This window comes from Cyprinodon tularosa, unplaced genomic scaffold (genome assembly GCF_016077235.1).
Source record: "Cyprinodon tularosa strain WSP-4 unplaced genomic scaffold, ASM1607723v1 ctg792, whole genome shotgun sequence".
Classification (NCBI taxonomy): domain Eukaryota; kingdom Metazoa; phylum Chordata; class Actinopteri; order Cyprinodontiformes; family Cyprinodontidae; genus Cyprinodon; species Cyprinodon tularosa.
The window spans coordinates 120985-193073 of record NW_024039554.1 but is presented as its reverse complement, the minus strand read 5'-3'; the positions used below and the strand labels follow the sequence as shown (position 1 = coordinate 193073).

The 72089-nt window shown below is 40.4% G+C and overlaps 2 protein-coding genes across 6 annotated transcripts in view; one reads left to right on the top strand and one right to left on the bottom strand.

The window, feature by feature from the left end:
* The window catches only part of gbf1 (golgi brefeldin A resistant guanine nucleotide exchange factor 1), a 113355-nt gene extending 98035 nt beyond the window's left edge, over positions 1-15320 (bottom strand). For 4 of the 5 annotated variants that reach the window (XM_038271185.1, XM_038271186.1, XM_038271182.1 and 1 more), the window contains exons 1-3: positions 15022-15319; positions 8340-8444; positions 8193-8259 (exon numbers count right to left, since the gene is read on the bottom strand). In XM_038271185.1, the coding sequence (XP_038127113.1) occupies positions 8193-8259; positions 8340-8435 (163 nt within the window). In that variant the 5' untranslated portion in view covers positions 8436-8444; positions 15022-15319. Of the gene's footprint in view, positions 1-8192; positions 8260-8339; positions 8445-15021 lie in introns of all 5 variants that reach the window. The other variant, XM_038271183.1, reaches the window with a different exon arrangement.
* A 28449-nt stretch (positions 15321-43769) lies between these two features.
* Positions 43770-61433, top strand: pitx3 (paired-like homeodomain 3). The gene is made up of 4 exons (XM_038271177.1): positions 43770-43982; positions 47870-47987; positions 52949-53154; positions 60423-61433. Exons 2-4 carry the CDS (start codon positions 47879-47881, stop codon positions 60990-60992), a joined length of 885 nt encoding a protein of 294 aa, XP_038127105.1. The 5' UTR covers positions 43770-43982; positions 47870-47878; the 3' UTR covers positions 60993-61433.
* Positions 61434-72089: the final 10656 nt, after the last annotated feature.

The window sequence follows — 72089 nt, the reverse complement described above, 5'->3', positions numbered from 1 at the left end:
GCATTTTTAAATTTATGCATATAAGTTTATTTTCCTAACGTTTTCATTAGATTCAATAGATAATAACCATTACAATCCCAAGAACAGCGATGTCATCATCAGAATCCAAACCATATTTCACTGAAATGTCTCAGTCAGAAACACCGAGACGGAGGAGCAGACACTCCCTCTGCTCCCTTCACCGCTGCAGCAGCTGCTTTCCAAAGCTCTGCTCTCATCTTGCTTCCTCTGAGCCAAACATTCGTCAGTCCGAACATCACCTCTCCTATGTTGACACCAGCCAGACATGAACCTCACCATCCCTCCCTCCTTCGTATCAAAGCGCCTTTGCCGAATCCACCTCCTCATCTTTCTTTAGTTCAGTTTCAGCCTTGGCTTCTTCACACCACCATAGCGATTTAAGATGCAGGTTATTTTACAGGAAATGAAGCTTCAATGCACTGAAGTTATCCAGCAGAGCAATGTAGCAAAGCTAAGACACAAGGAAAGGACAAAAGTAGCTGAACTACATCAATCTAAGTCATTACTGTCTGTTGGTCAATGAAAGTGATAAACAGATCAGATCCTTTTAATCAAACTCTCAACCAAACTAATAATAACGTTCCAGAAAAGTAAAAAAAAGAACATCCACTGGACTTTGTTTCCAAGTTTGTACTTCTACACTTTATGGACAAAGGACATTCTTTTGAGGAACAGAATGTTCACATATTGGACAAAGAAGACAGGTGGTATGAGAGGGGCGTGAAGGAAGCCATCTATGTTAAGAAAAAACAACATTAAACAGAGGTGGTGGACTCAGATTACAGCTTTTAAAAACCTACAATGCAGAAATTGAATTGATTCCTTCCTGCTATCAACACAGCCCCACCCCATTACAGAGGAACAGAAGACCTCGCTTATTAAGTGGCAGCCTAGCAAGGGGAGTGGCGGCCTAGAGGGGAGAGTGGCAGCCTAGAGGGGCGAGTGGTGGCCTAGCGGGGCCAGGGGCGGCCTAGCAATGGAAATGGCGGCCTAGCGAGAGAAGTGGCGGCCTAGCGAGGGAAGTGGCGGCCTAGCGAGGGAAGTGGCGGCCTAGCGAGGGAAGTGGCGGCCTAGCGAGGGAAGTGGCGGCCTAGCGAGGGAAGTGGCGGCCTAGCGAAGGAAGTGGCGGCCTAGCGAAGGAAGTGGCGGCCTAGCGAAGGAAGTGGCGGCCTAGCGAGGGAAGTGGCGGCCTAGACAGGGAAGTGGCGGCCTAGAGAGGGAAGTGGCGGCCTAGAGAGGGAAGTGGCGGCCTAGCGAGGGAAGTGGCGGCCTAGCGAGGGAAGTGGCGGCCTAGCGAGGGAAGTGGCGGCCTAGAGAGGGAAATGGCGGCCTAGCGAGGGAAGTGGCGGCCTAGCGAGGGAAGTGGCGGCCTGGTGAGGGGAGTGGCGGCCTGGCGGGGACAGGTGCGGCCTAGCGAGGGAAGTGATGGCCTAGCGAGGGAGGAATGGCGGCCTAGCGGGAGGAATGGCGGCCTAGCGGGAGGAATGGCGGCCTAGCGGGAGGAATGGCGGCCTAGCGAGGGAGGAATGGCGGCCTAGCGGGAGGAATGGCGGCCTAGCGGGAGGAATGGCGGCCTAGCGGGAGGAATGGCGGCCTAGCGGGAGGAATGGCGGCCTAGCAGGAGGAATGGCGGCCTAGCGGGAGGAATGGCGGCCTAGCGGGAGGAATGGCGGCCTAGCGGGGCAAGGGGCGGCCTAGTGGGGGAGTGGCGACTTGGTGATTAGGGCATAGAGCTTGGAATCCTGACGTTCCAGCCCCACTCCCACAGACTGCCACTCTGGGTCACAGTGCAAGACCCTTGACCTCAAACTGCTCCCTGGGCGCTGCACAATGGCAGCCAACTGCTCCCCAAAGGGGTTGGTTATATGCTGAGGTAACTTTCTGCAATGTGAGATCAATAAAGTTCAATTATATAATTATATTGACAAAGTATGCCTACTATCATGTACAAACCGGGTCATTTTCAGGTGTTTGGAGTAATAACCCTTCATGAATTTGGTTGCTTGGCTGATAGAGTAAGGAGGAGCTGAGGCGCTGGAACACATGTTATACGACCGCCCCTCTCCCAACTGTGCTGCCATTGTTTGGGAGATGAGAAAAGACCTTATATTTTCCACAAGTCCAGGCTATTTTTTTTCCCTTCTTTGAGAAAAAGCAACAACACTTCCTTTCTCAGAACAATTTATCTCCCTTCTTGACAAGACTCCCTGCTATATTTACTCAACTAAAATTGCGGATGATATACTTCCAGCTGCAGCACTCTCCACCTCTACAGCACATGGTCCTGTCAATCAGAGGTTTCAACAGAGCAGAGGTGGACTACGTTAGAGAGAGAGGGAAGAAAAAAACCCTCCAGGAACTGATGCATGTTTCTTTCTTAGAGGGAGCAGCAATCTTTAATAATGAGGAATTCTGAGCTTTCATTAAGTGAACAGCTGGGCCTCGAAGCAACAGCAACACAGAGACACTAAACCGCTTCTAGCAAAGTGTTGCTGCATGAAATCACTGCCAGAGATCTACTAAGCAGTGACGGCATCGACGGTACACAGAACCTAAAAAGCTGCTATGTGTAAGATCCTGATTAAAGAATAGATTTAGTTCACATTGTGGTCCTGGGAGCCATGAGATATGGTGTGTGTGGTTTGAAAGAAAGAAAAAGCTTTGGGGCCGAACTCTGCGGTGAATTCCTGCTCAGCCAGCAGTGCCTGTCCATCTCACAGAGCGAGAGGCATTCCCTGGAGGACAGCTAAAGCTGCAGGACGCGGCTTTTTATCAGGCTGCATGTGTTACAGCTTAGCCGCTGCTCGCATCTTCTACAGATGCGGTGAAAAGGCTTCACTAGGGGCTGTTGTTCTGTCAGATCAGCATACCCCGTCAGACCAGCATTGTCCGCTAGTTCTGCCTTTTAGGGACGATGTCACTCCTAGCAGCGAGATACAATGCCTGGATGGGTTATTCTAACCTTTATTTAACTAGCTAGATCTCGCACTAGATCTTCAGATTCCAGACTGGGTCCAGTCAGATGGCCGCGCAACAATATTACTACTCAGAGCCACTGATAGTACAGCTAAATTAAAGGTTAAAGGTCAAAAGGCATTCTTGCTTTTTTCATTTCACTTCCTCCACCAACTGTCTGTCGGACCAGACAGCGGCTGCTCCAAAGTTTTTCTAGAAATTCCATCAGAAACATCAAAGGGGTTCAAGATATATCAAATATACCGTATGTATCTCGAGTTTTTCCACTCACGATGGTTAAAAATCACTATTGCAGCCATAGAAATTCGCATTACGACATTAAGCCATCTGCATCTATTTCACTGACAGTTTTATTTTTCCCCACACACTTTGAACGCATCATAAACTCCTCCTCCAAACAGCATTATTTTCTGCTTTAATGCAGTAAATGGGTCATATAGTGACACTTATAAGTATTATGTTCTCACCTCAAATGATCTTAAAACTAGGGATGCTCGTTATAATCGGCCCCCTATCGGTATCGGCCTTAAAACTGAATATTGGACATCGGCCACCCCAGCGATATTTAACCCGATATTTGATCAGCTTCTGAGTTTCTAAAGTCTAAAAAAAACCAAAAAAACTACTTCTTCCTCAAAAAATTTTTTACAGACTTAAAAACTTCTAAAGACGAGGAAAAAAATATTGATACATTAAAATATCACAATATCTTCTGATATATTGCCATTTAAAAACACCATATCAATCTCTTTTACTAATGAAATATTGCTATATGTCATCGTTATGCTACCAAATCCCCCGAAAATTCACGAAATGTTGCCATATTTTCATATGTTGATACATTGAAAATCTCACAAGAATTTGCAAAATATCACGAGAGTTTGTAACAGAACGATGAAATTTCACGAGATTTTGAAAGTAAAATACATCGATACCGCGTTTTTAAAAATCAATTTGATATCAGCATATGAAAATATATTTGAGTATATTATTTTTCAAAGTGTCAGAAATGGATAACAAAACTGCTATTTTCAATGACTACTTATTTTTGTCCAGCTTTAACATCAGTATCGATATCGGTTATCGGCTACATGAGTTTTAAAATATCGGCATATCGGATATCGGCCAAAATCCCAATATTGTGCATCCCTACTTAAAATGTTTATTGAACAACAGCTACAGAAAAGAGAACTTTTAACTTAATACTCTGAGCTCTGCGAGTTAAGAGGATGGGCCGCCAACCAATGGGCGACCCTCTAAAACACAGCCCTTCCTCATTTGCATAATGCATTGAAGAAGTAAACAAATACGAAGGATGAATCAAACAGACAAAAATATTACAAAATGCACGTAAATAAATACTTTAAAAAATAAGTAATTAATAAATAAAGTTGAAGATTATAACAGACAATAAATAAATAAGGTAATTATTACAAAGGTGAATAAATAAAGAAGCTAATTAAGATATATACATTTATGTCTCACTGTATAATTTAATTTTACCTACATTTATTTGTTTGTTATAATTTTGGGGGGAATTAATTGTATGCTTATTTATTTATAGAGAATATATTTATTTCAGTTGTTATGTGCCCCAGGCACATTATGATTTTTGTCCATTTCTTTTCTTCGTTTGCTTATAAACTTTAGTTGAAGGATCCTTTTGTTAATATATTTTAGGATTTTTTTAGTAAATCAATTATGTTAATTTGTGGTGCTGTCGTCCGCCTATAAATAGGCTGGCCTTCAGCACGTTAGCGCGTTCCTTGCGCGTTCCTTTCCAACCTCGTTTGGACGCCACTTCCCACCTGCTTCATTTGCTCCATCGTGCGCGGTGCGCACTTGTCTTGTCGCTGCGGCCTGCAGCGGACGTTCCAGCCTGCCATGTGGTATTTTTGTTACCTTTTTCTTACTTTTTTCTTGAGGTTTTTGGCCTGGCGGGACCGGTAGTCCTGTTTTCGATTTTTCTTTCGCTTAGGTTATTTTTTGCCTTTAGTCCGGTACCAGTAGGGGCTTCGACGGCCCTGTATAGGGTTGGCCCCCTCCTGTACCGTTTTATTCTGTTTGATCGGCCTGCCAGGTCCAACTTTCTGTTGTTACTTTGGGTTTCTTTTTTTATTTTTTTTGGGGCACGGGATTTGAGGGCCGTTAACTATTTTTCTCTTCGCAGAACATCTGAAGAAGCCGAACCAAGAACAACTAAAACGGAGAGAATTTATTAATAAAACATCTTTTTTTGAACCCTCATTTTTGTCTCGTGTCCTCAAATATGTTGTGTCCTTGGTGGGCGTAACATCAGTATTTATTTTTAAATATGGTAGAGCCCGTCCTCCATACACTGCAGCGACCAGGAAACAAAAAATGGCGACAGCAGGTGTTTCATTAAATGGTAAATGGCATGTACTTATATAGCGCCGTATATCCAGTAGAGCGATATATACGGCAGCGGTTTGGATTTCACGCTGAGGACGTCCAACAAAATGCGCTAATTTGTAAGACCAAAAACCATTGCTGCACAAGGTAGCAGTACAAATGAGGGAATATTGTAAACCCTGCATGTCAGCGTCTCGCTGCTCAACAATTAAAAATGTTCTATAAATCAGCTGTGAGGAAGATGACGTTGAAAAAGTTATCCCATATGAGAGAAACAGGAAGAGATGCAGGGAAATCACAGACGCTATTCATGACGTTATTTCAATGTTTTTTTAGATGCTCTACCTGTGATGTGATGTTCAGAGGTTTTACAGGCGTTGTCTAAACTTGGCATCTCTAATCTAATTTTACAACTTTTTGTGCTTCTTTAAAATTCCCAGCACATAAAGTTCAGTGCTAATAGTTTGGAGATGGGGAGACTTGCACTGTAGTCGACCAAAATCCCGGACGATTTTGAAATTCCCCCCGGACACTATTTTAGGTATGAAAAGTAGGACATGTAGGACAAAAAGAGGACGTCTGGTAACCCTACCATATCAACAATCTCGATGTTTCAGTGAGTGAGTGCTTGTTGCTATGATGCGTCTTTGCTAAGCGGATTTGCTCGTTGTAAACCAACCAATCAGCGCACAGCTCATCTAAATATTGATGAGCATACCATAAAAGGAAGGAAACCTGTCGTTTCATTCTAGGGCTTTTGACCAGCCTTCATTAGGGCTCATAGAACAGCAAATATGCCATTTTCAGCCCAACTAATGTTACACACCCTATTCAGAGACCTTGAGGACCAAATACCCAATAGAATCATTCTAAAGACCCCTTTAAATATATGCAAACAAAGCTGTTTGCTCTAATAAACTTTTTCATAAGAAAATATTTTTGGTTTTGTAAATCTTGTAAGTTGCTGACTAACTGTTAACCAACCATTCTGCTTCATTCTATCTCTATTCTCCCACTCTGCAGAATCTGTTAGTTCAATCACTAACGTTCTGCTCTCTCTGCTTTTTCTCATAGTAGCTTCATCTGGTCTGTTCCTGTTTGGCTGTGACTCCATCCTGGAGAGAAATATCAGCTGCGCTGCTGCCATCAACACCCAAAGACATAATGTGGCAGAAAAGCTTTGAGCTGGTTAAAACAAAATTAAAGGGACACTATGCAACATTTTTCAGTTAATTAATGTGTTCCATAACGTTTTGGATGATTAAATGAGTCATTTCAGGTTGAACAAAGGTATTCTCGGCCGCCCTGGTGGTCTGTGGGGGAAATACTGCACTTGCAACTGCAGGAGCACCGACCCGGACCCACAGGCTCAGAAGTCTCGTGAGAGTCAGTCATGCTTTACGGCGAGAACTGCTACACGCCCCCAGTTAAAAGCATTCTCGTTGCTAGCACAGTGGCGATCTTTGTGCAGTTATGCTACGTTCAAGCAGCAAAAGCAGCAAAATCGCGTCTGCTGCTTCCTTTTTGCTGCTTGTACCAGTTAGTTCTGACGCGTGGCTGAAGCAGCTTTGCTGCTCCGGCTGTGTCTGAGGCGCGTTGGGCGGAGCTTCACTATCCTTTCTCTGCCTTGCAGCTATATTTGCTGTGATCAGTGGGAATAAAGTAGTTTTAATATGTGTTTAAGTGAGAAAATACACCTGAAAACGTAATCAGCGCCGTCAGTTCATTCAGATTATTATCCTGCCTTCAATATTTTTTCTGTCGGAGCCGCTCAGACCCCCACATACCAGCGGGGCGCCAACAGTATGGATCCCTTCATCAGCAGCGGTTCACCGCGGCAGCTGGTAGGTGTTTTTCATTTAAATAATCCAAGCTGTATATTTTGCCGGCAGATTTCTGCATTTTAAGTTAATTTAGGCGTCAATAAACTGTTTAAGAGGAGTGATCATCAGCGCTGTCTCTCTCTCCCTGCGTTAAACGCACCCGACGTGCTGCTTCAGCTGCTCAGACGTGCTGCGCCTGGTGCTCAAAACGCGCCGCGGGACCTTTTGTTGCGCCTTGACGCGCGTCAACCATTGACTTTGCATGTAAACTCGCTGCTTCTGTCGCGCCAGCTACGTCCAGTGTGAACGCAGCGTTAGTCATTCGCTGCTAAGCTCAAAACAACCGCGCCTGGCTTGACGGAGAAACCAGGAGAACAGCTGTGCATATTTACGACAGTGCACTTTTACTTTCGCCCTCTGGAGGGAGCCTCACTGGAAAATCAACACCGGTTGCATAGTGTACCTTTAAATGAAATTTGAAACCCAAAGTTTGTATGAGTATATCAGTGCAATTTCATACACTCCATTTTTTTTTATTGTAATTTAAACATATCGTGATATATATCGTGCACCACAATAGAGCCCAAATATATTGTGATGAGTGTTGCGCCGATGCCATTTTTTGGCCCAGTGTGTGTATATATGAAGAACTGCATACTACTAGGATGTAAAATAATTGCCATCATGGCTTTGTCAAGCTGCTGCCTACCTTTGTGAAGCAGGAAGTGAATCCAGTGGAACTTTTTATTGCCTACCTGGAATGGGTGACAATACTTGAATAAAGTTTTGGCTCCCAAAATGTTATCGCTGCCCTATTTGTTGGTACTCGCCGATACCGATACCACTCTTTTAGTGCTGGATCGGGGTCCTGCCCAATACTGGTATCGGTACTGGTGCAACACTAATGGTGAAATTAGATTTTCTTCATGTCGCCCGGCCCTAAAACATCATAGTTCACTCCCTGACAGAGTAGATGGTGAAACAATGACACCAGCTCACCTTTAATGTTGTTGAGATGCTCCTTAAGATGGCCGAAGCTGTTCAGTAACGGGTCCTGTTCTTCATCCTGACCAAAGAAAGCAGGAAGAGCGTTTTAGGGCACGGCACCGTTCTGCTGTTCTGCCGAAGCGTTGGACTACAACCTACCAGCGACGTGTGGTTATTCCATCGGGAGTTTCTCTTAATGGCTCCAACAACCGTGGTTATTTCTCCTTGGACAATGTAGATGTTTTTGTCGACCATGCTGCTTCTCTAAGAGAGAAGAAGAAAACAAAGGAATTGTGTTTAGGCTTTGAACAAATGGCTTTAAATCAGCTTTTCTGCATTCTGACCAATAGATCCTGATTAATGTTTCGTTCCTTGAAAATAGAATTTAAAAAGATATTAATAAACTCTGCTCTATGAGGAAATGTGATATGAATGAATATAAATAATGTAAATGCCAAAGAGCAGCTAGAGATCAGTATAAGGTCCGAAATAAAAGCCATAATCAAAACATTAATTCTGCATCTGTAAGGATATCCCATGCACCTTTCTTTTTTTTTTGACACATTCCTCATTCATTGTTCTTTGAGTATTTGAGCTGATTGTTCCTTATGTTCCTAACAGAGCACTTCACTCTCAATCTACAGGTTTACTAGTGGTTCCTAGAATTTCTAAAAGTAGAATGGGAGGCAGATCTTTTAGTTATCAGGCTCCTCTCCTGTGGAACCAACTACCAGTTTTAGTCCGTGAGGCAGACACTCTGTCTACTTTTAAGGCTAGGCTTAAAACTTTCCTTTTTGATAAAGCTTATAGTTAGAGTGGCTCAGGTTATCCTGAGCTATCTCTATAGTTATGCTGCTATAGGTTTAGACTGCTGGAGGACATAAGGACCCGCATTTCATCATTCCATCTGCTTCATTCTATCTCTATTCTCCCACTCTGCAGAATCTATTAGTTCAATCTCTAACGTTCTGCTCTCTCTGCTTTTTCTCATAGTAGCTTCATCTGGTCTGTTCCTGTTTGGCTGTGACTCCATCCTGGAGAGAAACATCAGCTGTGCTGCTGCCATCAACACCTTTCTTTATAGATGTTGGAGATCGGCCTGTTTTCCAGTGTAGTCCTGTTTCTCTGACTGTGACTAACTGGATGTGCTCTCTTCATCCTCTGACATGGGAGCTGGCTCGGTGCTCGTGTGTCTGGCTGTGTGTTTCCTGGATGGGGCCGCCTTTTCCAGCTGCTTTTGTATGTCTGCTTCTGTCACCTTGAACCCCAGTCAGCTTCAGCTGATGGCTGCTCACACTGAGCCTGGTTCTGCTGGAGTTTTCTTCCTGTTAAAAGGGAGTTTTTCCTCTCCACTGTCGCTACAAGCATGCTTAGTGTGAGGGATTGCATTCAAGTCAATGAGTCGATGCAATCAACTGGTTTTCCTTAAATAGAAAATTTCGAATCAGTCTGACTGGATCATCTGAATTGAAATTGAATTAAATTTCTCCACTGTGAGATCAACAAAGTCAATCAACCTCTTCAACTTAAACATTTGCTAGAACAGACTGAATAGATCCGCCTCTATGAAATGGACTCATCATCAGACACTGATGCTGGATTTGCCAATCTTTTACAAAAGTCCCATCATGCAGAAGAAGATGACTTAAAGTCCTCCTTTAATTATAAAAGAAAAAAAACAACAAAATAAATAATCAACATAACTAAATATAAAAACTTATACCCAAATGGAGTTTAACTCCCTCTTTCACAGATGAAGCAAAGATTTAGAAATCAAAGGCTGCAGGATTAGCAGGACGCTACAGACCGAGTGCAGTGAGGAGTTTCCAGTCAGTGATGATGAGCAGCGCCGTGTTTACTGAGGTCCACTGTGGGGCTGAAACAATTCATCCATTAACTAATTTAGTTATTGATTGATCGTTAACTGGAGAATAGACTCTAAAACAAGCCATCTGACAGAGAAATAGTAATAATATCAAGAATAATCTAAATATTGTCTTGAACTAAGAACCTCTGGATTCCAAGCTTTATGCCCGAACCAGTAGGCCGCCACTCCCCAACTACCACCCTGGAAGAGAAATTAACCCAAAACTGAAAATAAAACAAAACCTTTTAAAGGTGATTATGTAAAGCCATGTCTGTGTGTAAATATGCTCCATGCTGAAGTCCTCTAGTGGCCTTTATGCACATCAACCTGAGTTTGTTTCACAAATTCAGGATAGGTTTCAAACGTTCAGCAAGGTTTTGGTCAGATTAGCGGACCGCGGTCCGGATCCAGACCATCTGCTGACTAATCCAGACCCAACCTGATTTAAAACATTTATAAATGACTGCATGTTGTCTGACAACAGTGTCTAACTTCACTGGCGCTGCTTCTCCTGTTAATACGGTAAAGCCCTCCAGAGCGTCCGGCTCCAGGCTACATGTGATATAAATGATCCAATGAGCTGCTGTCAGTCTGGGTTGTTGCTGCTGCTACTTTTAGACACAGCAGGCAAACCTGTGGCAAGCCGGGCGATGGGAAAGAAGGAGAAGATGATGAGAAAGAGAGAGCAGAGAAAGTGTGGACTGCGGACTTTTACTAGTTGATGATTTTCTTTATTTGGACCATGCTGATTTTTAATTAGTTATTCCTGGTTTTGATCGATTACAAACCATTATATCTATGACATAATCCAGCCTCTCAGGCATTACAGACATGCTGATTTTATTGTAGGACTTGACATCTTATCTCCACAGCTGCTTCCATAATCATGGTGTCCCTCAGCAAACAGTTCAGACCTGAAGCCCGTAGCGAATCCAATGGGTCCCGTGAAGAACGGACAGGACACCCGACCCAAACAGCAGATGCCCTGCTTTCATTAAAGGAGAATTCCGGTTTTTAACACTTTTAGCCCATTTTCTGTAGTGTCCAGGATGAAATCGAATGATCGACACCAAAATTTTGACAATTGGTCCTGTCTCTGCTATTTGGCTCATTTAGAATCCACCCCTGGCTGCTTCAGAATGGCTTCCATAGTGCATGTCCGATAATGTCCTTAAAACAACCTTAAACGTTCTTTTTTTTTAAATATGCTACTCACCGGGTCGTCAGCGCTTTTCAATGACGTTCCAAAAAAGTTTCGTAAAGAAAAAACGTTCCTGTAGTGTTTTATTTAGCATTTTGTAAATCCCATTGAGTTCTGTTGGTATAGTCAATATTCCGCTGCCACCGGAAACGGAAATGGGGCCTGTTTACACAGTTGTAGTCTTTTCGCTTCACTCTGTGTACTCCGACGTCGAGGTGCTAACGTCTCTGTTAAACACTTTAAAAAACTCTGAAAATGGAATACGAAAGGTGGATTCTTGATTCTCGACGTCGGAGTACACAGAGTGAAGCGAAAAGACTACAACTGTGTAAACAGGCCCCATTTCCGTTTCCGGTGGCGGAGGAATATTGACTATTCCAACAGAACTCAATGGGATTTACAAAATGCTAAATAAAACACTACAGGAACGTTTTTTCTTCACGAAACTTTTTTTGGAACGTCATTGAACAGCGCTGAGTAGCATATTTTAAAAAAAAGAACGTTTAAGGTTGTTTTAAGGACATTATCGGACATGCACTATGGAAGCCGTTCTAAAGCAGCCAGGGGTGGATTCTAAATGAGCCAAAAAGCAGAGACAGGAGCAATTGTCAAAATTTTGGTGTCGATCATTCGATTTCATCCTGGACACTACAGAAAATGGGCTAAAAGTGTTAAAAACCGGAATTCTCCTTTAAAACAAGCTGCACAGCCATGTTCCCCGCCTCATCCATCCCTGCCATGCAGCACGGATGCCTTTCATGCTAATAACCTCTTTAGCCTAACCATTGAAATGTCCTTTTTATATCTGATCATCTGCATTAATCGCTTTTTTTGGGGCTATAACCTTCAAAATGATGAGAAATGCAGAAAATGTTACTATATCTGTATATTTTAGGCCAGTTTCAATTTCTAAAACAAACAGAGAAAAAAAAAACACTTTTCATCTCAATCTTAGTGCCTGTATACTGTAACAAGACATGATAGCATGTAGCAGCATGTAGCCCCAGCTAAGAGCCAATAACGGCCTACAGCATTGCCCTCTGAAGCTACTGCATCTGCTGCAGACTGTTGCTGTAGGCCTGCTTTTAGGCCCCGTCCACACAAAGTCAAAGCGAACACGAAACGCTAATATTTTCCAGAACGTTTGTCGTAAAGACGGAGACGTAAAATAAATGTGAGCGTCTACACGAATGCATGAAAACGCTGCAAAATGTATGCCAGGCCTGTAAGTGGCGCTGTGGTGCCAAAGCAAAAATAGGCGACGAAATGTTGGGCATGCGCACTAATATTTATTCATGGTTGCCCTGCGGGTCCATTTTCGTGGTTCAGTCAAATTCAGGTGCTGAACTATGTGGTCGATATTGCTCTGTTCTTCCTGGAGATATTCCAGAAGAAGAAGATTCTGTTGTAAGCCCGACAGCAGGGTGAGTAGCATGAGCAGCAACCATTCAACACAGTACAGCGCCATTGTTGCTGCGGTAATGACTTCGACCTCCGACCAAAAGAGCCGCCATGTCCAGAAAAGCAAAGACCAGCAAACAGAGAGATGAGCCAAAGGGTGAAGCTCTGGATTTGCAGGTCGCTCTACTTTCCTACCCGTAATCCCCCCCCCCCCCCCCCCCCCCCCCCCCCCCAGAAGGCTCCTTTTGGAAGTTGATCAAGGCGGGACACACCGGAGGGACCATGTTAGGAACACCTCAGAGGAACCAGAGGATGGAGAGGGAAGTTTGGGCCTCTCAGCTAAGAGGGCCGTCACAATGTCCTTCAAAATAAGAGATACCCACAGGTGGTAGAACTAAGCCTAACCATGTTCTTAACATGAAATGGAGTCTTGGTTTTAAGTATTTCACTACACACATATAGCCTGGCTGTATGAAAGTTACATCAACTTATGTAGATTATACATAAAAGCTTTGACAGTCTTGAAACTTTGCAAAATCGTGGCCAGGAAGGTGCCTTACTTGTTTGAAAAACTGGATGTGAATATCTTAAAGTTTATAACATTTAGAGAACTATGAACATTCCTAAAAGGACATGTATGCTGGTCAAGTTTCCCAGTCATCCAGGTCACAGTCCTTCAAAAAAAGTTAAAAAACAATCCCCTGGATTGTTTCCAAGATTTTAAAAAGTTTTGCTTCCCATCTAGGAAATTTTTTTCAATTCAAAATGTAAAAGCAGCGAACTCTGCTCTCCAGAGCCAGTAGATTGGTAACCCCACCTCCTGCTCTCCTCTATCTTGTCTGCTGTCATGATTCATGCAGCTATTATTTCATCCAAATGAGAAATGGAGAACAGAGAAGCAGATCATGGCTTGTCTACAGTGAAAAGAAGGACTGGGTTATTTACTTTGGCCTTTTTGGAAACACAGGAAGGAGCAATCAGCTAAGTGAGCTTAGTGCTTGGAAAACAACTTTCATTCCTTTAGAGACAGCATGAAAAGTCAGCTGAGTACAAAACATAGAGAGGAAAACAAGAAGAAGAGAGGGACAAAACCTAGAACAGATAATGGATGTCTATTCTATTAACATTTCTCTATCTGTATAATGGGTCTGTTAAAGCCGGGCATACGCTGTACAACGTTCTGCACTTTTTGGGCTGACTTTCAGCCTGATGGTGTACCAAGTAGTGTACAGGGGGTAACGAGGGGCGATCAGCCTCTAACGACCACCTCCCGATCAGGAATCATAAGGTCAAGAGAAAATCAAAAATTTTTGAATTCAGTCGGCCATCGTAAGGTTGTAGTGGGCACATCGCTCAGTGCGTAAACAAGGATTCTTCTTCTTCTTCTTCCTCTCGGACGAAAACACAGAAGCATGGCGGGGGTTTAATGAGTGAAATTGAGTTCTTTCTGTAAAATGGACAGAACGTAGTAGCCATGTTTGCTCAGCCATGTCTTTATCCTAGTAGGTTGTTGCCTTTTCTTTTTAGGGCTTTTGCACAAAATTGCACAAATAGCCAAGGCAGCGTGTTTCACTCTAGTGAGCATCATATTCCTCTTCTACTGGTTTGGCTTCCGGATAGACGAGTCAGAGTAGCGCCATCTCACTGCTGAGCTGAGTCTCACGTGGTTTTTAGACGTACAGTGTGAGCAGGTAGATCACATCAGAGCGTCGGGTGAGAACAAACATCGTGAGCTGGGAACTTTTAAACCCCGCGGTCTATGTCGTATAGTGTGAGCTGTAGCTGCGTGCAACGATTGAAAACATTGCACAGTGTGTGCCCGGCTTTATGTGTTGTCTTCTCAATTCAGAGGGCCCCCTGCCTGTCTTTGCCCAGGGCCCCAAATTTCCTAAATCCACCCCTGATGACAGACCAATATGTAAGGATGATCACTGCCATTCAAACAAATATCAATAAAAAAAAGAGAGCAGCAATCCCCTGACGAGGCTGAACTGACACACAAAGTAACACAACAACTCACAGATGGCAGAACAATATATTAAGACATTTTTACTTGAAAAAAAAAAAATATATATATATATATATATGATAAGAAAAAATGACAGCTAGGTCCATTTTCACTGTTTATTTTTGGATTTTTTTATTATCTATTAACAAGGCAGAATGCTAAAGGCCTTTAAACAATAATCAAAGAGGATCTGAGCTCACCAGCTGACAAATAATTAAGAGTTGATGTGGCAGCTAGCATGTAGCATTAGCTTGTGCTAGCAATGCCTCCCTGACCTGCTGCCTTTATAACGTCTCTGTTATTTCAGTGAGTAGGACAGACACACACTTGCCCTGTCCAACAGCAGGAGATAAAGCGGAGTTACCTTCGGTGAGGAGCTGGATTCAAACACGGAATGAGTCTTTCTGGAGCTAATGCTGCCTTCCTCAGCAAGCTAAAGCGGCTAGCAGGATAAGAGGGGAAGCTAAGAGTCCAAAGTTCAGTTCCCAGGCAGAAACAGAGCAGCCACGATGTTCAGACATTCCACTGTGGGACAGCCGGTTCTCTCCCATCAGTGCATCACCAACAGATCCCTTCAAAAAGAGTCCAAAGATGAGCAAATGGGAGTACTTCCTGTAGCTGTCAGGCCGGTTTTGGTAAACACACTGACGTGGAAATGCTGTGCAGCGTCACCTAACATGACGCTCGACGTTTGATTGACATCTTCAGCAAACTGGACTCACCGATGTAAAATATTTCGCCTTGCCTTAAGAAATAAAGAATTATGACCATCTGTAATATCTGTATTATTTTTTTTTTGTAATGATAAGTAGATGTGCTCGTATTTGATTTTGTTTTTTGTAGAATGTCATATTGGTGGGGCGGGACAAAGCGAGCAGAGAGCAGCAAAGGTAGGTTGATCCTACGTACTGCTGACAGGTCTACCTGCATTTCACTGAGGCTGCAATCTGTTTATAATCCTGTTTAAACCCTTTGGAATCACATTTATTAGTTTATTGCTTAGATTGAATTATCTGTGTTTGTATTTTCTGTAAGTTTTTGTTTTTTTTCCATATGCTACTCTCTCTATCCTATCTAGGATATATAAATAAATAGAATCATAACACTTATTTAAAAACTTTACTTTACCTGAAAAGAAAAAAAAAATTCTCCTGTAGCCACTTTTTCACTGAATTATCCACTGCTTATCTGCTTATATCTAGTTCCCTACAATTAGGGCTGAGTATTGGCACAGGTGTTGCCATACAGTTCAATTCAGTTTATTTCTATAGCACCAATTCACAACACATCATCAACAGTTGATTGCATCAACTCATTGACTTGAAGGTAATCCCTCACACTAAGCATGCTTTTAGCGACAGTGGAGAGGAAAAACTCCCTTTTAACAGGAAGGAATCTCAAGCAGAACCAGGCTCAGTGTGAGCGGCCATCTGCTGAGGCCGACTGGGGTTCAAGGAGACAGAAGCAGAGATAGAAAAAGAAGCAGAGATACAAAAGGAACTTGTGAACCAGCTCCACAGGCGGCCCCATCCAGGAAACACACAGCCAGGCAGACGAGCTCCGAGCCAGCTCCCACGTCAGAGGATGAAAGAGGTACATCCAGTTAGTCAGTCAGAAAAGCAGGACTACACTGAAAAACAGGTCGATCTCCAACATCTATAAACAAAGGTGCTGATGGCAGCAGCACAGCTGAGAGAGCAGAATGTTAGAGATTGAATTAACAGATTCTACAGAATGGGAGAATAGAGATAGAATGAAGCAGAATGATGAAATAGGGGTCCCTATGTCCTCCAGCAGTCTAAGCCTATAGCAGCATAACTATAGAGATAGCTCAGGATAACCTGAGCCACTCTAACTATAAGCTTTATCAAAAAGGAAAGTTTTAAGCCTAGCCTTAAAAGTAGACAGGGTGTCTGCCTCACGGACTAAAACTGGTAGTTGGTTCCACAGGAGAGGAGCCTGATAACTAAAAGATCTGCCTCCCATTCTACTTTTAGAAATTCTAGGAACCACTAGTAAACCTGCAGATTGAGAGCGAAGTGCTCTGTTAGGAACATAAGGAACAATCAGATCTCTGATATCAGATGGAGCTTGGCCATTTAAGGCTTTATATGTGAGAAGGAGGATTTTAAATTCTATTCTGGATTTAACAGGAAGCCAATGAAGGGAACCCAGGATAGGAGAGATATGATCTCTCTTAATTTTCATCAGAACTCTGGCTGCAGCATTTTGGATCAGCTGAAGGCTTTTAACCACAGTTTGTGGACTTCCTGACAGTGAAGAATTACAATAGTCCAGCCTTGAAGTAACAAATGCATGGAATAGTTTCTCAGCATCACCCCTGGACAGGAGATTTCTAATTTTTTTGTAATAGAAACCTCTTTGATATGGGATTTACATGACAGGTCCTGATCAAAAATAACATCAAGATTTTTTACTTTATTACTTTATTATATAGTGACTGACTAAGCAGCTTCTTTTTCAAGATTCCAAAGACTATAACTTCTATTCTGTCTGCATTCAGAAGCATAAAGTTAAGAGTCAGACAGGTTTTTATGTCTTCAAGGCATGTGTAATCTATGTACCACCAGCACCAACATGACCCTGATGGCTGCATGGATAGATGGATGGATGGATTTTGTTCATAGGAAATATCAAATTCTTTTAAAAGTTTCTTAACTATATCTTTTGGCTAAAACAGCCATCATCTTTCAAGCTAAACTGAAGACTGTACAGTGAGGAAAATAAGTATTTAAGCACCCTGCTATTTTGCAAGTTCTCCCACTTAAACATCAGATGTCTGAAATTGACTGGAGGGGTCTGAAATTGTAGTAGAGGCATTTTCACTGTGAGAGACATAATCTAAAGAAATAACAATCCTGAAATATAGATATACTGGTTTTTTTTTTTTACTATTTATTTGTATGACAAAGCTGCAAATAAGTATTTGAACACCTATCAGCTAGAATTCTGACCCTGAAAGACCTGTTAGTCTGCCCTCAAAATGTCAACCTCCACTCAATTTTTATATCCTAAATTAGATGCTTTGAGGTGGTTAGCCGCATAGAGACACCTGTCTAAGTACTAACATGGCCAAGACCAAAGAGCTGTCCAAAAACACTAGAGGCTTAATTGTAGACACCCACAAGGCTTGAACGGGCTACGGGGAAATTACCAAGCAGCTTGGTGATAAAAGATCCACTGTTGGAGCAATGATTAGGAAATGGAAGAAGCTGAACATGACTGTCAATCTCCCACGGCATGGGGCTCCATGCAAGATCCCACCTGGCAGGGTCTCAATGATCCTAAGAAAGTTGCAAAACCAGCCCAGAAATTGGGGAGGAGCTGGTCAATGATCTGAAAACAGGAGTGGGCCAAAATCCCTCCTGCAGTGTGTCCAAACCTGGTAAAGAAAACTACACAAAATGATTGACCTCTGGAGTTGCAAACAAGGCTAACTGGCTAATTCTGTTTTACCTTCTCTCTCCTCTGTGTCGCTGAGCAGTGCTGCAGAGTGCAAAAGCTTAGTTTATTCCCCTTCACAGGTTGATGATTTTGTTGATGGGGTTGCTACTTATCTGCGTACTGCCTTAGACAATGCAGCTCCTTTAAAAAAGAAAACCATTAAAAATAGAAAGCTTGCTCCTTGGTTTAATGCAGAGCTGCGCATTTTGAAGCAAAATGCTTGGAAACTGGAGAGAAAATATCGCTCAGCAGGCCTACGGGAATCCTACCTAGTCTGGAAAAATAGTTTACTGCTGTATAAGAGGACCCTTTATGAAGCAAGAGCAGCATATTTCTCCTCATTAATAGAGAAGATGAATAATCCTAGATTTCTTTTTAATCCAGTTGCCAAACTCACCCAGAGCCATAGCTTAGTTGAACCATCCATTCCACCAGCTCTTAGCAGTAATGATTTAATGGGATTCTTTATAAATAAGATTGAGCTCATTAAGACATCATTAGCACTCCTCTAACTACGATTGGTTTATCTCTGGAAGGTGAGGCAGCATCTGAGGTAGCCATAGAACCTGAACTAATGAACAATGTCCAACTCCGTCAATTGGCAAAGGTCAGTGACTTTGCTCCAAGTCGTATTCAGCTCAACATCCAGTCACTGACCTGTATTCTCCTATCCCTGCAGAGATCCGCCCCGCAGCAGACGAGTAGCCCCGCGCACCTGTTTGTTAAATAAACACTTTGAACTTTCCCACTGCCTGTCTCGCCTTGAATTCTGGGTCCAACTTCCTAAGATCATTACAGTTTCGCCCTAAAACTGTTTTGAAAGCCACATGATCTGAATAATCCTTTTGAGTCAACACATAATTGTCTGCCAACACTGCAGCCTCAGACACATTCCTAGCTTTCTGCTCATTAACGTAAGTTGCGATTTTTTTCGGTAGGCCACTTTTAAATTCCACCAACAAAATCAGATCACGCAGCTGACAAAGTCCTTAACATTTTGTTAAGCGCACTAACGATCAAAAAATGCAGTTTTAACACAACCAAATTCGGTATAGCTTTGATGGTCTGCCTTTTTACAGTGGCGGGACTTTAGTCTATAGGCCTCAGGCACAACCTCATAGGCTTTTTCTACTGCTCTCTTCACATTATCATAATCTAAACTGTCACTGGGTGACAGCGAAGCATAGGCTTCCTGTGCTTTCCCAGTAAATACACACTATAAAAGCAAAGGCCAAACATCCCGAGGCCACTTCAGTGTTTTTGCCACATGCTCTAACAAAATGAAATAAGTATCTACATCCAACTCTGAAAATGGTGGAATCAAACGAATACATTTGATTACATCAAATACTGCCTCCGCAGATCTGCTTTCCTGATCAACAGAAACGTGCGCCAAGTTGCGTTTCGCAGCCGCCTCCAGCTCCAATTTGCGCATCTCAACTTGATGCTGCAGCTCTAAACGACGCAACTCCAACTCCATTTTACGTACCTCATTATGAGGCACCCAAACTTCACCTTGAGTGGTTGGTTGAGGAGTTTGCACAACGTTTTCTCAACCAATGCTACATACACTTGCCTTTTAATAACCTTTTTTTTTTCTTGTTTAACCACAGCTTTTCAAACTGAGAGGCAATGGTTCTGAGATTGTTTTTAGTAGCAGCACTTAACTTGTCCAGAGAAGGTTCAGCTACAAAGTCTTCCATATCAAACTCCATTTCTACGCAAAACTGAAAATACACGCCTCGGATAGAAAAAATAAAAAACAAAACCTCAAACAGCAAATACAGTGTGAAGTGAAAGTAAATTGAAACTATTGTATCACTGGCCCAAAGTAACCATATCTCCACTATTCTTTGCCTCCCTGCTACTACTCACCTACCTAATCCCTGGCTCTCCACGTGGCTCGGCGGTGGGATTATTAAGCACTATACCAGCAAGAAATGAATCTTCTGGATTGCCCCAGAGATCACTGCTCGCAAAGTGAACGACAACCGCAAACCCCCAAGGCACTAACAAAAACAACAAACAGGTGCAGTCTAAAATGGTAGCACCTCTAACAGGAAACGCATGACTTAAAAAAATAAAAATAAATGAAAAATATAAAAAAAAGCATTGATGCAAATGCCCCCCAGAAAAAAAAACTTCACTCACCTGTATATTGGGTCACCAAATCGACAACCTCTATACAGTAGAAATTTTGTTTTCGGACAAGTCCCCATTTGTTATGGCCCGGCTCCCACTGTCGCAGCAAAACAGGGAGTATACAGCAACCAGAAATGTTTTTAGCCCTTCAGAGGCATTTATTAAATAAATGAATGAGCGACAGGCAGCCCACGATGTGCTTCCAACAGGTGCTCATTCTGCCTGGTCCTCTCTCTCTGCCAACCGATTCCAGACCTCTGAACCCGACTGATCCCAGGACTTAGCTGTGGTCCTAGCCCTGGTTGGTCCCTTGGATCAATCCTGGTTCTCCCTAGTCCCCCCTGGAGCCACTGGTGTGTGGAGACTCCTTCAGTGACACCTCCTTCCACGGTGCCACACAACCTTGATTATGAACGGCACTCCTTAACTACCATCCAAGTGGCCACGTAATTAGAAGCACCTCCCACAATCAAGGACCTGCAATGAATAAACAATTAGGAGCCACCTGCCACACAGCAGGGATGTTACAGTGGCTAAGAAAGATGGCTCCCTTCACCCATGTATTGACTACCGCTGGCTTAATTGTATAACGGTTAAAAATAAATACCCCCTTCCACTCCTTTCCTCCGCTCTCGAACCGGTCCAATCTGCTACGATTTTTTCTAAACAAGATCTGCGTAATGCTTACCACCTGGTCTGGATCTGCTGTGGGGACGAGTGGAAAACAGCGCTCCAGACACTGGACCATTTAGAGCAGGGGTGCTCAAGTCCAGTCCTCAAGAGCTACCATCCTGTAACTTTTAGATGCATCTCTTCTCTAACACACCTGAATCCAAAGGCTCAATCCCCTCATTTAGCCCAGCAGAGGTGTGGCAATGAGCCACTCATTTGATTCAGGTGTGTTAAAAATGGGGTGCATCAAAAAGTTGCAGGATAGTAGCTCTTGAGGACTGGACTTAAGCACCCGTGATTTAGAGTATTTAGTCATGCCTTTTGGACTCTGCAATGCTCCTGCTGTTTTCCAGTCCCTAGTTAATGATGTCCGTGATTTCCTCAACCTCTTTTTCTTCGTGTATCTGGATGACATTCTTATTTACTCACGCAACCTCTGCAAGCACCAGCACCATGTCTGCTTTGTCCTCCTGCACTTCCTGGAAAATAGACTTTTTGTGAAAGCTGAAAAGTGTGAGTTTCACCATTCATCCGTTACCTTCCTGAGTCTTGTTGTCGGAAAATTTTATTTTTGTTCTTTCCTTCTCAGTATATTGATGTATGCTATGTACTCTCTAAAAATGTTTTTCTCTCAGCTAGTTTTTCTCACTTGCAAGGCCACAAAATATCTGAGTGGAAGATGGTTATAGACAAGACATAACTTTTTCCTATAACAAAACCACAAACTTTTTCAAGGTAACTGTTTAACCAGAGTGTCTATTATTGTTTTGACTCTGCCTTAAAAGTAAGACAACAACTTTGTCTAGGTCAGAACTTGGCAGACCATCATGCTGTGAATGTGAATGTCTTGTTCTCCTTTACTTTGCAAAGTAAATAAAGTGCCGACTAAGTAAATCCATCGATCTCCTTTATTTAACTGGACTAAACAGTTGAAAACTTTTTTTCACACAACAGTCTCATCCTTGAAGGGGGGGGCAGGTCCGGTCTGACCCTGACAAAATCAAAGCCGTCTTGGAGTGGCCTCTGCCCGAGACCAGTAGAGATCTTCAACGGTTTCTCGGCTTTGCAAACTTCTACTGTTGCTTCATCCATGGATACAGTCAGATCGCCGCCGCCCTTTATGCTCTCACGTCAGTCAAGACCCCGTTCAGGTGGAAGCAGAAGTAGCCTTCAATGTTCTTAAGGACAGGTTTTCCAGTACACCGGTTCTTGTGCACCCTGATCCCTAAAAGCAGTTCATAGTCGAGATCGACGCCTCAGACACAGGAGTTGGAGCAGTACTATCCCAGAACTCTGACCAGGACCAGAAGCTTCACCCTTGCGCTTTACTCGCCCGTCGTTTTTCCCCAGCAAAGCAAAACTAAGATGTGGGCGAAAGAGAGTTCTTAGCCATAAATCTTGCCCTGGAGGAGTGGCGCCATTGGCTTGAGGGGTCCGAGAAGCCAGTACAGATATGGACAGACGACAAAAACTTGGCCTATTTGCAAACAGCCAAACGGGTAAACCCCAGACAGGCTCGGTGGTCCCTTTTCACGTTTCAACCTAAACATCTCCTACCGCCCGGGTTCCAAGAACCTGAAGCCGGACGCCCATTTCCGGCAGTACTTTCTGACAAAGAGCCTGCTCGCACCCTTCAATCCACCTACTCCTTCGAAGCTCTCCAATGGGAGATCCGTAATCTAATTTCTAAAGCCCTAGCTGCTGATCCTGACCCAGGCATGGGTCCACCTAATCGTATCTTTGTCCCCACCTCTGTCCGGCCTCGTGACCTCCGGTGGGCTCATTCAGAAAGGTTCTCGGCCCATCCAGGAATCCACAGAACCTGCATGTTAATCACCTAAAGGTTCTGGTGGCCCAACTTACCCAGCAACGTCAAAGAATTCGTCCAATCCTTTTCCGTCTGTGCTCAGAACAAGCCATCTTTCCAGACAGCCCAGCTCATAATAAAGGACATTTTCCGCCTGCATGGCATCCCACAAGACGTGCTGTCTGACTGTGGTCCACAATTCATCTCGCAGGTGTGGAAGGAGTTCGCCTCAATGGTCAGACAGAACGGCTGAACCAGGAGCTGGAGACTGCTCTCCGTTGCCTTACCTCCTCCAATCCCTCCGACTGGTGTCAATACCTTCCTTTGGTTGAATATGCCCACAATAGTCATGTCTGCACTGCCACTGGCATCTCCCCCTTTGAGGCCTCTCTGGGGTATCAACCACCCCTCCTACCCGATGACAACAAGGAGATGGCAGTACCATCCATCGACCATCACATCCGCAAATGTAGACAGATCTGGACCCAGACCATGAACAGTGCCCTGAACCAAACTACCAAACAAAACCGTTGCTTTGCTGACTGGAGACGTGTTCCAGCTCCCACCTATCACCCCGGTCAAAAGGTCTGGTTATCCACCCAAGATCTGCTGTCCAGATCCACCAATCCGAAGTTATCACCACGCTTCACTGACCCCTATGAGATCATCTCTGCCCTCAGCCCCACGACTATCCGACTCCGTCTCCTGTCACACTCCAGAACCCATCCGACCCTCCACTTGTCAGAAATCAAGCCTGCCCTCACAAGCCAGCTTTTCCCTCCGGCTGAGCCCCCTCCGCCCATCCTAGACCTCCTGGGGTCCAGAGAATCGTGTCCTCCCGTCGGCGTGGTAGAGGGTACCAGTACCTAGTCGACTGCGTGGGCTGGGTTCCTGCTTCCTCCTTCTCGGACCGATCCCTAGTTGACTCCCTTCTCTCCTACAGTCCTTCCACGTCTTCTTCAAGGTCGCGGGGTGGCAACCGTTGGGGGGGGGGTGGGAATCAGGACTCAGCCAGCAGAGCCATGCTGTTTCCTGGCTCTGCCTTTGTGTGCTTTTCTCCACAGGTGTTTCCAGATGACTGGTGGGCGGGGCACGCACACCTGGAATGGGTTCAGCAGCACCTCGCCGCGCTATAAGAACGTTGGTGGACAGCAGGAGGATGCCAGAGTGTTACCAGTCGTGGTATGACAGCAGGCCACTGTCTCCCTCTCGAGATAAGTTTACCTCAGAGCTAATCACTTACCTTTGTGTCTCCCAGATTTCCTCCCGGGTGCGCTACCTTCCTGATAGTTCCCTCCCGAGTAACCTCCACACTGAGTCCACCTCTCGAGTCCTCCACTCACCCGGAGTCTGTCTCGTTCCTCCTGCTGCCCTGGATTTCTGGATCGGCGGGGCTGCTCAGATCGCCCTCTGCCCATGCCCACCGGTTTCTGGAGCACCAGCCACCAACAACTACAGCACGCTGAGTCCTTCCGTCCTTCTCCGGTCTGGTTGCAGCACCTGGTGGTAAGCCTGCGTTCCTTTGATAGTTTCCTATGTGGTCCAACGCCATCTAACCAGCTTCCCTTCCCTTGTAGTGGTTGGGGGTTCAGATCCGGCATTTCCTTGTCTTCTCCGAGCGTCCACCTCCACTGGTTAAATTAACTGTTGAATCTGATTCTTGCTGCCAATTGTGTTTCTGCACTTGGGCCAAACATATTATGCCAAACATGACAGTCATAGGGACCCCTTTTTTGATCATTCTGCTTTATTCTATCTCTAATTTCCCATTCTGCATTATTTGTTAGTTAAATCTCTAAGTCCGTATGAGGAACCTTTCTGAATTATATTAAAGTTCTACCTTCATGAGGACTGGTATGTAACTTGTCACAAGGGAGCTTGGGAACATGGAACCTGAAGTGCCAAAAAATAATGAAAAATGTGAAAGCTATACAACTAAAAACAATATTAATACAATCTTTAGAAATTACATACTAATTTCCTCTAAGTAAAACTGATTTCTTTTAAGATTTTTTTTTTTCATGAATATTAGTTAATCAATGGTGCAGATTCAGAACAAAAATGTCAAGTGACCATCCCTTCAGACAAAAACATTATGCAGTGGGAATATTTATAGACCTTTAATCAAAAATAACCACTGTTTTGATCACAAACTAGAGCAAAAAGGAATCAGAGGTGTATCAGATAACTGGATTAAAAGCTATATTACAGATATTGTTTAGTGCATAAAAACTGGCCAGCATAATTCTGAGAATCTTGGCATTGATTGTGGCTCCCCCAGGAGAAAGTATTCAGTCCTAGACTGTTTATTTTGTATATTAATGACATAGTTTATGCATCCAAATTTCTAAAAGTAATTTTATTCTTGGATGATACAAATATTTTCTATAGTATTTACAATACCAAAGAACTGATAGATAGTTGATGGGCACCAATGCCAACCCATCAACTTTGAGAGTGTTGCAGTTCAGGATAGATAATTGTTCGATACCACCTGATGACCTCAACTTTTCCTTGCCAAGGTTACAGTCACCAGGAGCAGATGCAGGAGAAGCATTTTGGATGTAATTGCATTCACATCGAATCTGACTGTATTATCTCTGTGACATGATCTCTTGACATGCTGTGTTGTGAATTGATGCTTTTTAAATAAACTGTACTGAATTGAATAAAGTATTGTACCAAACTTGTCTCCAGCTAAAACTAATTTTGACAAAATGTTTATATTTCACAAAATGAAGGACAAAATCCCAAAAGATATTGTACATCAACTTCTTCCTGCTGTTTTAATTTTTTTAGTCCAAGCTGTTCTTAGGAAAGCTTTGTCTATCAAAATGTCTGTTTTAACTTGAATAATAAAAGTGTCCCTTTTGTCAAGTGTTTTAACCCAGGACCAAAAAATGGCAATTATCAAACCGTTGTTGACAAAGAAAAACTTAAACAAACTGCTACTGCAAAACTACAGGCCTGTCTCAAAGCTCCCTAATATGTTCAATGCAGACTGCAAAATAACTACTTTGCTGGTATTATTGATGGCGTAATTTATATGAGAGTGCCTATAAACTTGGGTCGTACTCTCTGGTACCGGCTTTTTTTGTTTCAGTAGGACACCTCAGAGACCACAAAAATTTATATTAGGGCCCATTTAATATCAACCCCTAACTCAATTACCATAACTATGCAGAAGACACAAACATACATCATGATGTTACTATGGGGCTATGAACCCATTAAAGCATGTGTAAGTTCACAAATATATAGAAGAAATTAGTGCATGGATGTTCTAAAATTTTCTTGAGCTTCATCAAAACAAAACTGCAGTCAGAATTTCTTTGGCCAAATTAAGATTATTTATAAGTTAGCACCCAGCTTCAGTTAATCGAGCTAGAAAACAGTAATCAGGCCCTATATCTGGGCTCAGAGCTGAACCTCCAGAGGCTCACAGAGACAAAGTAGGCCTTTGCAGCATTTTTTAAATCTAGCAAGGACACTGACAGCAGCGTCTGGATCAGCTGCCACTGTCTGATCTACTTTCTTAGTTCTAGTGAGGATGCAGGCAGCAGCATCTGGATCAGCCGCAGCTGTCTGATCTACTTTCTTAGCTCTAGTGAGGATGCAGGCAGCAACGTCTGGATCAGCCGCAGCTGTCTGATCTACTTTCTTAGCTCTAGTGAGGACGCAGGCAGCAGCATCTGGATCGGCTGCAGCTGTCTGATCTACTTTCTTAGTTCTAGTGAGGACGCAGGCAGCATCTGGATCAGCTGCAGCTGTCTGATCTACTTTCTTAGTTCTAGTGAGGACGCAGGCAGCAGCATCTGGATCAGCTGCAGCTGTCTGATCTACTTTCTTAGTTCTAGTGAGGACGCAGGCAGCAGCATCTGGATCAGCTGCAGCTGTCTGATCTACTTTCTTAGTTCTAGTGAGGACGCAGGCAGCAGCATCTGGATCGGCTGCAGCTGTCTGCTCTACTTTCTTAGTTCTAGTGAGGACGCAGGCAGCAGCATCTGGATCAGCTGCAGCTGTCTGATCTACTTTCTTAGTTCTAGTGAGGACGCAGGCAGCAGCATCTGGATCAGCTGCAGCTGTCTGATCTACTTTCTTAGCTCTAGTGAGGACGCAGGGAGCAGTGTCTGGATCAGCTGCAGCTGTCTGATCTACTTTCTTAGTTCTAGTGAGGACGCAGGCAGCAGCATTTGGATCAGCGTCTTAAATTTATCCAAACTACAGTTTAGTTTTTTTAATAATAAAACCAAAAATTACAGTTTTTTATAATATAAAAAAGTAAATAGTTCAATTCAGCCATTTATTTCTAGGAACTTTTACAGATTAATCTGAAGTTAACCAAAGAATAAAGCAAATACCATTTTCTAAAAACCTGTGTAAATTAAATATTTTGCCTTAATTCATTCATGCAGATCAGTGAGATACATTTTGTTCACCAAATAACAATAAAAAGTTGAACATTTACAGAATTTATTTAGCATAACCGTGTTTTCATTATGTATGCAAAACAAATTGTAATTAATAGAAGCACCAGAAATACATGACAAAGATGACATCAATCTTAAATACATGAATCCACCGAAGGAGCCCTGTGCTTTGGAAAGCCCTGCCAGCAGCATGGAGCAGAGCCTTTGAAAAAAATGAAACAGAAGAACTTGTTACAACATCCTCTGATTTCGGGTACAGTATCCTTCTTTAATTCAATTTAAGTTCTTTTCCATTCAGCTTATTTATATAATGACAAATCACAGCATCCGTCATCTCAAGGCACTTTGCAATTCAACAAGAATCCCTCAGACTGAGCATACATGCAGTGACAGTAGAGAGGAAAAATTCCATGAAGGACACAAAAGCACACACACAAACACAACAAAGAAGCACTGATCTATAAACATTTTCTATGTTAGAGAAGCCTACGGTAAACTTGCTCCACAGGCGGCTCTGTCTGGGAAGGAAACAGTTAATCAGATGAACTCTGAACCAAACAGGAACAGACCAGATGAAGCTACTATGAGAAAAAGCATATAGAGCAGAACGTTAGAGATTGAACTAACAGATACTGCAGAGTGGGAGAATAGAGATAGAATGAAGCAGAAGAAGAAGTGTGGTTGGTGCAAATCTTCCTCCTCTAATGTATAAAATGTGAAAAACAATTAAAAAAAATTGATCACAAAAAAGGACTGAAGCAGAATGATGAATAAGTGGTCCCTATGTCCTCCAGCAGTCTAAGCCTATAGCAGCATAACTATAGAGATAGCTCATTCTACTTTAGAAATTCTAGGAACCACTAGTAAACCTGCAGATTGAGAGCGAAGTGCTCTGTTAGGAACATAAGGAACAATCAGATCTCTGATATCAGATGGAGCTTGGCCATTTAAGGCTTTATATGTGAGAAGGAGGATTTTAAATTCTATTCTGGATTTAACAGGAAGCCGATGAAGAGAAGCCAGGATAGGAGAGATATGATCTCTCTTTTTAATTTTCATCAGAACTCTGGCTGCAGCCTTTTGGAGCAGCTGAAGGCTTTTAACTACAGTTTGTGGACTTCCTGATAGTAAAGAATTACATTAGTCCAGCCTTGAAGTAACAAATGCATGGACTAGTTTCTCAGTATCACCCCTGGACAGGAGATTTCTAATTTCTGCAATATTCCGCAGATGAAAGAAGGAAATTCTAGAAACCTCTTTGATATGGGATTTAAATGACAGGTCCTGATCAAAAACAACACCAAGATTTTTTACTTTATTATCTGAAATCAGTTTAATCCCATCCAAATGAAGTGACTGACTCTTCAGCTAATTGTTCAAAGGTCCAAAGACTATAACTGTCTAAGACTATAAAATGTCTGCATTCATAAGGAGAAAGTTAAGAGTCATCCAGGTTTTTATGTCTTCAAGACATGCCTGTAATCTATGTAATGGGTTAGCTTCATCTGGATTTATAGACAGATATAGCTGAGACTTATCAGCATAACTGTGGAAATTAATCCCTTGCTGTCTAATAACTCTACAGATTGGGAGCATATATAAAGTAAAGAGAATTGGTCCTAGCACTGATCCCTGTGGTACTCCACAGGTGAACTTTGAGCATGTGGAAGATCTGTCATTATGTGAACAAACTGAAATCGATCAGATAGATAAGATTCAAACAAGTCTAGTGCTGTTCCTTTAATTCCAACAAAATATTCAAGTGTTTCTAAAAGAATATTATAATCAACTGGATCAAATGCAGGTCTGAGCTCAGTTTGAGATCTGTGTGAGCTGTTTCAGTGCTATGATGAGCTCTAAAGCCAGACTGAAAATCTTCAGAAAGTTCATCATAGTGTAAGTGGTTGCACTTACACCGTAAAGTTTGGCAACTACTTTCTCAAGAATTTTAGATCAGAAATTAAGATTGCATATAGGTCTATAATTGACCAAGTCATCTGGGTCAAGAGACAGTTTCTTAAGCAAAGGTTTAATTACAGCAACCTTAAAAGCCTTTGGTACATATGCCATCCACTTCCACAAAAAAACAAAGGAGTTAAACCTGTTATTGTAATGAGGTTTACAAACAGGAAACACAAAAATGAACTCCTAAAACAAGGGAGAAAATTAAAAGGGTCCAATGTTTATATAAATGAGCATCTTACCAAAATTAACGCAGATATAGCAAGACGAGCACGTTTTCTCAGGAAACAAAAGAAAATACAGTCAACATGGACCTCAAACTGCAGGGTTTATATCAAATTAAATGGTTCACCAGAGGAAGCCAAGGTACTGATCATTAGACAAATTGAAGAGTTGGATAAATATCAGTGAAACAGGACAACCAGGTCACTTCTGATCAACTTTCTGAAATCCAGTAATAAAATGTAAATTTACACATGAATATAGACACAGATATTGACCCAGACAACAATTTCCTTGATTATTTGACTGACAATTGTCATTATTACACTGATGATAACTATGGCCAATGCTTTAATTCAGATCAAGAAATGTCAATTATTCACTTCAATAGCCGTAGCCTTTATGCTAATTATGAAAATATCAAAGAGTATTTATATCAACTAAAAAAGTCATTCAGCGTCATAGCAATAACAGAAACCTGGCTCACCTCTGAGAAGGGAGCAGACTTCCCACTCGAAGGGTATGAGCAGTGATGGGCAGTAGCGCCGCTACATGTAGCGAAGCTATTAGTTTAACTACATTTTCCAGTAGCTTGACCGTAGCGTCGCTGCTTTATTTATGAAGTAACTTTCCTGTAGCAACGTTATTGTTTTGATCAAGTAGCGACGTAGCGTCCACAAACGCTACAAAATCCAGGGCATAACTAAGAAATGAATCCAGGTTTTCTATTTTGAAACAACAATCAGCCACAAGCTACTGTAAATAGCAGTTTCAGCTGACGGTCTTATAAGTGGCGTAGTAGCACAGGCACACTCAGTAGGGTTAAACAAGCGCACCCTTTCCCAGGCTGTCGTTCTATTGGCTGGAATGGTTGCTAGGCGACGATCCAACTGCAATCTGAGAGAGCAAAACAAATCCGCAAGCAGAGCCTACGGGTTTGCGAGCGTATCTGTGACTCGTGCAGAGCGCGGATTGTGCGCGAAGAGAAGCAGGCAAGCGAGAGGAGAAAATATCTGTGCAAGAAGCATTAATCTGAGAGAAGAAACAAAGAGAGAAGAGAAAATATTTGAGAGAGAGAGCGCATGTTTTGAGTGTGAGCATTATAAGTTTTGAGTGCAAGAAGATGAAATTCTTTTCCCAAATTGAAATGATGTGCTCTTGCATTATGGCAGGATAATTCTCCCATATGTGCCACTAAGATACTCTAATTAGAGAGCAGTAGTGAAACTTCCATATTGTATTTTCATGGCCTAGTTTACCTGACAGGATGTTTACATAAATCTGTTTTTAGGCTTTGCACAGATAAGATTTTTTTTTTTTTTAATGGAGGAACAGATCTACCGTATATATAAAATAAATACATAAATAAATAAATGCTCAATAAATAACTAAATAAGCATTCAATTAATTGCCCCCAAAAATACAATGAATAAATATGTAGGTAGAAATTAAATTATATGGTGAGGCATAAATATACACTATATTGCCAAAAGTATTTGCTCACCTGCCTTGACTCACATATGAGCTTAAGTGACATCCCGTTCCTAATCCATAGGGTTCAATATGACGTCGGTCCACCCTTTGCAGCTAGAACAGCTTCAACTCTTCTGGGAAGGCTGTCCACAAGGTTTAGGAGTGTGTTTATGGGAATTTTTGACCATTCTTCCAGAAGCGCATTTGTGAGGTTGCACACTGATGTTGGACGAGAAGGCCTGGCTCTCAGTCTCCGCTCTAATTCATCCCAAAGGTGTTCTATCGGGTTGAGGTCAGGACTCTGTGCAGGCCAGTCAAGTTCATCCACACCAGACTCTGTCATCCATGTCTTTATGGACCTTGCTTTGTGCACTGGTGCACAGTCATGTTGGAAGAGGAAGGGGCCAGCTCCAAACTGTTCCCACAAAGTTGGGAGCATGGAATTGTCCAAAATGTCTTGGTATGCTGAAGCATTCAGAGTTCCTTTCACTGGAACTAAGGGGCCAAGCCCAGCTCCTGAAAAACAACCCCACACCATAATCCCCCCTCCAACAAACTTTACACTTGGCACAATGCAGTCAGACAAGTACCGTTCTCCTGGCAACCGCCAAACCCAGACCCGTCCATCAGATTGCCAGATGGAGAAGCGCGATTCGTCACTCCAGAGAACGCGTCTCCACTGCTCTAGAGTCCAGTGGCGGCGTGCTTTACACCACCGCATCCGACGCTTTGCATTGCACTTGGTGATGTATGGCTTGGATGCAGCTGCTCGACCATGGAAACCCATTCCATGAAGCTCTCTGCGCACTGTTCTTGAGCTAATCTGAAGGCCACATGAAGTTTGAAGTTCTGTAATGATTGACTCTGCAGAAAGTTGGCGACCTCTTCGCACTATGCGCGTCAGCATCCGCTGACCCCGCTCCGTCAGTTTACGTGGCCTACCACTTCGTGGCTGAGTTGCTGTCGTTCCCAAACACTTCCATTTTCTTATAATACAGCTGACAGTTGACTGTGGAATATTTAGGAGCGAGGAAATTTCACGACTGGATTTGTTGCACAGGTGGCATCCTATCACAGTTCCACGCTGGAATTCACTGAGCTCCTGAGAGCGACCCATTCTTTCACAAATGTTTGTAAAAACAGTCTGCATGCCTAGGTGCTTGAATTTATACACCTGTGGCCATGGAAGTGATTGGAACACCTGATTCCAATAATTTGGATGGGTGAGCAAATACTTTTGGCAATATAGTGTATGTATCACTTAATAAGCTTCTTTATTTTTTCACCTTTTTTGTAAACAGTTTCATTTGTTACTTGAATCGACTGTTTAATTGAGGTCTGAAGAAGTTTTCTCTAAGGGAGACCCTAAAGAAATAAGATGCCTTTTGTAGAGTTTTGTTTTCCCTAGAGATAACCATTTAATGCAAACTCATAGCCATGTCTCGATGTGTAGAACACTACACAGTACCTTTCATTTGGTTCTAATAACATCAGATTGTTTACTAGTTTGTCTATTAGTAATTACTTTACTTTTTATTTTAATATGCTGATCATAAAGCAATGTTTACACTGTGTTATGTCATTGGCTGATCTTTAATAAATGTTTTAACTAGTGTATCAGACTCATTTTGAATTGACATTAGGTTGGTACAACGTTAAGTAGCTTCTGATGTAGTTAAGCTGCTTTTAACACATTAGTGTAACTTAGCTTGCTATAATTCTTTAGGTGGAATTTTTGGTGTAGTGAAGCTTAAGTTATTGTTAAGTAACTGATAGCTTAGCTCACTACACTGGACAAGTAGCTTGCCCAACACTGGGTATGAGTTTAATTATATAAACAGAAAGAATAAAAAAGGTGGCGGTGTAGCGTTGTACAAAAAAAATGAACTCAAATATAAGGTGGTTAAAAAACTGTCTGTGTCAGTTGAGGAAGTGATGGAATGCATTACTATTGAAATCCAGTTTGAGAAGCAGAAAAATATAATAGTAAGCTGTGTGTATAGAGCACCAGCATCTGACACTGAAGACACAAATTACATGGAAACATTGTTTGCTAAGATAAATCAAAAGATAATTTTCATCTGCGGAGACTTTAATATTGATATGTTGGATCCAAATAAGGTTAGAAGTACATCTAACTTTATCGACACTATGCATAGTTTTGGTTTATATCCATTAATTACTAAACCAAGTAGAATAACAACGCACAGTTCAACCCTGATTGACAATATATTAACTAATTACATGGAAAGTAAATTGAGAAGTGGACTTCTTGTAAATGACATCAGTGACCATCTTCCAGTGTTTGTTATCCTAGAAAAGGTTTGCAGAAAAATAGATAAGGGTACCAACATCACTTACAAAAGAATAATATCAGAAGACTCAATAAGAGCATTAAGAAACGATTTACAATCACAGAACTGGAAAGTGCTGTATGAAGAAAAAAATATTGATAAGGCTTTTGAGATATTTATCAAAATATTTAAAGCATTTTATAATAAAAACTGTCCAACTGTACCTTGTAATTACAGGCAAAAAAACAAATATAAGCCATGGATTACTAAAGGATTACAAAATGCATGTAAGAAAAAGAATAATCTATACAAACAATTTATAAAATATAAAACGATTGAAGCAGAGCAAAAATATAAAACTTATAAAAATAAATTAACTATTATTATGAGAAAATGTAAAAAAGATTATTATTCTAAAATATTAGAAAATAATAAACAAAACATTAAAGGGATATGGAAAACTTTACACAGCTTGATAAGAAAGAATTCTTCTAACACTACTCACCCCAACTATATTACTTATAATGACAAAAACCTGAATGAAATAGTTGAGATAGTAAATGGATTTAATGAATATTTTGTAAATGTAGGGCCTAAGTTAGCAGAACAAATAAATAAATCAAATTCACTGGATGTGGACACACTGGAAATTTGTACTAAACAAAATGCATCATCTATGTACCTGAAACCAGTACATAAAATAGAAATTAAGGACATAGTTAATCAATGCAACAATAAAAAATCAATGGACTGGAATGACATTAGCATGTCACTTATAAAAAAGATAATTGATGACATTGCAGATCCTCTAACTTACATCTGCAACTTGTCATTCATAACTGGAACATTTCCAAATACAATGAAAATAGCGAAGGTTATTCCTCTATTCAAATCTGGAGATAAGCATACTATTAATAATTATAGACCTGTGTCTCTTCTGTGTCAATTTTCAAAAATACTAGAAAAAGCGTTTAGTAAAAGGTTAGATAATTTCATTGAAAAACAAAACATTTTGACAGATTGCCAATATGGTTTCAGAGAAAACCGATCCACTTCAATGGCACTGATGGCATTAACAGAAGAAATTATAGACAATATGGATAAAAAGAAATTTGCAATTGGTGTATTTCTGGATCTCAAAAAAGCTTTTGATACCATCAATCATGACATGTTAATAAAAAAACTGGAAAGGTTTGGAATTAGAGGAGTGGCATTAAACTGGCTTAGGAGCTACATTGGAGAAAGGAAACAATTTGTAGAAATAGATGGTCAGAAATCAGATCTACTAAAAATAACTTGTGGAGTTCCGCAGGAATCAGTTTTGGGACCCAAACTGTTCAATCTGTATATAAATGACATAGTTAAAATATCAAACCTTATAAAGTACGTTCTATTTGCTGATGATACAAGTATCTTCTGCACTGGAGAAAACCTTCAACAACTTTTGGAAGTGGTCAACACAGAAATGGAAAAATTACAGCATTGGCTCAAAAACAATAAATTATCAGTAAATTTAGATAAAACCAAATTCATGATATTCGGAAACAATAAAAAACAGGAAAATAAACCAATTAAAATATCAATTGAAAGTGTTGATTTAGAACAAGTACATGAAATAAAATTCTTGGGTGTCATATTAGATGATAAGTTTAGCTGGAAACCTCAGATCAGCCTAGTAAAATCTAAAATAGCCAAAAGTGTTGCTGTTATAAGAAGAATTAGTTTCGTCCTGGATTACAAATCTTTGTTTATTCTGTACAACACACTCATTGTACCACATTTAACATATTGTGTGGAAGTTTGGGGGAATACATACTAAACAAATTTACAGCCATTATACGTTTTACAAAAGAAATCAATCCGAATACTGCATAAAGTGGGATACTGGGAACACACAAACCAGTTATTTATCAAATCAAATATACTGAAATTCTGGGACCTGGTAATATTTAGAACTTCTCAATTCATGTTTAAGGTTCGAAATCAAAAACTTCCACACAATATACAGGAAATGTTTGGTGACAGAGAAGGGGGTTATGATCTAAGAGGTGAAGGATACTTTAAAAAACAACACTTTAAAACAACCAGAAAGAGTTTTTGTTTATCTGTGTGTGGAGTAAATGTCTGGAATGGATTGAATGATGAGTTTAAAAAAATTCAAAATGCAAACCAATTTAATAAAGTGATTAAAACCGAGCTCATTTCAAAATACGCTATATGACTGTTTAATAGTCTATAATGTAATTGATGACATAAATAGAACTTAAAATAATTGTACATGGCTAAACATCATGTGGAATGGAAACAAGTGTTTTTTTGATGTTTTGACATTTAATTGAGGATAAATTGACAAGTAGGAAAGGGGCAGGACATTATAAGATGTATCTTCTACCTGCTCCTTTTCGAACAGAAAATATAAAATTTAGATGTCACATGGGCAAAATAATTTGTTTTATATTTTCATTCTTAAGTTTGTTTCATTCAAATTTTTTTTTTCTTTCTTGGTTGTTTTTACTGTCTGTTCGAAATAAATAAAATAAATAAATAAATAAAATATCCCTGTAACAGAGATAGATTAATCACATCTAAAATGGAGGAGGATATCAAAGGGAATACCACCTTAAATAACCTGGTTGGAACTGGATCTAACATATAGGTTGAATGCTTAGATGAAGACAATAGTTTTGCTAACTCTGAAAGTTCAACTGGATCAAAGCTGTCTAAACCCGGTTCAGGTTCTATGGCTACCTCAGATGCTGCCTCATTTGGGTATTTTCCTGAAGAAGAAGCTAAAAAATTATAAGTTTAAGTCCTGTTTAACATTCATGAATGTTAAATATTCTTTATATCTTTAGGTAAAAGGACAATGTCATTTTTTAAAAGGAGGAAAATATATTATTAGCAAATTCAGGGAACAATGAAAATTTTATGTCTAGAAGGATGTATTCAAGAAGCATCAGGTATAATTCTGCTTGCAATAAATGATGAATGCAAATATCTTGTTTTTTTATTTTGTTATTCTTTTGTTTAATACATTTTTCTCTCAGAATAATAACTTTAGCCTACCATGAACTTACCATGAATTCACCATGAACTTACTGCGGATTTACCAGGGACTTACTGTGCACTTACCATGAACTTACCATGAACTTGTCATGAACCGAGGACAGAGGAACCCAGTATTCAAGGAGAGACAGTCAGTAGGAAAGTTCAAAACCTTTATTAATAAACAAAACAAAAACTAAAGTGGAGCTGTGGCTTGCGGACACTGCAGGAGGGAAGCGGGGCACCACCCAATCTCAGACATTCTGCAGGAGAAACACAGGTAAGTGACCACGATCTTCTGACAGAAGATGATTATCTGAGTTGGCCACTTACCTGGTTTAACAGTCCAGTCCAGGAATGTCCCCAAAGGCTGCAGTCCCAGAGGTCATGCTGGAAACCGGTCCTGGTCAGGGATCCAGAACAGACAGGAACAGAAACAGGTGGCAGGATCCAGACTTCCAGGCATCCACAGGCTCCCAGGAGGGTTCAGAGTCTGACAGGGTCCGAATGCATGACCAGGTGGTCACACACAGGAGCAGACAGGATCAGGTGCAGACGGGCAGGCTCAGTGGAAGAGGGTAACCGGGACAGGACGTGGAACCAGAACTTGATGCAGGACCTTTAAAGTGGTCTCCTCCCTGGAGCCAGGCTTACTGGATAAAAACTGAACCTCCCCCCATAATGAGCCAAAAACCCAGAGGACTCCAAGGGGGAGGAACAGTGGACGATCAGGAGACGAGACAAACACAAAAACCCTCTTTCCACTGGCTGCTAGGATCCAGGACATGAACCAGGGAATAAACTCAGACAGACAGACTAACAAAAAGACAAGTAATGATCTGGCACTGAATGCTCAGGCTGAACTGAATATAACCAAGAGGAAACAGATGATAGGAATAAATTATAATTGAGGCAGGGAGGGAAAACAACAGGTGAAAGGAATGACTAATTAAGGGAGAGCAAACAGGCCAGATCATGACAGAACTTACTGTGGATTTACCATGAACTTACTTTGGATTTACCAGGGACTTACTGTGGATTTACCATGAACTTACTGTGGTTTTACTATGAACATACTGTGGATTTACTATGAACTTACTGTGGATTTACCATGAACTTACTGTGGATTTACCATGAACTTACTTTGGATTTACCAGGGACTTACTGTGGATTTACCATGAACTTACTTTGGATTTACCATGAACTTACTTTGGATTTACCAGGGACTTACTGTGGATTTACCATGAACTTACTGTGGATTTACTATGAACATACTGTGGATTTACTATGAACTTACTGTGGATTTACCATGAACTTACTGTGGATTTACTATGAACTTACTGTGGATTTACTATGAACTTACTGTGGATTTACCATGAACTTACTGTGGATTTACTATGAACTTACTGTGGATTTACTATGAACTTACTGTGGATTTACCAGGGACTTACTGTGGATTTACCATGAACTTACTGTGGATTTACTATGAACATACTGTGGATTTACTATGAACTTACTGTGGATTTACCATGAACTTACTGTGGATTTACTATGAACTTACTGTGGATTTACTATGAACTTACTGTGGATTTACCAGGGACTTACTGTGACTTACCATGAATTTACCATGAACTTACTGTTGATTTACCATGAACTTACTGTTGATTTACTATAAACTTACTGTGGATTTACCAGGGACTTACTGTGACTTACCATGAATTTACCATGAACTTACTGTTGATTTACCATGAACTTACTGTTGATTTTAGGGCTGGGCGATTTTGCCAAAAAAAAAAATCTTCGATTTTTAAAGAAAAATTCGAGTTTCGATTCGATTTTCGATTTTTTTTTTTCAATGCACTTAAAAATGACTGAAGACATCAGATATAGTGTCAAAAGTGCAACTTTATTGCTATGATTCTCCTCAAGAGTCAAGATGCGTAGAATCCCAAAACAAGAAGTAAATAAGGCTCTGTCATTCAACAATTTCAAGCTTTAACCCAGGTTTAAGAAAAAGTGCAACTTCAAGTAACTTTACAATAGCTTAAATTTTCTGTTCAAGAAATCAGATAATTACAAATTTTGTAACATATAACATTACAATTGAAAAAATAAACTCTTCTCAGTATAGTGTGAATATAAAAAAATGAAACATGCCTGTGGCAGACATAAAGCCTGCTCAAAGAGTGAACAAATGTAAACTTTTATCTATAACAACAAAACACATGCTTGTTAGATCTCTGAAACATTGTGCATGCTCATTCTAAACATTTTTTGCAAGAAAGATGAGCCTGTCCACAACCTCTGGCTTAAGGCAGGCCCGGTTGCAGGTAACTATTCCCCCACCCACACTAAATAGCCTCTCTGAGGGGGCACTAGTGGCTGGAATAGAAAGATATTTTTTAGCCAGTAAGCTTAGCCTTGGAAAGTTTGGCTGATGCAGCTTCCACCATTCAAGAGGATCTGTGTCTGGCTCTATGTCTGGAATAAGGAAATATGTTGCAAGCTCAGTCTCAATTTTTGTTTTCTCAGATTGTGGGTGTGGCGTGGTGGATGGTGCACTGTTTTTAAAGAAGGCACCCAGAGTCATTTTCTTTTTTGCCGGGGTGTTCTCTTGAACAGTTGAGGGACCAGCTTCCTCTGTGGTAGAGTTGCAGAGAGCAGCGATCTCAGACACTGCTCTTTTTTTGACAACTTCCAATTTGCTAGTATCAATGTATTTGTACGGAACCTCGGGTCTAAAAGTGTGGCCATGTCCAAAAGTTCCTCTTTCTCCAAATCACAGTATATACTTTCGAGGTAACGCATGATGTAAGCTTTGATTGTTTTTGTTAGCTCCAAATCTTCCTCCTCTGGCAGGAGGAGACTTGTTTTAAACAAATGCAGCACTGGTTTGATGCATGACACACTGACATATGATTCCCCTGACAGTGCATCAGTGAAGTCCTGGAGAGGTTTCACTGCTTTGTTGGTGGCTTCTAATACTTCCAAATCTTGCCACGTGGGAACAAGATGACGCGTTTTCTTGTCCGCACCCAGGACACGAGTTATTGCCTTCTCTTGCTCAAGAAAGCGCTCAATCATCTTTTGACGAGACCCCCAACGTGTTGGGGATTCTGAGATCAAAAGATGCTGGGGAAGTCCAAGCTCAGCCTGCACCTCTGTCATGTCTCGCCTTTTTTTCGAGCTGTAGGAGAAGGCTGATACAGCTTTTTTGCAGACCCCTATGGCCCGATCGATCCTTGGATCCTTCACACCATTCTCTGTAATAAATGTGAAAAGATATTTAGAATACTTTGTCACTCCAAACTATATATTTGATTACGTGAGTTTTCAAAATTGTTTTGTACTTTTATCACAATTTTAATAGCTATAACACAGTTTAATACATAATGTACACTCACCGGCCACTTTATTAGGTACCCCATGCTAGTATCGGGTTGGACCCACTTTTGCCTTCAGAACTGCCTCAATTCTTCATGGCATAGATTCAACAAGGTGCTGGAAGCATTCCTCAGGGAGTTTGGTCCATATTGACATGATGGCATCACACAGTTGCCGCAGATTTGTCGGCTGCACATCCATGATGCGAATCTCCCGTTCCACCACATCCCAAAGATGCTCTATTGGATTAAGATCTGGTGACTGTGGAGGCCATTTGAGTACAGTGAACTCATTGTCATGTTCAAGAAACCAGTCTGAGATGATTCCAGCTTTATGACATGGCGCATTATCCTGCTGAAAGTAGCCATCAGAAGTTGGGTACATTGTGGTCATAAAGGGATGGACATGGTCAGCAACAATACTCAGGTAGGCTGTGGCGTTGCAACGATGCTCAATTGGTACCAAGGGGCCCAAAGAGTGCCAAGAAAATATTTCCCACACCATGACACCACCACCACCAGCCTGAACCGTTGATACAAGGCAGGATGGATCCATGCTTTCATGTTGTAGACGCCAAATTCTGACCCTACCATCCGAATGTCGCAGCAGAAATCGAGACTCATCAGACCAGGCAACGTTTTTCCAATCTTCTATTGTCCAATTTCGATGAGCTTGTGCAAATTGTAGCCTCAGTTTCCTGTTCTTAGCTGAAAGGAGTAGCGCCCGGTGTGGTCTTCTGCTGCTGTAGCCCATCTGCCTCAAAGTTCGACGTACTGTGCGTTCAGAGATGCTCTTCTGCCCACCTTGGTTGTAACGGGTGGTTATTTGAGTCACTGTTGCCCTTCTATCAGCTCGAACCAGTCTGGCCATTCTCCTCTGACCTCTGGCATCAACAAGGCAATTCTGCCCACAGAACTGCCGCTCACTGGATGTTTTTTCTTTTTCGGACCATTCTCTGTAAACCCTAGAGATGGTTGTGCGTGAAAATCCCAGTAGATCAGCAGTTTCTGAAATACTCAGACCAGCCCTTCTGGCACGAACAATCATGCCACGTTCAAAGTCACTCAAATCACCTTTCTTCCCCATACTGATGCTCGGTTTGAACTGCAGGAGATTGTCTTGACCATGTCTACATGCCTAAATGCACTGAGTTGCCGCCATGTGATTGGCTGCTTAGAAATTAAGTGTTAACGAGCAGTTGGACAGGTGTACCTAATAAAGTGGCCGGTCAGTGTATAATGAATGCATTGAAGATTATGGAAAAGTCAGGTTTATTTATGTAAATAAACTAAGATAAACTGTAAATATGAATTTATGTCTGTGTGTAAACCTGTTGAAATATATAACATATTCTGGCTATTAAATTATGAAATATATTATATTATATATTATATAAATATATATATTATTGAAATATACTTTACAATGTGCAAGTATGTGCACCTATTTATTCTTACACCAACTCTTACCTATAGCATTGTGGAGTCTGTGGCCAAAACACTGCAAGCTGGGCCAGTTGTTGTCCTTAAGGGCTTTTATGATATTGGTGCCACTATCAGTTGTCATGCAGACGAGTCGTTCCTCCAAAAGTCCCCAGGAGCTGAGAGCGTCTTTTAAGCCATGGGCAATTATCTCACCAGTGTGGTTGTCAGGGAAATACGCTGTCTGAAGGCAGATGCTGCGCAGAGTCCAACTATTGTTGATGTAGTGAACCGTCAGACTCAGATATGGCTGCATCGTCCGGCTGGACCACAGGTCCGTTGTGGCTGAGTAAAACTGCATCTCCTCCAGCTCACTGCGGATCTTTTCCCAGGTTGTATTGTACAGGTGAGGCAGCGCTACATCGGCGAAATACTTGCGACTGGGGACATCGTACCTCGCATCTAATACTTTCAACATGTGTTTAAAGCTTCGCTTTTCGACAGAATAAATTGGCAGCATGTCTGTGGCAATATAAAACGTGATCGCCTCTGTAATCGCCTTCCATAAGGCTCCTTTCTTATCATAAGGCACACAGTTTGTAAAGCTCTCAGGAAGTATAGTTTGCTTTTTAGCAGGTTTGCTAGAGGAGGCATTTTCGCTACGGAGCCGGCTGCACTTCTCCTATTCTTCGCGATGTTTATTCCTCAGGTGCTGGAAAAGATTTGTTGTACTGCTGCTTCCAGTAGCAACAGCCTTGAAACTAATTTTGCAGCAAGGCTTCGTCTGTGTTTGGTCTGCTGCATCAAAACCAAACCAGTTCCAAATTAGGGAATTACCTGTGCCTTTCTTTGACGTTACTTCTCTGCTACACGCTGCCATGATGTTTTGACTGTGTTTATGCAGGGCGGGGGCTGGCTCATAATATCGCGCTACGGTAACCCACAAGGAAGAAACGCGGAAAAGTCCGAAAAAACTATTTTGACAAAAAACTCGAGTTTGCAAAATAAAAATCTTTTTAAACTACAAAATCGATAAATCGATTAAATTGATTTTTTGCCCAGCCCTAGTTGATTTACCATGAACTTACTGTTGATTTACTATAAACTTACTGTGGATTTACCAGGGACTTACTGTGAACTAACCATGCACTTACCGTGAACTTACCATGGACTTACCGTGAACTTACCGTGAACTTACCATGATCTTACTGTGAACTTACTTAGAACTTACCGTGAACTTACCATGATCTTACTGTGAACTTACTTAGAACTTACCATGGACTTAGAGTAAACTTACCGTGGACTTACTGTAGAATTACTGTGAACTTACCTTGGACTTACCATGGACTTACTATGAACTTACTGTGGACTTAAAAGACAGGGCCACCTTTTACAGCTGCTTTTTGTATCTCTTCTTCCATCTCGTTGAACCTCAGTCGGTCTCAGCAGATGGCCGCTCACACCGAGACTAGTTCTGCTGAAGATTTCTTCCTGTTCAAAGGGGGTTTTTCCTCTCCACTGTCACTACAAGCATGCTTAGTGTGAGGGATTGTATTTGAGTCAATGAGTCGATGCAATCAACTGGTTTTCCTTAGATAGAAAACTTTGAGTCAATTTGACTGGATGATCACGTTGAATTGTAAAGTGCCTTGACATGACATGTGAACTTATCGTGAACATACCGTTGACTTACCATCAACTTACCGTGGACTTACAGTGAACTTGAATTTAGCCTCATGAATAGAGGAGTTCCTTCAACATCCAGACTTTTCTCCTGCGCTTAAACAAATAAAAACAAAAAACAGAAATAAGTGTGACAGAATCACAGGAATCAAGAAAAGATGTGTCACAAAAATAACAAAGGTAAAAAAAAAAGTTCAATTTATTTCCATCAAAACGAAAAAGTAAGATTCTCATAAGCTAATGAGAAACAATTAAATATAACAACTCAACATGATAATGAAGCCAGCTATAGCTAACACTGTTGTCTGATGAAAAAAGGTCTAACTGCAAAGGCTTAGTAGTTTAGATGAAACTTTGTGACATTTTTATTTCATTTAATTGTTTTCAATCCATGTAAAACAATACCAAAATGCACAAAAGGATTTCATCAGTAAAGGAGGAAATTCAGCAGGAAGGGTGTTATTCTTTTTTCAGTCTGAGACTATTTACTGTCTAGAATTTAAAGCTGTGAGTCACACACCGTCCAAAACAAAGTCATAATGAATCTCTCACAGTTTTACACTGAAAAAAAAAAGAATGCAACCAATTTTTAGCATTTACTTAATCATATTTAGTTACTTTAACACAATTGTTTTATGTCCCACCCTGCTAAAATGAAACAATTCTGTTAAAGTAACTAAATATGATTAAGAAAATGCAAAAAAACTGTTGCATTCTTTTACTCAGATTGAATCATTCCCACTAATATATGAATGGATAAATACAAAAGCAAAGTAAGCAGATAATTAAAAACAAAAAAATTAAGCAGAAATGACTATTTTTGAAGGCAAATTAAATTTAGGAGACATTTAACAGAGAAGATGGCAGTTTGCAGCTCCTTCTGGTCTCAAACTAATATTTTCACTAATGTAGGCCTAGAAAAATATGTCAGATGTAATACATGAACCAAAACAAGTTAGGGTGTTTCTGTCAATGTTTTAGTTGTTCTTCATTATTCTGGGATGTGATGTAACTTCCAGGGTTGATGGAGGAGCAGGTCGCCTAAAGGTGAGGAGGAGAGAAAGCCTGCAGGCTGTCCATTCTTCAGCAGACCGCCCACCGCCGGCCGGTCCTCCTCTCTGAGAGGATCCAGCCTCAGTCCTGCAGCTTCAGCTCTATCAGCGCGCTGGAACCAGCGGGACAGGATCAGCACCAACACCTCTCACTTTTTTTATTACCAAACCTTGGACCTTTTTATTGTTTTTTTTTTTTTTTTTTTTCATGTCACCAGAAAACCCAGCAACTCCACGCGAAGCTCTCTGTCCTTTCCACGGATTCATTTCCACGTAAGTGGCACTTGCCATCCGCGTCTGTGCGCGTCTCTGTTTGGTTCTGATCCATTGATCATTGATCTCCACCGGTTTGGTTCTGATCCATTGATCTCCACCTGTTTGGTTCTGATCCATTGATCATTGATCTCCACCTGTTTGGTTCGGATCCAGTTGATCTCAACCTGTTTGGTTCTGATCCAGCTGATCTCCACCTGTTTGGTTCTGATCTGATCATTTCTCAGCTCACATCAGCAGCTCCTCTGGGCTGCAGGCAAAAGAAAAAGGGAACTTAAAAATGTTTTAAATGAGGCTTCACTTCAAATGAAAAAAAAAGAACAAGAAAAAAAAACAACCATAATAATAATTTTAGATAAATGCATCGTTATCGTCTGATAATTATAGATAGATTAATCTAATGCTTATTTTTCTCACAATCACCCTTTTTAATTTGTTGAAATTCTTTAATAACTATGCAGAAACATAAACATGATTAAAATCATGTGTTAGATCTTTAATTCGTTGTTTTGATTCATTTTTTTTTTTTCTTCAGTTGAATAAAATCCAGCCCAGAAACTCATTGGACTGATTTGCGTGCTTCCCGTCCAGTTCCGGTCCAGTCGCGCATCCGACAGCAGGAACAGATTTGTTTAATCCGCGCTAACGTTTGGCCCCAGGCTGGAAATGGAAATGTTCTTTAACTGGTTCCCAGTCAGCCGCAGGGATGCTGCTTTTTAACCTTCACTTTGGTTCAATGCGCAATATTAAAAATATCGGATTTATATCAGAAATCCTGATTTTACGCCCACTGCTGTGGATTCTGTCACGCATGAATTTGTTAGGCCTTCAATCTTTGTCCCCTTTTCTCACTTTTTATGAGCCTTAATTTAATAAAAAAAAAATCTGTCTTTTAGTTTTCAATCTCCCAGATGAAGTGAAAATGTTCTTAAAGTGAGAGATCATTTCCAGAGAGCTTAATGATGAAAGTTGGAACACTTTGGTGGTGTTTTAATGCCATCAGCATATTAAAATCCAGATGAGGATGAGTGCGGAGCGAGGAGGCAATTATTAGCTGCTGATTGTGCCGCAGGTCTGTCCTCTGCCTCTCAGCCCTTCACTCTTATGCAAATAGATGTTCTACCAGCCTGGAAATTAACATCTACAAACATAGGTCTGGATTCCATCTGCCGCCTCTTGCAGGAGGCCTTAATAAGTTCCCAGACAGCAAAGTGACACACATCTTAATCAACTCCTTAATCCCGGGAATTAATTCTCGACGCGTTTATGAATAATTCCCAGGGTAATAGGCTGCGGGCCGAGCGCGCGCCGCCAGATGGATCCGGCAATTTCCTGTAAAAAAAAAAGGATTTCTGATTCTCATTATTATTTATTTGTTATTATCATATAGGCCGCATTTAAATGAGGGCCTCCGCCGCACCGCGACATCAAAGTTAAACACGCGGGCTCATTTCATGTTGGAGCGCGAGGCTGCATTAAAGTTCGAGGGAGGGGGGAGGGGGATAGCTCTGTTCTCCAGGAACTAGTCGGGGCCCCTCCACAGAGGCCTTTGCCTCGTGCGTGGGCATCCCGCAGTCCTCCATCCTAGGTTCACCTTCAGATCTTGAACCTAACCACCACGCGCTCCTGTTCTCCTAATTGAAGCATGAACCGGATCTATTTAAACTGACTATTTTCTGTAAATTAATTGGATCCATTTGTCTAAAGCGCTTCAGTATTTTCTTCAAATCATTCCTTTATAAGACATCTGAATTAACGGGCCTCTTATCTTAACTCTTAAGTGAAGTTTTCAGTTAAAACGTTTCTTTATTCACTGCTAAAATGTATTATTAATTAAAACTGGGCCTTTTTCTTAATAAGTGTAAGGCAGTTTATCCACGAAAGAAGATAATTTACCTTTAAAATAAAAAATAACTTACTTCTTTTAATTGTTTCTAATAATTTCAATGGAAAAAAATACTTGTTACCTTTGTAAATGATCCTTTTTACCTAGTTTTTAGAGCTTTTATTTTCCATATCTAGATTATTTCTTGCATTGTTTAAATTATTAAAGTGATTTAAAAATTTAATTTTCTACCAGAATAAGTTCAATTATTTTAATAAATAAAAAATGTTTTTCCAAATAAGTTAATATTAAAGTTTATCCCGTTTGTTTGTTTTCATAATGGATTATTCTGTCCAGCTGCAATTTCAACTGACAGTCAACAACAGCTCCTATAATCTAAAGCATGTAGATCTGGTTTAAAACTTGTGACTTTTTAAGTAAAATATCTGTTGGACTTGGATTAAAGATTTCCATTTCCCTTGAGTTGAGCAGATTATCCAGACAATTCTAACAGAATAATAATATTTACATTTGAGGCTCTATTGGCTTATTTTAAGTGCGTAATGTGGAATTATTTTATTCTAAAGGCAAAATATTCTTTTGGCTGATCATTACCTTTTCAAATTAAAGGAAAATAGCTGTGGCAAATTTTAAGAATTTCCTTCATTGCAAACAATTAAAATCTAAATAAGTAATCTCTTCTTCAAATTAGTGCATTTTGTCTGGAATTGAGGAGGTAAACGGTTTGCCAGTGGAACAAAACAATTTAAATTTAAAATAAGAAAGAATAAATACATTGACTTACTTCAAGTGCATATTATCTAATCATTTCATTGGTAAATCGTTATATTGTCCTACTTAAATTATAGGTAATGTAAGAATTCTTTTATTTATTTTTTCTAGATTGTTTTTGCAGTGTTTGCTTAATTTTCTTTCTTTTAGTAGCCTACAGTAATGCTATGCTACTGATCTAATTTAGTTTGTTTGACTAAATACATTTTTTTTATTTAGTCCCTTTATATTTGTTGTCTACATCAGCTAGTAGATAAATGACTGAGTAGGGGAGTGTCAGCTAGAGCAGCCTCAGCTTCTCAAACAGATCTAGGAATGAAATATCTGTAGTTTTCATCTCTGAGTTCTGGCAGCTTCTGATGCCACTGGAAAGGAAAGAGATGATAGGAATAAGGCAATCTGGCTTTTATTTCTCTGCTCTCTTTTTCATCTAGATTTTCAAGTGACATGATTGATTGGTTGATTGATTGACTTTATTGATCTCACAGTGGAGAAGTTTAGTTTTTCCATCAAATAGTCAAAAGAGAAAAACAAGGTGCCAAACTGATTGTATATAAAGTATATACAGTGCGCACATATGACAGCTTTTTTCTCCATAGCAGGATCATTATACCGGGTCATTGCACAGGGTGTTTACATGAATATTTATATAGATGGATATTTATATTTAATGTATATTTAGATGTAACCTGAGCTTCTGGTTACCTGGGCCTGATCTAAGGGATCTGAATGGTTCTGCTTCATCCCAACAATGTCAGAAACTGAAGGGGAACCAGAAACGGGCCTTAGATGAGAGGGAGGCTGTCCTTAAAGAGTCCAGGACAGGACGTCCTGCGTCAGTCAGCCGCGTGGAAGCGATCATCCAGCGGAGAGAGTTTTAAATATAAAGATGCATCTGTTTACTTTTTAAGCTGGGACCAAAAAATGCATTTCTATCAATTTAATTTATATATATATATATATATATATATATATATATATATATATATATATATATATATATATATATATATATATATATATATATATATATATATAATTCAGTTCAAATCTAAAAGCTTAGAATTATAAAGACCTTTTAAAAAGGCCTGAAGCCAAACTGCTGAAATCTTTTTTATTTATTTATTTAATTTTTTTTTTTTTGAAAATGCTGAAGATAAGATGACATGTTTAGAAATGAAATGATTTCCTGAACATAACAACATTATATTGACATGTTTCTCCTCCATCTCTATTCTGGATGTGCGCGCGCGCGCTGTGACGCGCACAGGGCCCGGTGATGGACTTCAACCTGCTGACCGACAGTGAGACCCGCAGCCCGGCGCTGTCTCTGTCTGACGCCGGGACCCCGCAGCATGAGGCGGGCTGTAAGGGCCAGGACCACAGCGGTCAGTCTGGGAACTCTTTCCTCTTTTTAGCTTTCTGCAATCTTCACATTTTAGGAAACATTTATTAAACCAGTTCATCCTCTGATTCTGTGATAAAGTCCTAAAAAACGGAAACAAAAATTACTGAAACTATTTGCTGTGAAAATCCTTTCTCTCTTAAAAAAGCCGTTTTTAAAATAAAAATAAAATCCACTGAACAAATACCAGTGGTTTAATATGGACAGTTAAATTCTACCTTTTTATTTAGCTGTCTAATAATGTTTTTTTGTGTGTTTGTGTTCATGTAATCGACTGTATCATTTCTTCTTAGATTTAACACAATATTTTTATTTTTAAAAAATCTGAATGGAATATTTCAGGATATAATTTGGGGATTTTCAAACCAACCAGCCAAAAGTATTTTTGTATTTTTTTGGCCTCTAAAGGCACCAACACTGCAAAAACTATCTAGAAATAAGTAAACATTTCTCAAATAAGGTGCATTTTGCCTTAATTTGAGCAGGTAAATAAGATGATTTCCCAACAGAATGAGTATTTTTACTCTTAAAATAAGATAATATGCATTTGAAATAAGTAAATGTACTTGTTTTTTTTCTTGTTCAATTGGCAAAATGTCTCACTTTCCTCCTCAGTTCAAGAAAAAATGCACATATTTCAAGAAAAAAGGACTTATTTGGATTTTAAACAGTGAAATGCTATTTTGCTAAATTGTGAGTTAATTTTGATGAAACATAAAATCTTTCATATAAGATATTTCTGATGTAATTGTGAAGGTTTGCAGGACTCTGAGCTGTATCATCTGGGCTCTGCTGCAACCTGCGGCTCCAGAGCCCAATATGGTTCTTTAGACCCTCTACAATGGCTCTTAATAGTGGCAAAAAAAGATATAAGCAACTAAATAATATACTATAATAATAAATACCAGTCTTAAAACCATTATTATTTCTATTAAGACTATTTAAATAGAATTTTCACAACAGAATAACATTAAAAGCATCAGAAAAATGTTTTGTAGAGCTATTCTTCTTTTAATCAGCCCATACTCATAACCTATAAAAAAATATCCATTCTTCATGTTTATGAATCATTTACTTTTTCATTGTCTTAGGGTAAAAAAAAAAAAAATTAATGAAATGTTTGTTGTTTAAGATGGCAACCAATTTCCAATGGCAGATATTTAACAAAACTGATACGTTGCTTTATATTAAAAGGGCAATTAAAATTATTTTGCGGCTCTAAATGACTTTTACTTAGCCAGACTCGGGGCAAAACGGTTCTTTCTATATGAAAGTTTGCAGAACCCTCATCTAGAGGAATATGAGATGTGCTAATTGAGCTTTTAATTAGTTTATTCTTTAAATTAAAACTTTCGTTAGCCTCCTATGGACGAGATCCTCAGGGTTTGAAGTTAATGAGCCGCAAAGAGCCAAACTTGGACTTTTTCATTTGCAGGCTTGTTTTTTTAGTTGCGTTCAAAGTCGATTTAGTTTTTTTAAAATACATTTTTCTAATGAAAATCATCTGAATCTCTGACCTGCAGTGGCTTCCTCATGTTGGCTCATTATCACTCAGTCAGTTTTTGATCAGTGCTTCTCTTTGTGCTGCGTTATAGACTTAAGGAACAGCTTAGCCGGTGTCAGCTTACTGCCTCAGCCGGGCCCTTATTGGTTTTACTGGTGGCCCCGTGGAGCCTCCTTTTAAACCCAGCTGATCATTCTGAACTGCTCCCACAGACTAAGCCATCGCCAAACAGAGCCGGTCACAAAGGCCTGATCCACAGGATTAGCCAGCAGCTAAATTCACTTCTTTCTGTGAGGTCTTCGTATTGCAGGAGTTTGATGTGGCAGCGAGGAGCCAATAACATTCAACCACTGCAGCAGCCGATCCTTCCTGCATGGAATAATTGTTTGCTTTTATTTTCCCAGTATTGTGCCACAACTGTGGTTTTCAGTGTTGTGCCTGGAAGAAGGTTTAGTGATGATTTGTCATTCAGCTGAGTCTGGGCTGGGATGAGAATGAGCTTCACGCAAACAGAAGATTTTGACTTATTTTGAATTTTTAAGATTAGTACCAATACTAATCTTAAAACATGTTTACGTGCAAATGTTTCTAAAGCATTTATTAGTCAAAAAAGGAATTTGAAATTAGACTAATTTATAGATTAAGGTTAAATCTTTAAAGGGAAACCTATATGAAATGTAGTGAATCAGCTGGATGCTGCTGCATCTTTTGGTTTCATTGTGATTTCTACTTAGAACTGACTTTTTAAATGACTTTTTTTTTTTTTAAGTTGTCTGTTTGACTCTCTTGCTCTATGCTGGTGAAGATTCTCAGTCATCCAGGTTGTAATCATTCCAAAAACAGAAAATTAAAAACAATCTACTGGACTTTGTTTCCAAGTTTGAAGACGTTTTGCTTCCCATCCAAAAAGCTTTTTCAATTCAAAATGTCAGAAATAGCGTTGAGTTTGAGGCTTTATACAGTAGACCAAGAAAGCCTTGTTTTTGCTTAGAAAACATGCAAATAGAAACGAACGAATGGGTCCACCCCTCTGGAATGGGGGTCGTTTAGCTTCTTTTGTTAGCCTGCAATGCCCCAATGTATGGCGCATTGCATGGCCCAACACAGAAGAGCGACCTCCTTTGGGACAAGACTGCAGTACATCTACACCTTATGGACAAAGAACATTCTTTTGAGGACCAGAATGTTCAAATTTTGGAAAAAGAAAATAGGTGGTTTGAGAGGGGCAAGAAGCAAGCCACACTGCAAAAAACGAATTCTAAATAAGTCCTTTTTTTTTTTTAAACAAGTAATTTTTTTCTGAAAATATGGGCTTTTTGTCTTATAATGAGGAGGTAAGTGAGATACTTCACTAATGGAACAATTACACACAATTTACACTTAAAATAAGAAAAAAACTATTTTATTTTCTTATTTCAAGTGCAATTATCTGATTATCTTATTTTAGTAAAAGATACTGATTCCATTGGGAAATATTATTTAACTGCTTAAATTAAGGGTAAATACCCTTAAATTTAAGAATTAGTTTACACTATTTGCAGTGCATCTATGTTAAAAAAGAAAAAAACAACCTTATACAGAGGGGGTGGACTCAGATTTCAGCTTCCAAAATCCTACAATGCAGCGATTGAGTTGATTCCTTACCGCTATCATCACAACTGCAGCCTCTGACGAGGAGCACGGAGGACCTCGCCCAGTCAGCCAGGCCAACAATTCCCTTTAACAACCCCCTTTCAGGGACATAGACAGGTACAGGGCATTGCAGGCTAACAAAGAAGCAAAACGACCCTCTTTCCAAAGGGGCTGACCCCTTCGTCCGTTTCCATTTGAATGTTTTCTAAGCCAAAACAAGGCTTTTGTTGGGCTACTTTATAAAACCTTGAACTCAACGCTATTTCTGACATTTTAAATTAAAATAGCTTCCTGGATGGCAAGAGAAACGTCTTCAAACTTGGAAATAAAGTCCAGTGGATTGTTTTTAGTTTTCTTTCTTTGGAATTTCTGTATCTAGTTGCCATGAAACCCATTTAAAAATGAAATATGTTATTTCTTTAAATTATAGTTAAATGCAGCGATGGATGAAGCACTGAACAGTGGTACTTGAGTAAAAGTAATGATACTCGTAGTCAAATCTAATTCAACTACAAGTAAAAAGTTACTCGGGTCAAACATCTATTCTAGTTAAATTATTAAAGTACTCACTTTTGAAAATGCTTAAGTATTCAAAAGTACATGCATCTAAAAGTGCTGAACTATTCAAAAATATCATCAAATTATCTAATATCATAACATTTCTTTCCTTTTTTTAAATCTTGTAAATTTAAGCTATAGATTCTACACCTGGAAAGAACTTCAACATAAAAATGGCATAAAAAAGAAGAGGTGTTTTTATTTATTTATTTCAATTCAGTTTATTTCTATAGCGCCAATTCACAACACATGTCATCTCAAGGCACTTTACAGTTCACCAGATCATCCAGTCAAATTGATTCAAAGTTTTCTATCTAAAGAAAACCAGTTGATTGCATCGACTCATTGACTCAAATACAATCCCTCACACTAAGCATGCTAGTAGCGACAGTGGAGAGGAAAAACTCCCTTTTAACAGGAAGAAACCTCCATTAGAACCAGACTCAGTGTGAGCGGCCATCTGCCGAGGCCGACTGGGGTTCAAGGAGACAGAAGCAGACATAGAAAAAGAAGCAGAGATACAAAAGACAACTGTCAACCAGCTCCACAGGCGGCCCACTCCAGGAAACACACAGCCAGGCAGACGAGCTCCGAGCCAGCTCCTATGTTAGAGGATGAAGAGAGCACATCCAGTTAGTCACAGTCAGAGAAACACACTGGAAAACAGGCCGATCTCTAACATCTATAAACAAAGGTGTTGATGGCAGCAGCACAGATGATATACAATCCAAACAATTTTTCACATGAAAAAAGACAGATTTTCTGGGTTAACGTTAAAGTTTTTCCAACAAAATTTTAAAAAGTTTAAAAACAGCTTCCAATCCAGGAAGCTTTCTCAATTCAAAATGTCTACTTTAAAGTTGGTATCAATTTAGATGTTATACAGATTGATAACAATTAACATTAGACACAACTGTCAATATCAAAAGATAATTATGTAATGATATATTACTGTGAAAGAAGTAGAAAAATAATATAATCCAATGCGCTATATGTTTGCCAGTAAAAAAGCAACAATATCAGCCAGTCTCTGAGGACAAAACCAGCAATTTAGACGTTTTTAGACATCTATGATTTACCCATCTGTCTTTTTCTATAGATAGCTAAGCAGTGGCTCACAGCTGATCTCTGTCGTCACTGATAACTGAGAAAATCAATGTTTAATCTAGCATGGTGTGGGCCATTTCTTTAAATCTCTCCTTCCACAGTAACAGACGTAAACAAACTGCCTTCCTGTTGTTTCTCTGCAGACACTGAGAAATCCCAACAGAATAAGCTGGAAGAGCCAGGTGTTGACGACGGCTCTCTGAAGAAGAAGCAGCGACGGCAGAGGACTCACTTTACGAGCCAACAGCTCCAGGAGCTGGAGGCCACCTTCCAGAGAAACCGCTACCCAGACATGAGCACCAGAGAAGAGATTGCTGTTTGGACCAACCTCACTGAGGCTCGAGTCAGGGTGGGTGTCCTGCATCTCTCTCATGATCTCAATGAAATATCTTTGTTTTTAAGTTACATGACCTGTATTAGGATTCCCTGTTTGGGGCCTGCAGAAGAATGAAGCATTTAAACCACAGCTAAAGGCAGGTTTATACCCAGAAACCAGGTCGTCTGCATGTGTGTCGCAGTTAATGCAGATATGCCCCGCCCCTTCCGCAGACACTCTGCTGCAGCTCTCCAATATTGTAGGTGACCACAGACAGGAGGCCTCTGATTGGTCAAATCTACATCCTCTCTAGACTTTGCATATTTCCTGTTTGGTACCTTACCGGCTTGTTTTGTTTGTATGACGGCCATTGTGGAAAATGACTCGTGAAGATGAACCAGCTAGAAGAGCGAGATGCGTGAGAATGCTGGGACCCTTTTTCCACCTGGATCCCACTCAGACCCACAGCTAGTTCCTGATTGGCCCTCTTGCATTGTGGCGTGGGATAACATAACGCAGACCACGCTTCAATATTGGACATAAATCAAAAATATCTGCATCATACCTGCGACAAGCTCACTGCAACACACTGCTGCGGAAGTATAACCAGCCCTTCTCTGTTGAAAGGGGCTGTCTCTGTCAAAAAAAATAAAAAACTTGGTAGATATGCTGCTATTGTCTGAAAAAAAAAGCAGTTGCAAAATTACATCTCATTAAAAACGGAATTAAATTCACACCTGAATAGCTTTTTACATGCAAGAATCACTGAAATCATGCAAAACTTGGTCAGTGTTTTTATCAAATGCTCGGAGATGAGCTGATCAACACCCAGATGTTACAACTGGCAAAGAAGAAGACGTGTTTCTGAATGAGCTATTTCCAGAACAAACTTATTCACCTGAGACTTTAATTACATTATTGTACTAATGGAAACTCCAACTGCATTACTGGACATTACTAGAATATCTACAGTTTAGAGCATGCTACTAGTAAAAGCACCCCAAATTAAAGTTTTCCCAAAGGCAGTGGCGCAATCAGAGGGTGGCCAAGGGCCACTGGCCAGTGTAAATTGTAGTACCATCAGTTTAGCATTCCATCCCATTATGTACAGCCAGTGACGCAACATTAAAAATCACACAATAAACCAAGATATGAGTAGGTGTTTACTTAAGTCTTTCTACTGGCAGGTTTACCACAATCGCATATTAAAACCCTGAAATTATGGCTTTCAGTTTCAGTGTGCCACCCCAAGATTTTTAGTGGCCCCATCTGCCCCCCATGAAACATTTCTGGAGGCGCCACTGCCCAAAGGAGGATAAAAGTGGGCTAGAAAATGGAGAAAAGGCTAACCCCATTACTAGGAGAACGGATGACTTCAGGGAAGGTTTCAATGCTTGGCTGTGATTTCTAGAGTTCCTTCTGTGGTAGACAGAACATGTCCTACAAGTATTGCATCCCTTGCATTACTTCTGACCCGTGTTATGGAGGAAACAGACTTGAATAGCGGCCCATACTCGACCTTTCACATAAAAGTAATTAGCAATAAAGGCCCCCAGAGTTTGGGATCTTAAACAAGTAAACAGGAACAGATTCCTGTTTCTTTAAGGTCAAGTGTTTTCAAACAGTCAGTGATTATTTAGAAATGCATGTAGTCGGCTGCTGTTGGTCCAATGTTTTTAAAGCTAAATGAAAGCTGAGTTGTCTAGCAGCATTTCCAGCAAGACTTGGCAGCTGCTAGCACTGCCACAGGTACCAATACACATTTTAAAGACCATGTCCTTACTGGGCTTCACTGGCCAGAAAACTCACATTTCCATACAGAAAGCTTAATGTTGAGAGAAGGATGCAAGCATATTAGATGAGCTGAAGGCCACTATCAGACTTAGACAGTAATGGTGCGCTGGGATGAAATGTCATTTATGGAGTGAAGAGGAGCCCCGAGGATCTTATCTTGTGTTCTCACCACTCTCCTCACCTTCTTCCAGTCTGAGGCGGTGCAGCCTCCACACCACACAGTGAGACAGCTGGTCAGAACGCTCTCTATGGTGCTTCTGTAGAAGGTGGGGAGGATGGGTGGGGGCAGGTGGGCTCTCTTCATCCTCCGCAGGAAGTACATGCGCTTCTGTGCCCTTTTGACCAGTGAGGTGGTGTTTACATTCCAGGTGAGGGTGTCTGTGATGCACCCCCAGGAATGCAGTGCTGCTGACCACCTCTACAGCTGAGCTGTTGATGAGCAGTGGAGCGTGGTTAGGACGGTTCTTCCTGAAGTCCAAGATGATCTCCTTCGTCTTCTCCACATTCAGGATCAGGCTGTTGTCTCTGCACCACCAGCGGCTCCACCTCCTCTCTGTAGCCCTGCTCATTGTCGTCTCTGATGAGGTCCACCACCGTGGTGTCGTCTGCAGACTTCACGATGTGATTGGTGGTGAACCTGGGGACGCAGTCATGTTTCATCAGGGTGAACAGCAGGGGGCTCAGGACGCAGCCCTGAGGGGAGCCTGTGCTTTGACTGATGACATCAGAGGTGTTCTGTCCAACCCAGACTGACTGAGGTCTGTTGGTGAGGAAGCCTAGCAGCCAATAGCAGAGGGGTGTATTGAATCCCAGCTGTTCCAGTTTGCCCATCAGATGCTGTGGGATGATGGTGTTGAAAGCTGAACTGAAGTCCAGGAACAGCATCCGCACGTGGGTGTTCTTCTTCTCAAGGTGTGCCAGGCTCAGGTGAAGAGCAGAGGAGATGGCGTCCTCAGTGGAGCGGTTTCGTCGGTAGGCGAGCTGGAACGGGTTAAAAGTTGGGGGCAGACTGAAGACAATGTGTTCTTTAACCAGCCTTTCAAAGCACTTTATCATGATATGAGTAAGTGCGACAGGCTGGTAATCATTGAATGAGGTGACCTGAGGCTTCTTTGGGACCGGTGGCAGACTTGAAGCATGCTGGCACTATGGATTGGTCCAGCGAGGACCTTCTTTCTTAGTGGGAAGAGGCTGCATATCTTTTATATATCTGCAGTAAAGAGTGCAAACTGTTCGGCCATCATCAACAACCCAGGCGGCAGACCAGGAAGCAGAGTCGTAGTTTAACACATGTCTCTGCAGCTTCTCCACTGTTACCTACTCTTTAAACTATCCAAACAGTGTCTTACCCATGACCAAAATCTAATCAATCAGAAAAGATTCCTAAAGGAGTAAATCATGATAATCTAATTAAAAATAAAATAACTCTGATTGGGGAAAAAGTTAAAACGATTAAATATGGTTTATTTAACATAAGGTTAAAAAGTCTGCTAGTTAATGACTTGATTTGTGATAATCACATTGATTTATATTGCCTTACAGAAACCTGGCTGCAGCAAGAGGACCATGTGAGAATAAATGAGGCAACTCCTTCTAGTTATTTAAATTTTCACATACCCAGAATTTCTTGGTGAGGAGGGGGTGCAGTAACAATGTCTGACTTACTGATTACTCCAAAGGCAGTTAATAATTACAACTCTTTTGAATATTTAACCCTTAGTTTCCCTCATCCAAATTGCAAGCCAAGAAAACCTCTTCTTTTTGTAACTTTGTATCGTCCACCAGGTCCTTACTCTGAATTTTTAGATGAGTTTTCAGAGTTTCTTTCTGATTTGGTATTAAATACTGGCAGGGTCATCAAAGTGGGACATTTTAACATTCATGCTGACATTGAAGGCGCTAGCTTAAGAGCAGCCTTTGATGCTATCTTAGACACTATTGGCTTTGTTCAAAATGTGAATATTCCCACACATTCTCATCTTCATACTTTGGACCCTGTGCTGACATATGGCATTGAATGTGAAGAAATAACAGTATTTCCTCACAACCCTGTCCTCTCTGAAAATGTTTTAATAACCTTCAGGACTACTTTATCAGAGTCCTCCTTCCCCAAAAGAAGGTTTCACTTTTGCAGATCATTATCAGATAGTGCAGATATACATTTTAAAGAATCTTTTTCACTTTATCTCTACTCTGTGTTGCGAGGCAGTGCTGCAGAGGGCAAAAGCTTAGTTAATTCCCCTTCACAAGTTGATGATTTTGTTGAAGGGGTTGCTAGTTCTCTGCGTACTGCCTTAGACAACACAGCCTCTTTGAAAATGAAAAACTGGCTCCTTGGTTTAATGCAGAGCTACGCACTCTGAAGCAAAATGCTAGGACACTGAGGAGAAAATCTGAGTCCACAGGCCTAGGGTAATCCTACCTAGTCTGGAAAAATAGTTTACTGCTATATAAGAAGAACCTTTGTAAAGCAAGAGCAGCATATTTCTCCTCATTAATAGAGGAGAATATGAATAATCCTAGATTTCTTTTTAATACAGTTGCCAAACTCACCCACAGCCATAGCTTAGTTGAACCAACCATTCCACCTGCTCTTAGAAGTAATGATTTAATGGCATTCATTATAAATAGGATTGACCTTATCAAAAAAATAAGATCATTAGCACTCCTCTAACTATGATTGGTTTATCTGTAGAAGGTGAGGCAACATCTGAGGTTGCCATAGAATCTGAACCGGGTCTAGACTGCTCTTCATCTAAGCCTTCAACTTGTACGTTAGATCCAGTTCTAACCAGGTTATTTAAGGAAGAACTCCCTTTAATCTCCTCCTCCATTTTAGATCCCTGTTACAGGGATATGTACCAAAGGTTGCTGTAATTAAACCTTTGCTTAAGAAACTGTCTCTTGACCCAGATGACTTGGTCAATTATAGAGCTATATCCAATCTGCCTTTATCTAACATTCTTGAGAAAGTAGTTGCCAAACAAGTGTGCAACCACTTAACACCATAATTAACTTTTTGAAGAGTTTAAGTCTGGCTTTAGAGCTCATCATAGCACTGAAACAGCTCTGGTGAGTCAACAAATCTTCCTCATGCTCAAGGGTTTCCTGTGGAGTACCACAAGGATCAGTGCTAGGACCAATTGTCTTTACTATATATATGCTTCCAAAGGGATTAATTATTAGACAGCATGGGATTTATTTCTACTGTTATGCTGATGATACTCTGCTATATCTGTATATTAATCCAGATTAAGTTAACCCATTACATAGATTACTGGCAAATCTTGAAGACATAAAAATGTGGATGACTCTTAACTTTCTCCTTCTGAATGCAGACAAAACAAAAGTTATAGTCTTTGGACTGGTTTCATCCAGAGTTTCAAATGGGCTTTCATGATGTTTTGCAGTGTTTATTTTGGAAAATTTCTTTTTGGCAAGGCTAAATATTTTTAATTTTTAATCACCTATAAATTTGGTGACATTTAATATAGTGGTTCTACATGAAAGATATTCCTCAATGCCTTTCTGTCACACAATTGTATTTTCAATTTATAGTTTGGGAGCGGTACTTGCATTTTACATATGTAAGAACCACATGTGTAATTTCAGGCAGAACTTGCTCCTAAGACCCTCAGGGCTTAAAAGAGAAAAGTGTTTGGACTGTATTAAAATAAACGTGCAAACAAAAGTGAAAGAGGCAACATCTACACCTTAAGGCTCTGATTTGCTTCTAAAATTGAATGCAAATCCTATCAGAGGATGTGAAGCCACAATAGAGTGGGAAGCAAAAGCACCTTTTAAATCCAGCTTGGTTTAGACGTGTCCTCTTTTAGTCCTGCTTGCCTGAGTAATTTGTTAAATGTTTGAATCTGGCAAAGAAATTTAATCAAATCACCTGATCTCAGAGGTCGCTTCTGTGTTAGTTGGGATTTTGCTAAAATCTGGCATCTTAACGAATCCAACTTCCTCCTTCAAGCTGTTTGACTGCAGTTAATGATCAGAATTACTTCAAACAATCTTTTATATCAAAGTTTCTTTATAAATGCTCCCACAAATGAACTTGCCTCAGAATTAATTTCTTCAGCTGAAATTTTAACCAAGGGTTTAATCCAGTTTAAATCCTATAAATATGAAACCGTGAAATCACTAATTTTCCTGACACGCCTTTCACTGTTCAGAAATTCTAATAAGCTGTGCTTAATAACTGTTTGATGATACTTTTCCACTTACTTTGAGAGATTGTCATGTCTTCGCTCATGCACACATAATTAGAGGGAGATCATGAGTTCCAGCTGAAGTTTTCAGAAAGGAATTATTTTAAGAAACTCTTAGAGTTTTCTCTGCTAAATTGTCTAGTTTGCAAACGTCAGATTCATCAAGTGAGTGAAGGTGTTAGATCACGTTCATCTTCTGCAGGGAGATAATATACCGCCTCAACCAGTGGGAAATAGTTTATCACCTGGTTACCAGTCTGCTGTTGGATAGGAAAACAAGCAGCTGATAACTTTTCCTCTATAAAGGGGCGCCGTATGGGGGGAAAAGTTAGGAAGATACCAAGGGCCCTTGACCTGGGGGGCCAAAAAAAAGAAGAAAAGATATGTCCAACTAGATATGTGAAATGTAAAAAGAAAATCCCGCAGTAAAACTAATTATCCTTGTGTTCTCACTGATCTTTCAGCATTAAACAGCGAAACAAAGCATGAATATGTTTAAATATATTTACCAACCCATCATATATTCAAAATTAAGAACATATTTTCCTTCCCTTCAAATCAATTTTTTTTGTTCATAATAATCTATTATTATTTTTAGAGAGGATGATTTTAAATATAAAGTTTAATGTATTTATGTGTGAGGATAATTTTCCTTGATTGAAATTGTACCGTGGAATTTGCATTGTTAATGTAAAAGTAAATGATACTCTTTGGTGCATCCTTATAGCAGTTGTAAAGCTTGCATAAATTAATGTTTTATTTGGTGGGGGGAAGGGCTTTAGTCATATCATTGTCTTTCATGGGGGCCTGGCAGCCCTGCCTCTATAACAAACTGTTTGCCAACATTCGGCACGTTAACGTAGAGCATTAAGCTAGGGTGACCAGACGTCCTCCTTTTCCCGGACATGTCCTACTTTTCAGACCTAAAAAAATGTTCGGGGGGAATTTTAAAATCGTCCGAGAGTGACTGCCTCAAACACATGACACAACCTACAGTTCATCGAGATTAGATTGCCACTCCGTTCCACTGCTCCATTCCAGGTTTGCATGGTGGCACCATCTGCAGGTAAGTATAAGACACAACATTTGTGTTACTTCATACCCCCCCAAAAAAACAAACAAACAAACAAACAAACAAAAAAAACCCCAAAAACCTCCTTTTCACAAACCCAAATCTGCTTCCTTACTTCAGTTTTACGTGGGGGATCTATAGCTACCACATGATTGAGTGTTGCAGGTTTGCAGCAGCAAGAAACTAATCATTGACCTTCTTTGTTTCTTATGCCTCAGGTGTGGTTTAAAAACCGACGTGCAAAGTGGAGAAAAAGGGAAAGGAACCAGCAGGCGGAGCTGTGTAAGAATGGCTTTGGTGCCCAGTTCAATGGACTCATGCAGCCGTACGATGAGATGTACCCAGGATATTCCTACAACAACTGGGCCACTAAGGGCTTAGCAAGCAGTCCACTCTCCGCCAAAAGCTTCCCCTTCTTCAACTCAATGAATGTAACCCCCCTGTCCTCCCAGCCTATGTTCTCACCCCCGAGTTCCATCCCCTCCATGAACATGGCCTCCAGCATGGTGCCCTCAGCTGTAGGCGGGGTCCCTGCTGCAGGGCTAAACAACCTGGGGAACCTCAACAACCTCAACAGTCCTACGGCGCTCAACTCCGTAGCAGTGACTGCAGCCACATGCCCCTACGCCACTACAGCCGCTCCCTACATGTACAGAGACACTTGCAACTCCAGCTTGGCGAGCCTACGGCTCAAAGCCAAACAGCACACCAACTTTGCTTATCCAGCGGTACAGAATCCCGTGTCCAATCTGAGCCCTTGTCAGTATGCTGTGGACCGACCTGTGTGAAGTCCAGCCATGACTCACCCAACCGGCTGTAAATTCACCGTTCATCCGGCTCTAATACCTTCAACGCCATCTCTAAACGACTGGTCATACAGTTGATGTCTCGACTGTAAACCTTCAATCCAATCATCATCAACAACAAAAGATATCCCAGATGGACCAGTGTTTGGTCACCAGAATTACGCCCAGTTAGACTCAGTTGCTGAACCGAACTTTTAAGGGACTTTTTCCTTGTTTGAACTGCATGATGAGAAACGTAACAAAGCTACAGATGCTAACAACCTTTGGACTGGTTGTAGCATTATTAGCATCTCGGGCAAGAAACCTCCAATACAGCTCCAGCAGAAAGGTGGACTCATGGGTTAAAGCAAGCAAATTAGACAGTGTACATAATATTTTTCCTGCTTTGTGTGAATATATATATAAAACAAGCCCAAAATTGTTCATACGCCTGGCACGTTTGGATCTGAGGGAAATTGATCTGCTTTAATTCAAATAACAGCATTTTTAAAAATACATTGTATTAGGAGTAACATGTCAACAATAATATGTAGTTATTTTCCTCAAAAATCCCCCAAAAACGTTGATTGACATAACAGCGATCTAACATTCCCTCATGTTATTCTGGACGTTTTGACAAGTTACCTTTGGTGGAGAGTTCCAGTCTTTAAAGGAAAAGTCCGGTCAGCAAGGAATGATCAATGGATCATTATTTATACCTAAAACTAATACGTTCACAGAGATTTCATGAATTTAGCATTAATCGGTAACAAAATAAAAACAATATTTTTTTGTGATCACTGAGTCAGGGAGCGGCCATTTTTGCCCAAATATAGTAACCCCTCCCTCCTGCCATCTTCCAGCAGTGACGTCACGGTGCGGTAAGCCTAGCGCCATTCTCCCCGCTTTACAAGCAAAATCAATGGGAACTACTAGACACATCTGCAATCAACAACAATTATTGAAGATTTCCAGAGGACTTCACCAATGAAATTCACCAGAGCTATAGTGAAACTGACAATGCCCACGTGCATGGCAGCTGGATGCTGGAATACATCGGGTAAAAGTAGAAAAAAAGAAATTATTTCACCTTTCTGATTCCTGATCCTCCACGGACGGGTTCGTCGTTGGATTGCCAACTTGAAGAGGGAGGATTTGCCATCGAACTTCTGGTCAGAGAAAAAACACGTAATATGTAGCCAACATTTGGAAGAAGAATGTTTTCAAGATGACTTGGATAATAGCGCGTTGTGACAAACACCAGATACAGCACTGGGACTTGATCAACATCCGATACCGCACCGTGACGTCACTAACCAGTAGGTGGCAGTAGTGTTCTTTGACAAACATGGATGCCTCCAGTAAAGCACATTCAAATGAAAATTACTCTTAATTAAATACACTTATCATTTATTGAACAGGATGTAATCATTTCATATTTAAAGTACTTTCAGAAGTTTGAATTCTGAATATGACGAGGATTTTACTCAAAGGTGTGAAGCGCCTTCTTACGCCAATCTCAAGCTGGATCTTCATATTCAGGATGGCTCTCCAGCTGGGAAACAATTCGAAATGCTGATTTTACCTCCAATAAAAAAACAAAAAAACAATTGTTTTATTTTAACTCCAAATCTGCCAGGAGTATGATGAGGTATCTGAGGAAAGGTACCAGCAAGGACCATAGCGAAACATTCTGTGAGCAAATCATTTAGGAACCAGAGTAAAAACTGCATCACGCTGAGAGTGGTCATGGCAACCTCTGGCGTTTGAGAAGAACATGACTCAAAATGTTTAAATAGGAAAACCGCCTATTTAATATCACACATATTAGTATATGAGCAACATTTTATTTTCAATAAAACTTTGAAAAGCCATTCACTACACAACTTTGTTTGGTCCGGGTGTGGTTAATAGTCCATGACAGCAAATGTGAATGTAATTATAAAAATCAAACACTTAAAAACAAGTCATTTCCTTTGTGTCATAAAAAAACTATGAAAGAAAAAAGCATCTTAAAAACATATAAAACATCCAATTAAAGAGAGCTTCTCTCAGCTTCAGGTTACTCTGTTCCTTCATCTGCATCGCCTCAGTGTTAGCATGTGGTACGCATCTTTATGTTTTTGGTGTTGGTATTAAAACAAAATCACAAGAATGAAAACTGGTAAAAGTTTAAGATTTGAAATGTGCTGCAAAGAGGAATTAAATGGAGGCATTTTAATTTTTATTTGGGGAATTTGAACACAGAAAGTAAAACATTTCCCAGTAACTTGAAGAATTAAGATTTTGCTTTCACGCTGTCAACTAATTTTGTCAGGCCAGTTATCTGTTATGGTGGTAAATCCTGTAAGCATAACAAACACACTTACTGGAAGTCTGTAGTCAGGGGCGAATATAATAAATTTGGGGCCTTAGGCAAAGACAGGCAGGGGGCCCTCTGAAATGAGAAGACAACACATAAAACAGTCTATATATATAGACTTCCATTATCTGTTCTAGGTTGTGTCCCTCTCTTCTTGTCTCTTTTCTTGTTGTTTTCCTCTCTCTGTTTTATACTCAGCTGACTTTTCATGCTGTCTCTAAAGGAATGAAAGATTTTTTCCAAGCTCTAAGCTCACTTAGCTGATTGCTCCTTCCTGTGTTTCCAAAAAGGCCAAAGTAAATAACCCAGTCCTTCTTTTCACTGTAGCCAAGCCATGATCTGCTTCTCTGTTCTCCATTTTTCATTTGGATGAAATAATAGCTGCATGAATCATGACAGCAGACAAGATAGAGGAGAGCAGGAGGCGGGGTTACCAATCTACTGGCTCTGGAGAGCAGAGTTCGCTGCTTTTAGATGTTGTCGCCAAAGTCTCCAGAAGCAGAAAAAAGTCGCTAGATTTGGCGCTAGGTCTGAAAAGTCGCTAAATATAGCGACAGAAGCGCTAAGTTAGCAACATTGCTCTTCACACTGTTTGTGTTCAAATGGTTTGCTGCTGTTTGTTTGGACCTTTCTGAACATGTGCAGCACATGGACTGATCCAATATGGTGGACACTGAAGGGGGGGCTGAGACACACTTAATCTTATAAGGGTTCTGATGGCATTTGAGCGAAAGGATTTTTATCAAAAACATAATTAATGTGCACAAAAAGGAATAGTTGTATTAACAACACATGTAAACAGAGTTTTATGGGGAACTGCCTAATATTGCCTAATGCCCCCCCACCCCCCGCCTGCAGTAGACCTTTAAACTGATCCAGCAGATTTTAAAACCAATAATGACTGAAGGTGTTCAAAAGCAGAGGGAGATCAGACATGCGTCAAATGATATGATGAGTTTCCAGGGCTCATCAGGAGTCACTGGCCAGTGTCTGACATGTCTTTACTGCAAACATTCAGTGGAGGAAGGGGTGTTTGATGTTTGATGTGGTTTTTGAGGAATTAAAACTCTACAAAAAGCACGTTCATTTTAAAAAGTTGACATTTCCTATAATTTCCCACCAAATAAAAACTGGATTCAATTCCAAGAAAAAAATCATTTCAATTTTTTTTGTGGCTTCTAGAAATACTTTTTCAACTGTCAAGGTTTGAGTAAGTGAACGTTCTTTCAAAAGTTTTATCAAAGCGCCCGCTATGGTCTGAACACGTCAAGGTAGCAGCACTTGTAAATGAATTCTGCAAATAAATGCAAACAGCACTAGCATTTATTTTCCTGAAGATTTTATGCTGAAACCGTTTTCGGTGCATAGCAGTTCTAATCCCAGCTCCTGTTTTTATTGCATATGAGAGATTATCAGACTTCATCAAAGCAAAACAATGTCTAATGTTTTAAGATTACTTAGTAATATCAGCTGGAAAAGTGGGTAGAAAGACCAAGGCAGACACTTTCTCCTCATTCCGTAGATAAAGAGACATGGAACCTTAGCCCAACGCCTTCATAGGGAAATCAGGTAGGTGTGAAAACTTTTTCCTCCTTCAACATAGTGACAGAGATAATATCTGTGTGTTTGTGTGTGCAGCTATCAGTCCTGCAAAAATCATTTTATGTTCACCAACAAACATATAATGCAACATCATCCTAATAAATGAAATTACATTTTTTTATGTTTTTGTCCTTGTAACAAAACTGCATATTTAAAACAGGACTGTACTATTTTACCCTCTTTTATATAGAATTAAGCATTATGCAATTTCGGTCATTTTTGTTATACATCATATTTAACATTGACATAAAACATAACATGGCCTTTACTCTAAGGTAGACACAGTGGAACTTAAGTTATACACTAGCTGAGAACAAAGCACAGATACTGTCACTTTGTAAATGGGGGTTTCTATAAGAGCTTGGTCTTTGACTATTTAAAAAAGTTGATATTTTCCTTCCAGACAAAATAAAGACTAGAGCTAAGAAGGAGCAGCAACAGGTGAAAGTCGAAAGCTCAAATGTAAGACGCAGTTAAGACCTTAAAACCAAGTAACTAAGATTTATTTTGGGTTCCTTTTTAATTCAATTCAGTTTATTTCTCTAGCTTCAATTCACACCACATCATCTAAGGTCACTTTATAGAGACAATTCAACTAGATAATCCAGTCAGATTGATTCAAAGTCTTCTATCTAAGGAAAACCAGTTGATTGCATCAACTCATTGACTCTTCAGGAATCCCTCACACCAAGGATGCTTGTAGCGACAGTGGAGAGGAAAAACTCCCTATGAACAGTAGGACACCTCCAGCACAACCAGGCTTAGTGTGAGCGGCCATCTGCAGAGGCAGACTGGGGTTCTATAAATACTTTCTATGTTAGAAAAGCTAACGGTAAACTAGCTCCACAGGTGATTCTGTAAGGAAAGGAAACAGTTAATCAGATGAGCTCTGACCAAGTTTTCATGTTAAAAGATGAAAAAGAGTCTAGTTAGTCCCACTAAATGCTGGGCCCATAGCTAAATCTAGGAGAGAAACAGGACTAAACACTGAAAAATAGGCCAAGCTTTGAAAATCTATAAACAAAGGTGTTGATGGAAGCAGCACAGCTGATATTTCTCTCCAGGATGGAGTCACAGCCAAACAGGAACAGACCAGATGAAGCTACTATGAGAAAAAGCAGAGAGAGCAGAACGTTAGAGATTGAACTAACAGATTCTGCAGAGTGGGAGAATAGAGATAGAATGTAGCAGAATGATGAAACGGGGGTCCTTATGTCCTCCAGCAGTCTAAGCCTATAGCAGCATAACTATAGAGATAGCTCAGGATAACCTGAGCCACTCTAACTATAAGCTTTATCAAAAAGGAAAGTTTTAAGCCTAGCCTTAAAAGTAGACAGGGTGTCTGCCTCACGGACTAAAACTGGTAGTTGGTTCCACAGGAGAGGAGCCTGATAACTAAAAGATCTGCCTCCCATTCTACTTTTAGAAACTCTAGGAACCACTAGTAAACCTGCAGATTGAGAGCGAAGTGCTCTGTTAGGAACATAAGGAACAATCAGATCTCTGATATCAGATGGAGCTTGGCCATTTAAGGCTTTATATGTGAGAAGGAGGATTTTAAATTCTATTCTGGATTTAACAGGAAGCCAATGAAGAGAAGCCAGGATAGGAGAGATATGATCTCTCTTTTTAATTTTCATCAGAACTCTGGCTGCAGCATTTTGGATCAGCTGAAGGCTTCTAACTACAGTTTGTGGACTTCCTGATTGTAAAGAATTACAATAGTCCAGCCTGGAAGTAGAGTCCTGCAACGGGTCGGGTACCCGCGGGTCCCCGACGGGTCACCCGATAAAATGCTCTTTGCGGGTGAAAAATACATAAATAAAAATAAACGGGTCGGGCGGATATTTTTTTTAGTGCGGGCTCGTAGTTGGTGATTTTTTTTTTTTTTATGCGTGTGTGTTGTTATGGACATCAGAAATGTTATATTAATCAGGCACTGGAGTCACCCTTGTTGTAGCTTAAAGCCCTGCTGGCAGTGTGGGCGCATTCAGCTCGGCAAAAAACTCATGCTTTTCCTCAACACTGAAGTCCTCAGACATTTTTCTTTCGTTGTTTCTTTCTTTGCACAGGTAAACAGCACATTTCTTCTTCTACGCTTGCATTATCGGCAGAGCAGAAGCTGAATGCGCACTTTCATCTGGTTTGGTCTGCCGCCATTTCCGTAGCGTCATGAACGCGCATGTGCGCGCTTTCAGGAAATCCTATACACTACTGTTTATGCTCTAAAAACATTCTAAATGACTTCGTTTCGAGTAAATTCTGGATGCTACCCACTCAGGACACTTGGAATACATTGGACGAGCAGTATGGAGGAATATTGACACGTTTTTTGTGGACTTTTATGGACCTTTCTGCCTCGGGCACCATAGACCTCCATTATTTGAATGTCAGCAGACAGCAAGAAGCCTCCCAGATCTCCAGATGCATTTGAGATATCAAAAAAGTACTCCAGAGTGTTGTTCAGCATGGGGGTGAGTAGAAAATGAAGGCTAATCATGTTTTGGGTGTACTATTCCTTTAAGATGGCTGCATGAAGCCAAATTGCTATTCAATTAGGTTTAATTAAAATTTTATTTTTTATTGGGTCAATATACATTCCGAATTTAGGAATTTTACATATACATATAATTTAAGTTAAAATTACAGTTTTCTATACAATCTGAATTGTATAGAGCATTTTCTTTTCTATTTGTTTTGAAAAAAACATTTAGCAGATGAAAACTGGGATCCTATTTCAGTACCACTGAAGCTATAATCTTATTGTTTTTAAATAATTAGTAAAACAGAATTTGAAAAGAAAAAATGTGATAGATCCAAAGGACCTATCAGTAGCCCTGTCTGTTCCAGCGCAGATCATCATCAGAACTTCTTTGAGTATTATGTCTTCAGTACAGGGGCCAGGACATGATCCATAGGGGCATTGGCCCCCGCTGGCCCCTGTCTAGGACCGCCCATAACTCAAACACAGGCTGTCCTCCACCCCTCATTTGTTCCTAGATGGGTGGAGGAGAACCTGACTGACTGCTTTAAAGATGCTTGGATCTAAAATGTTCCGTTTTTCTGGAGTCGTATCTCCTTTGAGCAGGCTTAGAGGAGCTGCCCTTTATCCCCCCCCACATGCATGCAGCTCTGCAACTAGACTACATGAAGCTGAAACACCAATGACGTCCACCGCCACTAGATGGTGGTGAAGCATTACTTTGATCTTAATACAAACTGGAGGAACCTTTCCAAAAATTCTACTCATATTTTTTAAAAAGTAAGTCAGAAAAGGGTTTGACATGACAAAGTGTTTGGTGTCACATCGCTGCTCATCAGTATGTATAACATGGATTGACTTTTTAAAAAATAATTTTTACTGAGTATGTTTACTTATGCATTTATTTTAATTTATTTTAAAATATAATTTGAAAAAAATGTTAATGTATCTAAAAGACTGATAATGAAAACAAGCAAATGGATTTTAAATATGGTATTTGTTATTGGAATAAAACAGAAATAGAGATTTTGTCATTATTTTCTCCAGAATTGTGTTCATTATTCTTTTTATATATATATATATATATATATTATAATTAATAATATTTTATTATCCATCCATCATAAATGGACACGCTTTATCCCAAGTGGGGTCCCAAGGGGTGCTGGTGCCTAACAACAGCCGAGAGGCGGGGTCCACCCTGAACAGGATGCCAGCCTATCACAGAGCAACACAGAGACAAACAACCATTCACTCACACACACACACACATTGAAAAAGCAAAAACCAAAAATGAAACGTACTTTAAAGCTCTATTAACATAATATGACTTAAGATTTGACTTTTAATCATTTTTAAAGAAATTGCCAAGAAATGCATTGTTGTTGAAATGGGCTGTACAAAATAAAATTTGATTGATTGATATAAGGTGTATACTGAGTTGCATAGGTCTTTGTCCAGATTAGATTATGGTTCTGGAGTCTGGGGTTACTGTCAACAAGTTCCCAGTGAAAAAGCTCAGTATAGAGCCTTGTAATATTCCTTATATATGCATAGAAATACTCCTAAAAAGGCTAAGATAAGATGTAATATTGAATAGATTAAATGGCTTTATTTTGGAGTTTAGTGAGCAGTTGATATCTTATATAAACAAAAATTACGTACTTATATTTTACTAAAGGATGCCTATATGGTCTTGACCCATATGCATCATGAAAAAACGACGGTCCATGTGTGCCCAGTTCAGACCTGACACTTTGGCTTTGAAGACTGGATGTTATCGTTCAGTCCCAGAGGAAGACCAAAGATGTTTTTCTGTGATTTGGGGGAAACTGAGAGTGAATTTCGATTTTTTGTTTTACTGTCTTTTGTACTTGAGGTTGACAAATGATTTTTTTACTAAAATACTTTATAGCAGGGGTGCCCAACCAGTCGATCGCGGTCCACCAGTCGATCGTGGGCGGAGTTTCAGTCGATCGTGAGAAGTTATACAATGTAGACCTATTTATGGCTATGACAAAAAAAAGAAAGTTTAAAAAAACACTAATCAAATCATTGATCACGAGAGGCCAATGTGTATTTTCATAATAATAAAATGAAAAATAAAAAGTATGCAGGGAACCTTTTTTTTTATGCATGCTGATTGCTGGGCATGGTTTGCCACGGTTGCTAGGTTGTTACCAGGGACTCTAAAGCGCAAAGAGGAATCTGAAGAGATAATGAGATAGCAGTGTTAGGCAAGCTACTTGTCCAGTGTAGTGAGCTAAGCTATCAGTTACTCAACAATAAATTAAGCTTCACTACACCAAAGCTACCACCTAAAGAATTATAGCAAGCTAAGTTACACTAATGTGTTAGCAGTAGCTTAACTACATCAGAAGCTACTTAACGTTGTACCAAGCTAATATCAATTCAAAATGAGTCTGATGCACTGGTTAACACATTTATTAAAGATCAGCCAATGATATAACACAATGTAAACATTGCTTTATGATCAGCATAATAAAAAAAACTAAAGTAATTACTAGTAGACAAAAAAATAAACAATCTGCTGTTATTAGAACCAAATTAAAGGTACTGTGTAGTGTTCTACACATGGAGACATGGCTAGGAGTTTGCATTCAATGGACATCTCTAGGGAAAACAAAAGCCTACAAAAGGCATCTTATTTCTTTAGGGTCTCCCTTAGAGAAAACTTCTTCAGACCTCAATTAAACAGTCGATTCAAGTAACAAATGAAACTGTTTACAAAGAAGGTGAAAAAATAAAGAAGCTAATTAAGAGATATATATACATTTATGTCTCACTGTATAATTTAATTTCTACCTACATATTTATTCATTGTATTTTGGGGGTAATTAATTGAATGCTTATTTATTTATTGAGCATGTATTTATTTATGTATTTATTTTTATACATGGGAGAGCTGTTCCTCCATACCTGTTGGGATCCAGAGGTTTGCCCACCAGAGGGCGAAGTGGATCCCTTTCTGAGGGTTTCTGCTGTCTGTTAGGATCCAGAGGCTTGCCCACCAGAGGGCGCCGTAGATCCTTTTCTGAGAGCTTGTGCTCATCTGTGACAGCTTTTCCCCATCGGCTCATTAAGAGGTCCTACTTAAGCTGGAAGAGAGCTTCACTCCTCGCCAGATTTTTGATCCAGTTATGGTTAGCAAGCCTGAGCCAGCCTGCCTGTCTGACTCTCTGACTTCCCCTGGAACCTGAACCTAACCTGTTCGTCCTCTCTGCCTTCCAGGAAGAACCCAGTCTGTACACAATAAACCTTTGGACTTTCCCTCTGCCTCTGTGTGTGTTCTGCATTTGGGCTAGTAACACAACCTGATCATGACAATACCTAAAAAATCTTATCTGTGCAAATAAGCCTTAAAACATCTGAACACGTACTTTTTATCAGAGGATTTAACAAGTTTCAAAATCTCTGAAGATAAGGCCACAGCGTGGTAGGGACAGTTGGCTGCTCTTCTCACTCTGCTCCTGTCTCCTCCTCCATCCTGTGTGTGTGGCTCTGTGTGTCTGTGTGTGTCATTCTTTGAGTTCCACTGCAGTGCGCATGCGTATGTTTCGTAGTCCCATGGGGGGGTTAAGCTCCTTGACATTGGGCGGAGCCGTCGGGCGCCCTTCATAAACTGGCACACCAGTGGGTGCTGCCCTACTGTTTTTTTTTTTTACTAATATATTTTTATTGAGATTTTTCATTTTGAAAATACAAACATGTCATTATCTGAACAAGTTCTCTTTGTAGTTATGGGATGACAGCAGTTATTTTACTTTTTTTTAAAGAGAAAAGGAGAGACAAAAAAACAAAACAAAAAAAAAAAACACACACACACAGCTTCTCAAAAACGAGGGGTATGTAAGAAAGTAAAAGTAAAATTAATGAAAGGCCCCCAAATCCTCTCGAAAAGATAGCGTTTGGATTTCTTAAAATATGTTAATTCTTTCTAGCGGCAAACTAGACAACATCTGTTTTAACCACTGAGTGGCGTTAGGTCTCCTGATGTTCTTCCAAGCTAAAGCAATGCATTTTTTTGCAACTAACGAGCTTAGATCTATAAAAGTACATTCTGATTTACTAAAGTTATGTTCCCCAGGGTATAAAGCTAACAGGAACAATTTAGGATCCAGTGAGACTTGTTTTAAAATAATTTTTTCAATTATATCTTTCACCTCTGTCCAAAATGCTTTAATTTGTTTGCATTCCAACATGCAGTGTACTAGAGTCCCTTTAGAATTACATTTTAAACAACTACATTCTGCGCCCGCAGGGTCGCAAAGATCCGGGAGGGCGAAAAGAGGTTTTAGACTGAGGATCACCAGCGTGACGTCAGCTTCCTATACTGGGGATAAGTCCCTCCCCCAGTAGCAGACGTCACCTCTCTAAGCCAGTCAGGACTGGCGTAATGTTATAGTGCTTCTGGAGACAGCGCTGGGGGCGTGTCCCATAGTGAGATACCCAAACGAATGTTGAAAGAGAATTGATGGGGCTCCATCTATGGTTGGGCGCACTGCTGGATTCGTTGCTCTGTTCAAGCTGTCTGAAACTTTCCCGGATTTTTGGAGCTAATGCTGCATCATTCAGCAACAACAGCTGTGCGGCAATATTTTAAATATGAAGCATGTCATGGACGTTACGATGA

Coding starts and splice junctions, on each gene's coding strand:
- pitx3 (XM_038271177.1), top strand. CDS start 47,879: ATGGACTTCAACCTGCTGACCGACAGTGAGACCCGCAGCCCGGCGCTG. Junction 47,988..52,948: donor TAAGGGCCAGGACCACAGCG/GTCAGTCTGGGA, acceptor GTTTCTCTGCAG/ACACTGAGAAATCCCAACAG. Junction 53,155..60,422: donor TCACTGAGGCTCGAGTCAGG/GTGGGTGTCCTG, acceptor CTTATGCCTCAG/GTGTGGTTTAAAAACCGACG.